Raw genomic sequence first — 54,206 nt, 5'->3', positions numbered from 1 at the left:
GGCCAATGCAAAATACAAATGTTAAAATATTCAAAAAGAATAAAACAGGCTTTTGTTCTCTTGATAAGAAGAGATGCACATTTTGATTGCCTGCTTGATTCACTCAGAGGCAGGCCCCCCCTCCTGGGGTACTCTGCTCAGGAGTGTGGGCTCCCTCATCCTGTACCTGAGAACGGAGTCCAGAGCTGCCCTCTTCTGGTTGGTGGCGGTCTTGGGAGTTTGCCTGGGCATGTGTTCTGTTGCACTGCAGGTGTGTGTAGGGAGAGCTTTGGGGAGGAATGTCTGGTAACAGGGAAATGACAGACCAGCCATGACGTATTTCCCGTCCTGGGCATGAGGAGTCCAGCAAAGGGGAGTTCTCAGTGTTGTTCTACAGAGGCAGTCATGGTATGTGAGAGTGTGAAAAGTCAGGAATTAAAGCTGATGAGCAGCATGACCTGGAGAAATGGACAAATGGCCCACCAGGCAAGTATTCTCTTATTTTATGTCATTTTGTCTTTTGTTTTTTTGAGACAGGGTTTCTCTGTGTAGCTCTGGGTTTCCTGGAACTCCCTCTGTTGACCAGCCTGGCCTCGAACTCAGAGATCTGCCTGCCTTTGCCTCCCGAGTACTGGAATTAAAGGTGTGAGACACCATGCCTGTTAACCTACTGACCACAGTTAACCTAGGCTTATGAATCAGAGCGGAGGAAAATCATAGAGTTTAAATTTTAATGCCCCTCCGTGTTTCTTGCAATAGACATAATGATACTATGATCAAGTACATAGGTAAAATATGGGAAAATACCAAGGTCCTACTACTATACAGAGAACAGCCAATGACATCACAAAAGACATAATGCCACTGACAACAGATGTTCAAAATCTTATCACCAGAATAAGCAAAAGTACAGCTTCTTTTCTGTAGGATGATTTTATTTTTCTAAAGTTTTATGGTTAGCAAAAAATGATCCTGGCAATCTGAAACAACAATTTGTTGTTTGGTTTTTGACAAGGTCATAAGTACCCTAGGCTTGAAACTCTGTACGTAGCTGAGGCTGACCTTAAACCCATGATCCTCCAGCCCCACCTTCTCAATTGCTGGGATTACAATTCTGAGCCAGTATTTTTACTTAACACTGTTACACTGAGCACTAGGATTTAACAGGAAATGGGGACTTTCAGATTACCACAGGCCAGATGGGGTAGACTTTCAATGCCAGGTTGTATCCTGGAGCAAGCAGAAATGTGGGAGAAACTCTGGAGTAAAAGAGCATCCAGGCTGTGGGTTTTTTGTTTTGTTTTGGTTTTTTTGTTTGTTTGTTTGTTTTGGAGCTGAGGATTGAACCCAGGGCCTTGCGCTTGCTAGGCAAGCACTCTACCACTGAGCTAAATCCCCAACCCTGAGGCTGTTTTTGTAAGGGCATCAGGGAGTTGTGGAAGAGCCGGCCAGCTACAGGCAAAGACTGCAGGAAATGTTAGCCCATTTGCCAGGGAGTGTGCCAGGTGGGCAAGAGCCACCAGGAAGAGAGACTTGGCAGGGACATGGTAAGTTGGGAAGACGGAGGAGAGAGCAGTAAACACCACAGACCAGTTCAGGTTTGGAAACTGACCAAGCACAGTCAGATGAAGGAGAGGTGGACAAAGAGAACAAAGCAGACAGATTTGCCTGTGAAGGAGACTTAGAAAAACTCACTGTAATTACACTGTTGCCAGCATCCCTGAATCACAGCCAGCATGTGCAATCTTTCCGGGGTAGTGTGATCAGTGCAGCTCACCTAGACGGGCTGCTGCAGTAGCAGGGCATGAACTGGAGGTACATGAGGGGCAGCCTCCCTCCCTCACTGAAAACCTCAGGGAAGAAGGGCTCAGGTACCCTCACCCAGGGGGAATGATCACTGCCTTCACAGTAACCTAGTGTTTGTGTCCGATTTAAATCCTTCTAGGCTGGATGTTTGCAAAAGGATGTTCCCCTGGTGCACTGATGCCCACTGAACATTGAGGCGTGAAGCACCAAGCACATTACCTTATCACATTGTCTTTGTCAGAGCTCTCTGGATGGTCCTGGAAAGAGCTGAGCATTCCACTGTGAATTGCCCCATCCCATTCATGTTTGGAGATGTGGCCTTTCAAGAGTGTTTTACGGTAGCATCAAATCACTAGAATAGGCCCTAATTCACTATGGCTGTGTCCTTAAAAGAACTGAAGCCTGGCAGTGGTGGTGCACACCTTTAATCCCAGCACTCAGGAGGCTGAGGCAAGTGGATCTCTGGGAGTTCAAGGGCAGCCTGGTCTACAAAGGGAGTTCCAGGACAGCCAGGGCTACACAGAGAAATCCTGTTTTGGAAAATAACCAAAAAACAAAACAAAAGAACTGGCGAAGAGGACGCAGACAAACACACAGAGGGTGGGAGACCCTTTGAGGCAGAAGGCAAAAGGCCTCAGGAGCAGCAGTCTTGCTTCACATCCTGACTTCCAGCCTCTAGATGACAAGAGTAGAAAAATCTAAGCCACCAAGTCTGTGGCACTTGGTTGAGGTGGCCCTAGCAAACAAATACACACTGTACAAACTTTACTGAACTTGAGGAAATGTGTGTGTTGGACTAGTTTGTGGGAAGGGCTTGACCGCTCCGCCATACTTGGGAATGTGAGGAAGCAAGGCTAATGACTGCATATGAGGATCGGGTGGGGGTGGGGGGATGGGTAGAGCAGGGGTAAGGTCTACACTGAAGAATCTGTGCAAGGCAAAGGGGTTAACAGAGGCACTCTTTCACCTCTGTTTGTATGTTTGATACTTTTCCATAATGAAGCATTCGGGGGTGCTTATTGCTGAAATACACCAAACCCCGGCCCTGAGCTGTTTTCTCTTACAAGATGACATTCAGGAGAAAGTGTGTGCCAGGTAAAGGGTTTGTACAGTGAATTAGAAGACTCAGTGGTAGGAACCAACCATGGGCCCACCTTTTTATGTTTATTCCCTGTGCAACAAGACATTCCTTGCTCTCCAGATCTAGATAGGGTGAGCCTTATAAACTACAAGATAGAAGAGCTGGGAAGCATCCCCAGAGTCCCTGCGAATAAGGTAGGCTTCAACCTGGTTCCTGTGTGGGGCTGAAGGACTGTTGCTCTGTTCCCTTCCCAGCCCCTGCCCTTATTGCAATGTCACTGAGAGCTGAGGCTGAGACACATCTGTGAGGAGGCCTGAGGACCAAGGTCCTAAGCCTTGGGATTCCTGCCCAAGGCTATCACTTGAGGACACCAACTGTATAGGAATCAGGTGCTCCTATAGGTACCTCACTTGGGTCTTCTAGGGTCTTTCTTTCTTTTCTTCCTTCCTTTCTCCTTTCCTTTTTCTTTTTTTTTTGGGGGGGGAGAGGGGTTTGAGACAGGGTTTCTCTGTATAGCCCTGGCTGTCCTAGAATTTGATCTGTAGACCAGGCTGGCCTCCAACTCAGAGATCCTCCCGCCTCTGCCTTCTGAGTGCTGGGATTAAAGGCAAGCACTTTTTTTTTTTTTGAGACATGGTCTCCAGGGTCTCTCTACATGGCACTGGCTCTCCTGGACCTTCTGAAGCATTCATTGAGAATCCCTCCACTGGTTGGGATCCCTGGGGTGATATACAGCACTCTAGATCCTTTACATCTTTCATTTGCTATTTTGACTTTAAAATTTATTATCGTTGTGTATGATGTTGGAGAAGGTACACATGTGTGGAGGTCAAAGAACAACTTTGTGGAGTCAATTCTTTCCTTCCACCTTTACCTGGGAGTTCCTGGACCGAACTCAGCAGACTTGTTTGACAAGCACCTTTCCACGCTGAGCCATCTCGCCAACCCTTTCTTTTGCTGTTTTAAGATCTCTTCCAAGTTCTTTAAAAAATCCTGCCAGGCAGTGTGGTGCACGCCTTTAATCCCAGCATTCGGGAGGCAGAGGCAGGTGGATCTCTGTGAGCTCAAGGCCAGCCGAGCTACAGAGTGAGTTCCAGGAAAGGCTCAAAGCTACACAGAGAAACCCTGTCTTGACAAAAAACAAACAAACAAACAAACAAAATCTTGTTGAAGCAGGACGGTGGTGGTGAGTTCCAGGACAGCCTGGGCTATTACACAGAGAAACCCTGTCTCAAAAAACAAACAAAAAATCCTGTTGACATTTCAATTGGGATTACACTGGTTTTGCAAGCTGGTGAGGAGTTTGCAAGTTCACAGTGCTCCCTCTTAATGCAGGAAAGGGCGCTTTTAAATGTCATCTGAGCTGCTTGTGACGTTCAGCAGCCTAACTTTGGAGTTTCTTACCTGTAGCAGAAGATGTTGGCAAGTTTAGCACAAGACTTGCTAAACGTCCCAAAGACTGCCTAGTGAGCGGAACCTGCAGTTTCGGAGGGCTGTGCATAGGCTCCGCTTCGCCAGAGCTCACCATCCTACCCAAACCAGTGGCTGTCAGGAAATTGGGAGTGCTAAGGAGAACTTAGCGCTGAGGGGACCAAGTGTTCATTTTAGCCGGGAATACTCCCTAGTCCGCATCACAACTTGGCCCCTCCCGGAGTTCTTGGTCTTGCCTTAGGGCTAGCTTACTCCCCAAGCTCCTCCCACGACATCCGTCCTGGTCACTCCCACAGCCCATTGTCCCAATCAATGCAGGCCCCACCACGACCCTGGGCCGGGCCTTGGACTCTCTCAAGCACGGCCCACAAGCCCTTCCCACTACTTTGTTTCCAGATTCCCTCTCTCCGTCTGTCCGCTCTCCTTAGGCTCCTCCCACGGCCCTCTTCTTGGCCTGGGCCCCGCCTTCAGGCTCCTCCCATACCTCTTGGGACTCTTCCCAGGCCCCGCCCACAGCCCTCGTCCGGGCCCCGTCACGCTAAGCCCCGCCCCAGGCTCCTCCCACAGTCCCGTCTCTTCTCAGGCTCCTCCCACGGCCCTTGTCGGGTCCTGGGCGTCGCTCCCCGCCTCGGTCCCGCCCTCCTCGGCGACCAGCAAAGTCCGTCCCCTCTGCTGGCTGGCTTGTGGCCCGCGAGGCCTACGGATTTGGAGCTTCCCTTCTGGCGGGCCGGAAGGTTGACGGTTCGGTCCCAGGGTCCCGACGCGTCCTGAGTTCCTTTCTTGGTCCCGCGGCGCGGCCGTTGGAAGCAGCGCGGCCCAGACGCGCGTGGCGAATCTGCCACGACGAATCGGCGGGCGTGGTGCCGGCGGCCTCGCGAGAGCGCGGCTCAGACAGAGGCGGCGCGACGGGGCTTGCAGGCTAAGGGCCGCGGGCGGAGAGCGGGCAGCGGAGCGGCGGGGGGCCGGTGGGGCCCCGCGGCTCCGCCATGACGGGCCGCGTATGCCGCGGCTGCGGCGGCACGGACATCGAGTTGGACGCGGCGCGCGGCGATGCAGTGTGCACGGGCTGCGGCTCGGTGCTCGAGGACAACATCATCGTGTCCGAGGTGCAGTTCGTGGAGAATAGCGGCGGCGGCTCGTCGGCGGTCGGCCAGTTCGTGTCGCTGGACGGTGGGTCCTGCCGCGCGGGGAAACGGGGGCGGGTAGGGCTGAGTGTACGAAAAGAGTGGGAAGGAGGCGGGGAAATTGAAGCAGCAGATCGCCTTGCCAAAGGCCATGGGCAATCAGGCAGGGAAACTGAGGCAGGGACCGGCCAGGAACTTGCAGCCGTGTCCCGTACACCGACGTGAGCTCCTCGATCTTCCCAGTCCAAGCGTCGCGGTCTGGTCCAACCGAGGCCATCGGACTGGGTCTCGGAATCTGGCAGGCAAGGTTTTCAGGCTCGCATCTGATGCACGTTCGGTTTTCCTGGTTGGCCACTCTGACAGGTGTGCATTGCCCTTAGGGCTATGAAGATATGCCCAGCCTCAATTCTATTGCCTAGTCCTTATTTTTTATTAGGGTTGTTTCCCAACCGTTGAGTTCTGAGTCTTTGGTGAGTTTTATTTCCAAGACCTTCTTTGTATATATGATACACGGAGCAGAAGTTACTCATCTTGAACAAAGGTTTTACATTTTGAAACACTCAAATTGGTCGTTTTTTTATCTTGATTGTTCTTTTGTCATTAATCTAAAATGTCTTTCTTTGAGTCACTACATTTGTCTTCTAAAAGTTATTGTTTACATTTTAATGTGGTTTTATTTTTATTTTCTGTACACTGGGGATCTAACCCAGGGCCTCTGGCATACAAAGCTATTACCACATTTTGAGTTGTGCTTTGTGGAAAATGATGTGCAAGTTGAGGTTCCTTTCTTGCATGTGGAGGTCGTTTTCCACACAGTTTGCTAAAAGGCTTCCTTTTTTTGCATGGAGTTACCATTGTACCTTCAGCAGAGATCACTGTATGCACCCATGTGGGTCTGCTTCTGGGCTCTGTTTTGCGTCCATCCTTACATTTTGTTTACATTTTAATGTCTTGAGATCAGATATTGTGAGCCTTTTTAGAATTGTAGATTTGTAGTCACCTACCCTTCTGTTGTAGAGTAATTGTATATATGCCTATTTATGTGTATTTATGTGTATGGTTCTGGGGCTGGAACTCAGTCTTACTCATGCTAAGGAAGTGCTCTGCCACTGAGCTGTATTTTTGCCCTCTTTTTACATTTTATTTTGAGTCAGGGTTTTGCCAAGTTGTCCAGGATTGCTTTGAACTTAATTGGTAGCCCAGGCAGGCCTTGAACTTGCACACCTCTTGCTTCAGCCTCCTAAGTAGTTGGAATTATGAGCCTGGACTACAAGACCTAACTTCTTTTTGTTGTTTTTTGAGACAGGCTGTCCCTATGTAGACTGGCTGGCCTCAAACTTGCAGCAATCTCCTTGCCTCAGCTTCCCAAGTGCTGGGATTGCAAGCATGCACCACCAGGCCCTGTGTGGCTGATTCTGTGTAGGGTATGTGTGTGTGGGTGCACGTGTGTGTGTGTGTGTGTGTGTGTGTGTGTGTGTGTGTGTGTGTGTGTGTAGGCATAGGCATACATGCATGTGTGGTTGCATGAGTGAGGAGGCCCAAGTTGCCATCGGGTACCCTACTTGATATTGCTACACTGTGTTTATTAAGTCAAGGTCTTTTGCTGAGCTGGCTACTCTAGCTAGCCAGTTTTGACCAGGGGATTCCCTCTCTCAGCCTCCCAAGTGCTAGGGTTGTAGGTGGCCACCACACCCGACCAGCTTTTCTGTGAGTTCTGGGGATCTGAACTTTAGTCATGCTTGCAGAGCAAGCATTTAATCCACTGAACCATCTCCCCAGCCCCTGTGGCAACTGTTTTTTTTCCCCCTTCCCCAATGGCAGATTTTTGAATCTGCTGTGCATTCCAGAAGTGAGCTCTCTTGGGGTATTAGCCTTTGGACATGCTGGTGGATTTTGATCTCTGTTTACTTGGGATATTGGTCTGTGTTTAACACCTGTCAGCCTTAGGTATCATAGTAATATACTCCTAAAACAAGTGAGCAATATCCCACTTGCTTTGTGGAAGGGACTGTGTACCAACAATGCAATCTGCTCTTTTATTTTCTTTCCTAGTTTCACTATGTAACTTAGACTGGCCTCAAACTCATAATGTTCCTGCCTCTAAGCCTTCTACATAGCCAGGATTACAGGTGTGTGCCTCCCACTTCTTGGTCCTGTCTTAATTAAATATTAGGTATACTTCTCCAGTGTAGCCAGTTGGACTTAGGGGTTTCTTTTCAGCTCTGTCATAGTAGTGGTTGTAGTTACGTTTCAGATAGTTTCTGACTTGTTTTGGAATTCAGGTTTGAGGAATGGGTCTATCTGGTTGTGGAATTCATGTGTGTGTGTGTGTGTGTGTGTGTGTGTTTCTGTGCGCGCACGTGTGCACATGCATGCGCTAAGCAAGTGGTCTGCCACTGAGCTTTGTCCCCAGCCCATGTCCTAGATGTCTGGAAGATGTCCCTTTTCCTTGGGTGTTAGTGTCTGTGTTTCCCTTTGTCTTTCTTGCTGGTTTACCAGTTGTGTTGATATCTACAAAAAACATTGACTTGAGGGGGACCTTTCCCTCCTGCTTTTCCTTCCCTATGGAATGTTTCACATGTCACACGAGTTCTTTTTTTTTTTTTTTTTTTTTTTTTTTTTCTTCTTTTTTGTATGTGGAGCTGAGGATCAAACCCAGGGCCTTGCGCTTGCTAGGCAAGCACTCTACCACTGAGCTAAATCCCCAACCCCTGTCACACGAGTTCTTATCCTTTGTAGGTGACTTCCCAAGGGTATCTTCTTGATTGCTGTGACAGCGGTTCCACCACACATTGTCTACAGCCTCCTGAATAGTTGCCAAAATGTTGATGCCTATTGGAGCGATAACAACAGTAATAACAGGTCATTCTGGGAGTAGGTGTCTAGGGCTTTCCATTGGCAGACACTTTTCCTAGGTCCGCCCATGGCTTGGTGACAGTGTGCCCTCATGATACCAGGGAAAATAGTGTAGAGCCAGGGTGGAGTGAGGTCTTACCATGCATCCTGGAAATCATGTTCCAAAGCCTTAAGCGAAAGTCAGATGGGCCCTTAGGTGGTGGCATCAAGGTCTCTCTCCAGGGAGAAGCACTCCAGCAACCAGCCATGTGTGCCCTGGGAATGCACTGTGGGGTCATGAATTCTTAGCTTTGGTAGAAGATGCAGGGTATACAAGAAGGAGGTGTCAGCTGCTTTGAGCAGCCATCTTTCATGTGGCTACCAAATCAGCACGACCACACAGGCAGGAAACAGATGACTTGTCCCATTTCCTGCCCTCATAGGTCCCTGGTGCTCTTTGTTCATCTTGTCCTTCCTCCATCTTCATTGTAAAGTTGTTTCTCATTGGTGGCTGCATATAGGTTCTAAAATTGCTGTCTCTTTCCTAGGTGTCCTTACTTACAACAACCTAAGCTGGACACTAACAGTCTACTCTAGAATATGTGCTTAATACACTCAAGTGAGTGATGAGGGTCCTGCAACAGGAGGTTCCTGACTAGGGAAACTTACCATCCTATACCTGTAATTGGGTTTTAGAGGCCTTTTCAAGAAGCTTGTGCCAAGGGAAGTACTGGGCATCAAGACTGCAGATTTAGATGCCAAATACAAGGCAGTGGGTAGCTGGAGAAGTTGGAATTTGAGCCATACCATGAGAGTCTGGGCTTACCTTTATGAGCAAGGATGGCAGGGGCTAAGCATGGTTTCCAATAATGCACACTTCCCAGCGTGTGCCACGTCCTCCGAGGCCTCCCTTTGTCAGTGAATGGTGACCCTTGTGCCTTTTTCATCCTTCCCAAGACTTGGGACTACTCTCAAAATGCTTGTTGCAGAAAGAGCTCCTGCACTAAGCAACCTGTGGCTCCTGCCTCCTCAGGGTTTATCCTCCCCTGTCCTGGGAGCAGCAAACCTTGTTTATAGTAGGCTGGAAGTACTCCCTGAGGTTCCAATAATCAGAATTGCTTTTGGTGTTTGGGGTAGAACCCAGGGCCTCATGTGCTAGGCACGTATTCCCCAGCCCACTAATCAGAACTTAACATTTGTATTACATTTATTTATATGCGTATGTACATGCCACTCTGCGTGTGTGTAGAATTCAGAGGCTAACTTATGGAAGTTACGGGTAAAGCTACTTGCTGCCTAGATGGATGATCTGAGTTCAAACACCAGAACTCACTTAGTGGAGAAAACCATCTCCTGCAAGTTGTCCATAAATGTGCCAATGTGCCACCATGTAGCTTCTTCGTGACCAAGCTCAGGTGGTCAGGAGTGACAGCTATTTAGCTGCAGAGACATCTCACCTGCCATAGAACCTTTTCTTGGTTTTGTTTGGTTTTTCAGGACAGGGTTTCTCTGTGTAGCTGTCCTGGAACTCACTCTGTAGACCAGGCTGTCTTCAAACTCACAGATCTGCTTGCCTCTGCCTCCTGAGGGCTGGGGTTAAAGGAGTGGGCCACCACCCTGGCTTCTTTTTAAAGGTGGGGGTCTTGCTATGTAGTGCAGGCTGGCCTCAAGTTTCTAGTCTTCTATGTCAAATCAACACAGTTGTAAAGACTTTCTATTCTGGGCCAGGTGGTGGTGGTGCACGCCTTTAATCATAGCACTCAGGAGGCAGAGCAGGTGGATCTCTGTGAGTTCGAGGCCAGCCTGGTCTATAAAGTGAGTTCCAGGAAAGGCACAAAACTACACAGAGAAACCCTGTCTCAAAAAAACAAAACAAAAAAAAAAAAAGACTTTCTATTCTGGAGACTGTGAGAAAAAACAGTGCTGTGAAGAGGCCTTTCTGGGTACTGAGGTCTCTTGACCCTCTTCCTAGGTCTAGTCCAGCATGTGAGGGTGGCATTGCCTGTTCCAAAGCTCATCCAGTCTGATTATACCCATGCTGTCTTGGGTTCAACCCTCTCTGCTCTTTGCTAAGTCAGAGGCGATCTTGATCTTCTCCAAGTGGCCTGTGATCCATTGTCCACGAGGGGGCAGACTCTGCCAAGCCCATCTGTGCTATACTGTCAGCCTGTATTTTTTGTTACAGAAACTTGTAGAAAGTACCAAATGTTTGCTGAGCATAGTAGTGCACATCCATAGTCCGAGCACTTGGGAGGCCGAATTTTAAATCAGCCTTTGCGATATAGTGAAACCTTGTCTGGGAGGAAGGAAAGAAAAGCAAAATACCCAGTGTTTTTAGAAGTCAAGCACATCTGAAATGTGAAGATCTAGGAGAATTTGTAGTCGGCAGTTCCATGTAGAGGTCGTATTTGGCCTTCTTTCACACTCGAGGGAGGGAGCCTGAGGTAGCTAGCACCTTAGCTTGCTGAGTAAGTGCTTTCCACATCGTGTTTCCTCAGCTGCTCCTAGGGCCACTGCAGGTAGGACAGCCCAAGCAGAAGTGTGGGGTGGCGGTGCGGGAGGCAGGGTGTGCCTGTGGAAGTGGCAGTGCTTGGTGTGGGGCTGGATGGAGGAGTGCCAAGACTGCAGTGAGCATTCCTCTGTGGTGGAAGTCTTCTCTCTGGGGGTGGGGCCTGAGGCCTCGCATTGGCCTGCAGCTCTTGAGCCGTGTGCCTTAGCATTCTGATTACAGGCGTGCACCGCTGTGCTCAGCTGGCTATTGCCACCATTCTTTCCTTTTTAATATTTATTTATTTATTATGTTCACAGAAGAGGGCGCCAGATCTCATCACAGATGGCTGTGAGCCACCATGTGGGTGCTGGGAATTGAACTCGGGACCTCTGGAAGAGCAGTCAGATGGCTCTGAGCCATCTCTCCAGCCCCGCCACCATTCTTTTTAAGTGTCATTTAAGGGTTTTTTAAGATCTTGTTTTTATTATTCTAAATTATGTATGCATCTTTGTGTGGGCATATGCATATTAGTATATGCATATGCAGGTGCCCACAGTGGCCAGAGATGTTGGCTTTCCCTGGAAATGGAGTCACGGGTGGTTGAGAAATGGCCTACTTGGAACCTATCTTAATTCTGTTTAAGAGCAGTGCTTGTTCTTAACTGCTGAGCCATCTCTCCAGATCCCGTGATTGTCTTGTATTAAAAGCACATATCCACTTTAATTAGAGCAATAGAATATGTTTTCTTGTTCTTTTTTAAAATTACATTTATTTATGGAGTGTGTTATGGTGTATGTGTGGAGAAGATAACTTGTAGAATTAGTTCTTCCCTTTTTCTACGTGGGTCCGAGTCATCAGCCATGGAGACAAGAGTTCTTAGTTACTCAATCATTTCGTCAGTCCCTATTTCTTTCTTTTTAAAGGTTTAGGATGCCTCTGGTCAAGGCCACATCTGTTTGCTTGGCAGAGCAAAGTCTTCTGCTTAGCTGGCTGCTCTTCCTGTTGGAATGCTGGATCCTCCTTTGTTCACAGTCAGTGAAAGGGGCTTCAGAGTGTCTCTACCAGGCTCTGGCTAACCTCTTGTTTTTTATATTTTCAGGTGCTGGCAAAACCCCAACCCTAGGAGGTGGCTTCCATGTGAACTTGGGAAAGGAGTCAAGAGCACAGACCCTACAGAATGGTATTGCCCACTTCAATGTTGCTGGCCATGGGGTGGGACAGGAGAGGGAGATGGGACAAGATCCTGGGGTGAGGTAAGAGCAGAATGGTCCTCAGTTGTTGCTTCTGCTCTGGAGTGCTCTATCCCATGCTTTACCCTGTGGCCTGCTACTTTTTGCCATCCTCGCAGCCCTGGGCCTGTAGCTCTCTGGGAGGAATAAGTGTGCTTCTTCTTCTAGGCATTCTGCAGATCTTGCTAGGCCCCCTCAGTGAAGGGTCCCCAGATGGTGCCAGTCTATAGCTATTTGTTCCTGGTCTCCTGGAGATAGACATAAAACCAGCAAGTTTATCGCCATTTGACCTGGCAGAAGTGACATTTCATTGTTTTATAAATCAGTTCAGCACAAAGAAGAGAAATATCTGTCCTTTTGCTTTGCTTGGTTTTAATTAGGTTGTTTGCTTTTATTGAATTGAAAAAGTTCTTTATATATTTTAGCTATAATGTTTATTTTTATTTTATTTTTTATTTTTGAGACAGAGTCTCTATGTAGCCATAGCTGTCCTGGAACTCTCTATGTAGACCAGACTGGCCTTGAACTCACAAAGATCTGCTTATCTCTGCCTCCCAAGTTCTGAGATTAAGGGCATACACCAATATAGCTGGTTTTAGCTACAAGCCTTAAACGCACACACACACACACACACACACACACACACTTACTTTGTATTTATTTATGTATGTGTGCCTACTATGGCACATTTATGGACAACTTGCAGTAGATGGTTCTCTCCACTATGTGAGTTCTGGGGATTGAACTCAGATCATCCATCTTGGCAGCAAGTAGCTTTACCCATTGAGCCATCTTCCTAAGAGTCTTTTACCAGATATATGTTATAGAAAAATTTCTCCTGTTCCATGGGCTGTCTTTTTACAACTTTTCTTTTTCTCTTTACTTGATGGTATAAAGTAAAAGAAGATTTATTTTAAAATGTATATGTTTGTTTTATTTGCATGTATGTATGTGCACCATGCATGTGTCTGGTGCTCTGGAAGGTCAGAAGAAGGTTTCAGATCTGAAACTGGAGTTAAAGATGGTTGTGAGCCAAGATGTAAGTGCTAGGAACTGAACCTAGGTCTTCTGCAAGAGCAGTAAACAGCTGAGCCATCTCTCCAGCTCCTTGTTTTTTCATTCTGATGTTGTTCAGTTTATCTTATGCCTTATCTGGTCATTCACTGATTCTTGGGGGAGCTGGGGAGACAGCTCAGTGGATAAAATGTTTGCTGTGCAGATATGAAATCCCGAGCTAGGGTCTCTAGTTGAGCATATAAAAAGCTGAGCATGGTGATGTGAACATGTCATTCGGCACTGAAGAAACAGAGACAGTTAGAATCTAGGACCTCAGTGGACAGCCAGTCTAGCCAAAATGGGAAGCTCCAGGTTTAGTGAGAGACTCTATCTCAAAAAGATAAGGAGCTGAGTAATAGAGGACTCACCCAGTGTCTACCTCTGGCCTCCACAGATGTGGTCATGGGTGTGCATGTGCATGTACACACACCCAAACTGATGCTTATATCTTCTGTTGTCTGGGGTTGACCATCTGGGTTGCCTGTTGTGTTTTGGGGTTGTTTCTTGTAAGAGACTGACTGGATCCAGCTTCCATTTTATGTGTGTATATCCAGTGTTTCTGTGGCAAAGACTATATTTTCCTAGTTGTCACCCTCCCTCATTGAGAATCATTTCTCGGTCCTCTGTTCTGTTCTGCTGGGCTGTATGTGTTATGCTCTTGTTTGAATAATAGCTTTGTGGTGAATTTGAAATTGGGAGGTGTATATACTTCTTAGAATTCTTTCTTAGGAGTGCTGTGTTGATTATTCTGAGTCTCTTGAATTGATCTATGCTGCTTCTTTCTTTCCTACCTTCTTCTCTTTTTTGAGACAGAGTCTGTTTTTCTTCCTAAGTTGTTCTGTAAGTTATATATTTAGAAGTTTATAAGTCTATAAAGACTCAGTAGTCAAATATTGGGGTGAAAACCTTATAGATCAAAGAAGCAGTGGAGGAGTGGCCAGCTGACCTTTCCTTCATACTTCCTAGACCAAAAGGGATGAAGAAAAGCCAGTGAATCGCCAAGTTCCTTCCTGTTCCTTCCTATGCCTCACTGTCTGTGTTCTGGTTCCTCATACCTGGCCTAGGCTGGTCTTGAAATTGTGATCCTCTTGCCTTAATTTCCTAAGTAGATAAAATTACACGTCTACACTAACAGGCTTTGCTCAAATCTTAAAGGTGCTCTAGTGATACTTAATTTTAAATTGAAAGTTGTGACTGAGGTTCATTCTGCATTCTATCCCAGGGCGGCGCCACATCCACCACTTGGGAAGCCAGCTGCAGCTGAACCAGCACTGCCTGGACACAGCCTTCAACTTCTTCAAGATGGCTGTAAGCAAGCATCTGACCCGAGGACGGAAAATGGCCCACGTGATTGCTGCCTGCCTCTACTTGGTTTGCCGAACTGAAGGCACGCCTCGTATCCTTTGTTGTGGAAGCCCCATCTTGGTTCTTGGGTGATTACTTAAATGTTGACTTAGGAGTTGCAGGAATTTGGTGTTGGTGTTACCAACAGTTCCTTTATTGGATGTCTGGTCCTAACTAATGTCTGATGCAGGGCTTTCTCTCTAAGCTGCTGTCTTAATTAGGATTTCTATTGCTGTGAAGAGACACCATAACTACAATAACTCTTATAATAGAAAACATTTAATTGGGGATGGCTTACAGGTTCAGAGGTTTAGTCTATTACCATCATGGCAGGGAGCTTGGTGGCACACAGGCAGACATGGTGCTGGAAAGGTAGCTGGGAGTTCTATATCTGGACTGGTAGGCAGCAGGAAGAGAGAGTCACACTGGACCTGGCCTGAGCTTCTGAAACTCAAATCCCACCCCCAGTGACATACTTCTTCCAGCAAGGCCACACCTCCAATAATGCCACTCCATCAATCTATGGGGGCCATCTTAATTCAAACCACCTCAGCTGTCAAGGTGGGTGTAGTCAGGCTAGTCTGTTAAGTCCCTGCCCCTTTTGGATGGCAGAGGAGGACAGCTCATGACCTCTGGCTTTCCCCTCCCTTTGCAGCTTTGTTTCTCCAGACACCCAGCACTAAGCTCTGTAGGCAGCACATATGTCAGGAATTCCATCTTTTGTCCTGCAGAATCTTCTATCAGTATCTCCCAGCTTCCTCTGGTACCATCTGCTACACATTCCTATCGTATATATGTGCTGCGTACAGTTTCTTCTCTCCGTCATTTCAGGAACTTGGTCTGCTGCTGTCTCACTGAGCACCAGGCATCTTCTCTCCAGTAGATCCCTCCCTTTGGCCACCGCCCACTTTGAACTTGTTAGGTCACTTGTTTTCTACCTGTTTCTATTTGGCTTACTCTGCCTGCCACACCAGGCTTTTAAATACCTTTGTGTCCTTTCCATCCATCTACTTGCTCACCCTTTTGGTATGAGCTAGTTCCTAGATGTCGTCTTTTGTTTTGACGGCGGGGCATGTGCTGCAGTGCGCATGCGGGGCATGTGCTGCAGTGCGCATGCGGGGCATTGCTGCAATGCGCATGTGGTGGGGCATGTGCTGCAATGCGCATGTGGTGGGGCATGTGCTGCAGTGCGTATGCGGGGCATTGCTGCAGTGCGCATGTGGGGGCATGTGCTGCAGTGCGCATGCGGGGCATGTGCTGCAGTGCGCATGCGGGGCATGTGCTGCAGTGCGCATGCGGGGCATGTGCTGCAGTGCGCATGCGGGGGCATGTGCTGCAGTGCGCATGCGGGGGCATGTGCTGCAGTGCGCATGCGGGGGCATGTGCTGCAGTGCGCATGCGGGGGCATGTGCTGCAGTGCGCATGCGGGGGCATGTGCTGCAGTGCGTATGCGGGGGCATGTGCTGCAGTGCATGTGGGGCATGTGCTGCAGTGCGTATGCGGGCCCTGGTAAGAGTCAGTTTTCTTCTACCTTGTGAGCCCGAGGGTCAGGGTCCGGTTCTCGGGTTTGGTGGCAAGCACCCTTGCCCACTGAGTTTCTCCCTGGCCTCTTCACTTCATTTAAAAAAAAAATATTTATTTATTTATTATGTTCACAGAAGAGGGCGCCAGATCTCATTACAGATGATTGTGAGCTACCATGTGGTTGCTGGGAATTGAACTCAGGACCTTTTCAAGAGCAGTCGGTGCTCTTCACCTCTGAGCCACCTCTCCAGCCCTTCACTTCATTTTTTGAGATAGGATCTTTCACTGAAGCTACTTTTCCCTCTGCACTTTGCTCTGTAGAGTAGCAGATGACCTCAGGAGTAGAAGAGCAGTGGTGCCTGGCTTTCCTAGTTCAGCTGGCACAGCTGTCCTTGGCAGGAGGGAGAACTCTATCAGACTGTGAGCAGGTGATTAAACTGTGTTTGGGCTGCTGTCCCCTGAGCCATCAGGATGCTAGGCTGCACAGATGTACTTAGAAGCTTAGAACTTAAAGTGGGAGAGTAACTGCCCTGTCAAGTGACTGCGTCGAGTCATCTTTAAGACCATCTCCAAAGGTCTGAACACAGAGTAGGCTCCTGTGGCTTCCTCCTGAGTCCTGTACCCCTCTTCAGTAGTTGGGAGAGGCAAGACAAGTATCAGAAGTGTGTCTGATTGGGAATTGACTCATTGTTTGCCACACCACTCCTGCCAAGGCACAGACCATAGGATGGAGCCGGCAGAAGCAGGACTTGGCATCTCTGGATCTGGTGGGAGGAGGCTCAGTCATCAAGGCAGAGACTTTGAGGAGACATGTTGGCAGCGCCACGCTATACACATTAGGATAATGTTGATATGTCATTGTCTGAGATATGCCACACACAGAGAAACTTGCGGGCACAGGTGGTTGCTGGAGTGGTGAGAGGCCAGTCCTTCCATAGAGATGGACTAAGGAAGCCCATCAGCGGGTCCCGAGTCATTAGTCACCATCCAGAGCATCTGTTCTGTTGGGCTTTGAAGCCAGTTAGTATCCATAGATAGTGTCCTGAGGACTGGGTTCTCGTGGAACCTCTTCTTGGTTGCTGGGGCTGCCTGAGGCCTGGGGAAGCTCAAGCTATTCCAGGCTCTGTTCAGTCCATGTATTTAGCCTAGGCAGCTATGAAGAATGCCCTCAGCCCCTCAAGCTCCTGTTTCAGGAAGACAGATATGAAAGCTCTGATCTGTGAGCCTACTTCTCTTTCATGGTCCTAGTGCAGGGCCCAGGACAGTATGCACTGGAGCTTCTGTCAAGTCTGTGTCTTCCTAGTGAGGAGTCTGCACTGTGCTGCACCAGGAGCTCCAGGCCCTAACTGTGTGGGTTTTAATCCTGCCTCTGCCCCAGAGTTTGATAACCTTCCTTCTTAGTCTGTTAACTTTTCAGGGAAATGGGGAAGGGAAAACCTCCACGTCATCATGTTGCCAGAGAGCAAGCCTCAGGAGTCTGTAGCCAGCAGGTATCAGTTCTGTGTAGACAAGGGTCAGTGCTGTACAGAAAGCAGTGTCAGTGTGGACAGTGTGCACCTGTGTATATAGAGAACAAGCTGCAGCCTTCTATAGACAGCAGATATTAGTATGTAGACCACAGGTTTCAGGATTGTGTAGAGAACAGAATGCAAATGTCATTCAGACAGCAGGTGTCGGTGTTATACAGACAGTGGGCATCAGTACTGTGTAGACGGCAGACACCGGAGGTGTTAGTCGGCAGTAGGTGCAGAGCCCTGTGGGGTGGCTCATCCTGGTTGTAGACAGGGAGTTCAGGATGGCTTGCTGCATTCTCAGTGCCTTGCCTGATGGAGCATCCTGAGAGTTCCTGCTCTAGAGGTGCTGTGGCTGGGCTGAGAAGAAACTTATTGGATAGTACTGTCCAGGGAACAGTCAGTTAGAGCAAGAAGGTCCAGGAGATGTGAGAAGTGGCCTATGGTGAGTGTGAGGCCAATGTTTCTTCATTTCTTGGGGTCCTGTAATGGCGGTGTTAGTTGGGTGATTTTTCCCCCGAACCATTCATCTGCTGACTGTTACGGACGCAGATCTTTTTCAGATTGCATATAGAATGGCCGTTTCTGTCTTTGGATAGCTATAGGAACATTTCATATGTGAGGCTGTATAAACAAATTTCATAGCTGGGCCTGGAGATACAGGCTTGTAATCCCAACTTCATGAGAGTCTGAGGCAAGAGAATCTCAAGTTCAAGGTCAGCCTGGACTTTAGCATGTTCAAGTTCAGTAGTCTGGGTGTCTTAATTAGGGTTTCGTTTGCTGTGACCAAACACCATGACCAGAAAGCAAGTTGGGGAGCAAAGGGTTTACTTGGCTTACACTTCAGCACTGCTGTTCATCTCTGAAGGAAGAAGTGAGGACAGGAGCTCACACAGGGCAGGGTTCTAGAGGCTGAGACCATGGAGGGGTGCTGCTTACTGGCTTGCTTTCTGTGGCTTGCTTAGCCTACATTCTTACAGAACTCAGGACCAACAGCCTAAGGATGGCACTACCCACCATGAGCTAGGCCCTCCCCTATTGATCAGCCTTACAGCTGGATCTCAAGAAGGCATTTCCTCAGCTGAGGCTCCTTCCTCTCTGATGACTCTAGCTTGTGTCAAGTTGATCCACAAAACCAGACAGTACACAGGATAACTTGAACCCTGCCTATAGCTCAAACGTGAAAAGATAGGGGATAGGCTAGGGATTTATCTTAGTGGTAGAAAGCTGTATGTGCCAAGTCCTAGGTTCAAGCCTCCATGCTGAAAGGAAGAAAAAAATAAATTCCAGGGGTTGGGCATTTAGCTCAGTGGTAGAGTGCTTGCTTAGCAAGCACAAGGCCCTGGGTTCGGCCCTAAGCTCTGGGGGGGGGGGGGGGAGAATATATCAAATTAATAAATTCCATGATTGCTCTAGTTCTGCTTCATTTAAATCTCTAAACTTTAACCCTTTCGTGAGTCTCAATTTAAATCAGATCTTGTCTGCAAATGTTCTTCCATGAGGCTCAGCCAGTCAGATGTTGTGATTGGCCATTAGCCTGCTCTGTTTACAGAGAAACTGATCCTGACCTCTGGCATTGACTGCACTGGGGCCAAGTTGGTATAGTTGGCATTTCCAGACTTTGTCAAAGCTATGGATGGCCTGAGGGAGTCCCACAGGCCTTTTCCAGCCCTCCAGAAAGTCCAGCCTCTAGTGGCTTTTCATTGCCACTCTTTGCTGTGTTTGTTTCTCGTTAACAAGCTAGAGGCTTGCTGAACACAAGGACCACCTGTCAGAATATGGTAGCGCTCAGATGGGGTCACAAAGTGGTCCTACCCCTTGGAATTTGGGGTTCTTGTATGCCCATGGCTTTGGTCAGACCTTGACTTTTCTCTTGACCTGTGAAACTCCAGCACCCGTGTTAGAAGCAAAGGCTTATCAAAGGAGGATACAGTACCTGTAGTCATTATTCGGAGGACCTGCATATATACTTCCTACCAGCTGGGTGATTTTTCATATCAAGGAAAGCAGTCACTTTGGTTGATAGTTGAGTTCTGGTCTCCTTTAAAATTACTTAAAATTTCCATCATAGCTTTCTTGTGAATGGTTTTCAAACACCACAGTTGAAGTAATTGTATTATCCCATGAACAGCCACCTTCTCCTTCCATCAGCTTTCTGTCCCTTGGTGTCTTGTTTGGACACGGTTCAAAGCCAGCTGTAGGGCTCTGCCCACTCCACTGCCCCAGTCTTGCAGAAAAACAAGATTAGGTCTGGAGGTAAAATTGACATAAAACAAAATGCATAGGTCTTCCTTTACTACTTTGTAAGTTCTGAGAAATTTATACACCTTTTTGTCTGCCAACACCCCTTCAGTTAGACCCTGCCCCTCCAGCCCCCCAAGGCTGCCATCATTCTTCTGTCCTTCAACTGTAGACTTGCTATCTTACTTTGGGATGTACTTTAAATATAGGTACACAGCCTAAGTTCTTTGCTCCAAGCTTTTTGTCACTTGGAAACCCTTGTATTTGTTATGTTGCTTCCCTGCTATAGTCACTGTGTGTGTAAGACAGTGTTTAGCCTTCTGTTGATGGATCCCAGGGTTGGTCCCAGTATGAGGCCATTTTGAATGAAATTGCTGTAAGCATGCTTATGCACGTCTTGTTTATCTTAGGTAAATGCATCAGACTGGAATAGCTGGGTTAGAGGTGGCCCTGTACTTTGTCTTATAAGAAACCTGCTAGCATTTGGTGGTAGGAGTGCCCTGGGTGAGTTTTTATGACCCCTCATGAAGTAGGATTCTTTTTGCTTTTCCTTTTTTTTTTTTTTTTTTTTTTTTGAGACAGGGTTTCTCTGTAGCTTTGGAGGCTGTCCTGGAACTCGCTTTGTAGACCAGGCTGGCCTCGAACTCACAGAGATCCACCTGCCTCTGCCTCCTGAGTGCTGGGATTACAGGCGTGCGCCACCACCACCCAGCATAGTAGGATTCTTTTCATGTGTGCATGAGCTGTTTATCTCTTTGTGAAGTTTTGCTCACAAGTTTTGCCCATGTTTTGGTATCTATTTTATTATCCTTATAAAATTATGTATATTTTAAAAATCTGTTATCTATCTCTGTGTGTATACACAGGCATGTATGTGTTACATGGACATTGTGGAGTTCAGAGGACAACTTTTCAGAAGTCACTTCCCTTCTTTCACTTCTTGGGGGTTCCTAAGGTCACACTCAGGTTTTCAGGCTTGCACATGTCTTTACCAGCTGAGCCATCTAAACCCCACCTTTCCCCTTCTTGAGATGGCCTGTCTCTCCCAGGCTGGCCCTGAACTAGAGTTTAATTGATCTTGCTTCAGACTCTTAGGTGTTGGAACTATAGGTGACAATCACCTTCCTTTGCTTTTCAATTTTTGTTTTTGTTTGTCTGAGACAGGGTCTCTAGGTAGCCTTGACTGTCCTGGGTTTATGTAGACCAAGCTGGTCTTGAACTCACAGAGGTCCACCTACCTCTACCTCCCACATGCTAGGATTAAAGGCATGCACTACCATGTGTGGCCTGTTTATTAATTTTTATTTTATTGGGATTTATTTTCATTATGTGTATTCTGCCTGCATATATGTCTGTGCACCATATGCATGCAGTGCATGGAAACCAAAAGAGGGTGTTAGATTCCCTGGAACCTGAGTTATATAGGTGGTTGGTAGCTGCCATGTGGGTATTGGGAATTGAACCCAGGTCCTCTGGAAGAACAGCAGGTGCTCTTAACTACTGAGACAGCGATCTAGCCCCAGCTTATTTTTAAATAGAATTTCTAGGGTAAGTTTTAGACTTTGCACAAAAATTCTGTAGAAAGTACCGAGTCCCTCATTTTGTTTCTCAGCTGCCGTTCTCCAGATCAGTGTGGTATGGGGAGTATTCTTTTTGATACAAGGACTTGCTATTTAGCCTAGAGTACCCTCTAACTCACATCCTCCTGACCCAGCCTTTATCACTCCACCTATTCCTTTATGGCATGGTCTGTCCTTGAGCCTGGGGCTTCATTTTCTTAGCTATGCTGGAAACCAGCAAGCACCAGGAATCTTCCCGTCTCTGCTGCCATTGGATCTACTTTACAGATGTGTGGGATACCTGTGTGTTACATTGATGCTGGAGTCACAATTGTGTAGCAAGGGTTCTTCTCTTCTTTTTCTAGTTTGGTTTTTCAAGACAGTCTTGCTATGTAGCTCTGGCTGTCCTGGAACTTACTCTATAGACCAGACTGGCCTTGAACTCACAGAGATGTGCTTTCCTCTGCCTCCTGAGTGCAAGTGCTCTTAGCCACTGAGCCATCTCTGCAGCCTGTATAATTTTTTAATGTGCACACTACTGATGGACGCAGTGCCTTGTACATGTTAAGCAGTTTACCCCTGTGCTATACCTGTAGCCAGTTGCTTAACTTCACTGGCAAGTGACCTGTTTTTTATTTTGTCTATGTGGCATCTGAGTTTGGACTCATTTGAGAGCTATTCTTGGTGCTGTTTACTGTCATACTTAGGCAAGGATAGGTCACATCAGAGCCCCACTGGCAATGTTCGGTAGGTACTCACTGCCTTGCTGTAACCTGTGTCTGTCCCCTAGGAGTTGCCCTGCTGACTCTGAGAATGGTGACTTGAAGGTCCCCAGTTTGTGCCTAAGAAATAGAGCTGAAGTGTGGTGGTCCATCCTATGCTTTCTCTGGACAGTAAACACCTGAAGCCCCCATTTCTGGTCTCACACTCCCTCTTGTAGCTCTCTATCCTTAAAATCGATCCCCAGAGGAGACACAGGGACTGGTTAGGTTCCACCAGGGCCTTTTCCTCTCTGGTCAGATGATGAGCTTGGATCTGACAGATGAGGTCCAGCTGCCTGGGTGTGCAGCCCTGGTAGCCTCCAAGCAAACACTCCTTAACTCTGGCTGCAGACATGCTCCTCGACCTCAGTGACCTGCTCCAGGTAGATCACCTTCCTTAACTCTTTCTGCCCTGAGGGCATTATAGGGCCATAGCCTGTGTGCTTCTACAAACCTGGAGACCAGGTTGGGGATTTAGCTCAGTAGTAGAACGCTTGCCTGGCAAGCACGAGGCCCTGGATTCGATCCTCAGCTCAAAAAAAACAAAAAAACAAAACAAATCTGGAAACCAATCTGTACTGCTTGCTGTAGTATGCAGCCTTTGTGTTCAGGGTGGTGAAGCTTGTGTGGCCAGAGCTTGGGGCCTCAGTAGGAGAGGGCAGCTCACAGCCACAGTATTAGGGCCTAGTGGCTCAGCCTTAGAATCACTTGAGAGACCTTTGTAAAATTTAGTCTAAGGCAAAGAAGATTCTTTTTTTAAAGAGAATATTGGACCCCATTGCATGCATTTCAAACTCTGGGAAACCCTCATAAGTACAGTCTATTTAGAGTAAATAGTTCTCTGGATTCAGATAAAGTGGTTTTGTTGTGTTGCTTGTTTCTGTTTTTAAGACCAGGTCTCATGTAGCCCTAGGGAGCCTGGATCTGCCTGCCTCTGTGTCTGCAGTGCTGGGGTTAAAGGCGGGCATGTGGCACAGTGTCCAGTGCACTGTTCACCTCTAAGAAACTGAACATCTTTTTTGGGGGGGGGTGTTCAAGACAGGGTTTCTCTGTGTAGCTTTGTGCCTTTCCTGGATCTCGCTTGGTAGACCAGGCTGGCCTGGAACTCACAGAGATCCGCCTGCCTCTGCCTCCCGAGTGCTGGGATTACAGGCGTACGCCACCACCCGGCAGTAACTGAACATCTTGAGAAGATGCACCTAGGCACCTTCAAAGGCAGCGAAGGAGAGAGGGACATGGAGACTGCACTGTTGCCCCACTGACATACTGTGTGTGGTGGTGGCTGGGTCGGAGACTAACGGAAGTCCCCAGGCCATTCCCTGAGAGCCACAGTGACATTAAGGACCAGGAAGTAGAATGAATGCCCACAAGTTCACCCTGAATGGAAACCCCGATCAGGAAACCCCGAGGGGTCCTGAGAGCCCATAGCCCAGGCAGGCTACTGCTCCTGGTTGCTCCTGACTCAGTGTCCCCAGAGACTAACAGTTAGACTCCAGTCAGATGGTGCCTTGTATTTTTGTCCTCCTGACTCAGTGTCCCCAGAGACTAACAGTTAGACTCCAGTCACATGGTGCCTTGTATTTTTGTCCTCCCAGCTGTCTTTATAAATGGCGTCTCTCAGAAGCTATTGCTGGAATATTCTTTTGGTCAGGCTAAAAATAACCTGTTGGAATTGCAATAATCCATTGACTCCACCTTTGAATGCATTGTACTCAGTTCAGAGCATGGCCACATGACTGTTTCCATCTGATTCCAGCCTCCTCGAAAAATTGGGGGCCAGGGCAGCGCCAGAAGTAGCTTGGACACCTCTTAGAGGAAAGCAGGTGTACCAGTCATCTTTGGCTTCACAGCTTTGGAAATGGGAAAACAGCCCAGCCTGTCAGGATAGAAGGTGGCATGCCACCAGCAAGTCTGGCCAGCTGTGTAGTCTGGGTGGCTACAGACTACTCTTCTTGGTAGGGCTATGCTGGTAAAATGGAGTGTGAGGGGCATGCAGGGGAGGACCATACAAGGCTGTCCCTGCCCCAGAACATCACAGTATGTTCTTTGGTTTCTTTTAAGATCTCCCTGGGGCCAGGCCTTGCCTGACCTTCAGACAAGACACTCTTGCTCCTACCTGGGTGGGCTCATGCCCATGTCAGTGAAGGCCTCTGGTGGGGCTGGCTGCTTTGAAGAAAGGGGTCAACGAGTAGGATTGGCAGAGAGCCTGAAGTGAAAGCCTCACTTTTTCCTGATTCACATGAATGCCAGTGGCAGACAGACAGCCATCAGCCACAAGCATAGCAGAATGGATTGTCAATGTGATGATATCTAACAGTCCCTACCAATATTAGTGTGCCTAGAAGCCAGGTACAGTGGTACACACTTGTAGTCCCAGATGCTTAAAAACTATCTCTAGAAAGTATTCTTTAAATTAATTTTTTTCATTGAGATTTATTTGTATGAGCATTTGCCTACATGTATGTGTATGAACCACCTGTGTCCCTGGTACCCATAGAGGCCAAAAGAGAGTGGAACTGGAGTTAGAAATGGTTGTGAGCCACCATGTTGGTGCTGGGAACCAGACCCCAGGCCTCTGCATGAGAAGCAGGAGCTCTGTACCACTGAGCTGTTTCTCCATCCCCTGGAAAATGTTAAAACTTTGGATTTACACTTGAAGTCTATTCATTCTCATCATCAGACATATCCATCTGGAACCCAAGGTTAAGATAGTGAAGGATTTTGAGGTGGGTAGATGGAGGTCAAGGCCAGCTTTGGCCATACCACTGGAGTGGAGACCTGGATGTCTATGGGAACCTGAAAGGATGCTGCAGGAGCAGAGTACTCCTATAAGAGCACACTTGCATACTTGAACACAGACTACATACCATATGACCTGTGCATATGCTTACATCACATAATCCCATGTTTCCATACATACATGAATACTCACATAGGGCATATAGTCATGCACACCATAGTTTTGTAGATGACCCTTGAAACTGCAGACAGGTAGAATTACTTCAGAAAGTGCACTTTGACCCACCAGTTCTTGTGAAGGCCTCAGGAAGATACTTGTGTCCAGCCAGGGTGGAAGGTAACCAGCCCACTGCTGATTGGCCATGGCAGCTGAACCTGGCCTTCTCAATTGCATTGACACACCAAGTTGACAAGTCACAAACTCTCTCCTTCTGGTCCTTCATGTAATGAAGACCCCATTTTGTATCATCCCTTAGACTTTGTCTCTTGACATATGTCAACATCTAGGGGGTATTACCTTCATGCCAAAAAAGGGGGCTTAGAGGTCCCACAGGCTAGGCTTGATTAGGTGAGGGGGTTCTTTGAGGAGGCCAGAGGGAGAAGGCTAGACTAGTCATATCTGTAAGGCCCAGGAGTCCCAGAAATGGCCTTGCATGAGTGCAGTGGGGTTTTCAGGTAGCTGAGGATGGGAGGAGCCTCTAGGGTTGGGGCAAGCCTGAGTCTCCCAGGCTAACCCATACACTGCTGCACTGATACTGAGCTGCAGGTTAGGGGTTCTGAACACTGGCTAAACCTTTGCTTTCCTAACAACTGACAGTACTCCTGTCACTCCAACCCTTGGCACAGCCTTCCCAGGCTGGACTTATTCCCACTGCTTACCTCCTCTGGCCAAGAAGAGCTATGGCAGGTGGCCAGCAAGCTGCATGGCAGATAAGGACTTGAGGGTAGTGGAGGAAACAATTGGGATTGCAGCAAGTCAACAGAGCTCTATGGGACTGTAAGGTAGAGGAAGAGTGGCCACTGTGTTGTGTACCAGTCCTGTGTTGATTCAAAATTAGGCATAACTCTGTACTGTGTTACCGTACTCTAGTGTGTACCCTCACAGAACTTTTCTAAGCAACCACTGACAAGATTAGGGGAGTCTAGGCAGCCAAATGGGAAGAAGGTTGGCCCTCCTGGTGTGGAGACCAGCAGAAAGTCATGGAGTGGATTTTCCACAGTCCAGCAGGGGGCTCTGGCAATGGTTTTTTGAAGATTGTACAGTGAAACAGGCACTTTAAGAAAACAACAGCTGAGCAGGGTGTGGTGGTGTTTGCATTTACCCAGCACTCCAGAGGCAGAGGCAGGCGGATCTCTGAGTTTGAGGCCAGCCTGGTCCACAGAGCAAGTTCCAGGACAGCCAGGGCTACACAGAGAGACCCTGTCTGAAAAACAAAACAAAACAACAAAAATTATTAAAAAAGAAAAAGCAGCAAATGTTTCCTTGAATAGCAGTTCATTCCTAGTTGTGTTCTTTTTGTCACAGGTGAATGTGTACGTGCTGGGGAAGACATTCCTGCTCTTGGCGAGGGAGCTCTGCATCAACGCACCAGCTATAGGTAGGCTGACTCAGATAATACCACCTCTGGAGACTAACATGCTAAGATGCTCAGAGTAGAGGGATGTCAGGTCAAAGTAGAGCCCTAAAGGTAAGAAATATTTCCTAAAATTTGTGGGAAATACAGCCAATAGGGTTTTATTTCTGGTGCAGACTTAGAAGGGTTCTCACCAATGCCTGTCAAATGTGGCTCAGGACCAAAGGGAAGAGTATAATGCTTTATGCTGGGAACCTAGCAGATACCTTGAGAAAGGCAGGGGCCTCCTAACACTTGAGGGAGGAAGTTCCAGAAACAGGTGCCCTCTAGCCATGGCCCTTCCCATATGCAGGGATAGGGTTTTTATGGTTTCTGAATTATCAACTCACTAGGGGCTAGAGCAGAGGATCTGGGAGGATAGAGAGGAATCCCAACAGGGCCAGGCTTCTGGTGTTAGGCACACTGGGCTAGAGTACATACTCTCTCTCCAGAGACCACTGCCTTTGTGCTGCTGGGCCTTTGAAGGTCAGATGCTTTTCCAGGACAAAACAACTGCAAGAGAGGATAGAGGCCTGGACTTATGGATCCTTGTTTACCCACATAACACCCTACAGCAGGCAGCACAGCACACAGACAGCCCACTCCTTACATCTGACCCCACAACCACACCGGGCAGCGGCGCACACCTTTAATCTCAGCACTCGGGAGGCAGAGCCAGGAGGATCTCTGTGAGTTCGAGGCCAGCCTGGTCTACAGCGAGAGATCCAAGACAGGCACCAAAATTACAGAGAGAAACCCTGTCTCATAAAAAACCAAAACCAAACACAATCACCCAGACGTGTCCTTCTGCAGAATGCTAGCTACAGCCCTTGAGAGGAAGACCGCGCAGACGCCTCACAGGCATAGATGAGATAGGGCTTGGTTTTAACTGCTTTGTACTGCAGACTTCATACAGACAAGATGTTCTCAGTAGAATGAGAAAGAGAATGCTGTTAATAATTCCTACAGTTACTTATCTACAAGTGGCTCTTGTTCTGTTAAAACCTTTATTATGAAAATTCACTTAAATAGGATGGAACTATTTTAAGTGACTTTTCAGCAACTTGTGGCTTGAATAGAAGGCCTCAAGGTAGGCTGGAGCCACTTCGAATCCGAAAGAATGGGAGGAAAATCCAAGGGTCCTGAAGCTTGGGTGTCACTGGGCAGGGACCTGGGACTACCTTGGACCCAAGTCTGTCCTCCATCTGTGGAATACCATCTCGGGTCAGGGGACATCTGCAATTCAGTTCCTAGGCTGTGGCTGTAAAGAGAAGTCATCTGTTTCAGACTCGGGCTGATAGAGTAAGCCAAGCCTTTAATGGTGTCAGTAAGGCAGTAGGCAGTGTCCTGCACCTCCACTGCACTTACTGGGTAGACTCCATGGAGGAAGAGCCTGGTGGCAAGTCCACCCCAACCCCTACACCTTAGGCATAGAAGATGAGCTCTGGAATCTGTCCACCCTGGACTCCAGTCCCGTTGGTACTGTCTGAGGAGCACTGGAACTGGAAGGCTACCTTTCCACACTGCACTTCTGTCATCCCTTCCTGCCCAAAGTAGCTGAGCTCACTGCCGTCCAGGACAGCACTGGCTGTGTAGAAGGTGTCCTGCTCCACCTGGACTGGGTGCTCAAACCAGACTGGGAATGTGTTGCTGGATCCATCTGAAACGAACTTGGTGAGATTCTGAGCTAGGACCATCCCTAGCCGCTTGAGTTCAATCTTCACACTGTACTCGGCCTTCCCAGAACTGGACCCATAAAGGCCCAGTCCAGCAATGAACACCCTTCTGTCCACTGCAAACTGGATGCTGTCACAGCGCCCACGGTACCTCCACTGGTTACTTCGGTAGGCAGAGGACTGGAAGCGGTGGCACCTCTGTGGAGCGAGGCCTTTCCTCTTGGTCAGGGGGAAGTCAAGGAGGGGCTTCTTGGCAGCTGTGTACCAAAGGAAGATATTGTGGGTCTCCTCTAAGGTCAGGATGTCTGACTGGGCAGCACCGTTGGCAAACTCCTCTAGGGTCATAGTTGGAATTCGGACTAGATAGAGGGCACTTCCCAAAACATGCCTCTTGTTGTGAGGGGTGACAGGGAGACCCTGTCTCTTGCACTCTGCCTCAGCCCAGTTCAGGACCGCCTCGAAGACCACAGCCTCTTTGGTGTTGAGGGCCTCCCTGGTCACAATGATCTCCAGGGTCTGCCGATCAATTTCACAGAAGCCTTCTGACCTCAGAGCCATCTCAGCCTGTGCATCAATGACTTCCCAGCAGCGCTGGGTCAGTTCAGGTTCCTCAAACAGTCGGCTCTGGGATAGCAGGACACAGGCATTTTTGGCTTCCAGGCTTGTCTCCAGAAAGTTGACGCAGGCCTTGGCTAATGCAGGCACAATGTACTTCTTAGCAGCATACAGAGTGGCGAGTACTGTGTCTGCTTCCAGATCAATCTCATCGCTGTACATGTACCTGGGTAATAAGACAGGGACTCTTTTGGGGAGCTGCAAGGTCTGGCCTCAAAGAGGAGCTCATGGGCTCCCATGAACAACCTCTCAGATTATAGGAAACGTGTAGTGGACCACTGGAAGGTAACCTCCCCATCTTTCCAGCCCCAGAGTAGAGCACTTACTTTAACAAGACCAGGAAGGCAGCAGGCTCGACATCAGGAATGTGGATTTCTGACTTGACTTCCGCAAGGTCCCCATAGAACATGGCATAGAAGACGGAGCTGCCAACAGCCAAGACGTACTGTGGATGAAATAAAGTCACCTGAGCTACAGGGCTGTAAAGACGGTCCAGGGAGACTGCATTTAGCCAGGCCCGCCAGGGGACAGGGCTGTGCCCCTACCCACCTTGTGGGCGGGCACGCGCTTGGCTGCCCCCAGGGCTCCCACGATGAAGTGGACGTCAGCCATCAGCTCGTTGTTGAACATGAGCGCATTCCTGCAAGGGGGAGAGACACACGGGCTGGAACGGCGCGCGCCTGGGCTCTGGAGCCCGGGGGCGGGCGTCGGCTCACCTCTCGCGCAGCGTCGGGTGGAAGGACTGCCAGTTGGGGCTCTCGGGATTGTTGTTGTCTGGCGCGGGTGGCGCGGGCAAGGGCGGCAGCGGGGCGGGCGCCAGGCAGGGCGGGCAGCAAAGGCCGACCTTCCTGCCCACGGCCGCGCCCGCCGCGTTGCTGTTGGCGATGTCGGTGGCAGTAGCTGCGGAGGCGCCGGCGGGCGGGTACAGTTCTGCGGCCATCGTCGCTCCGGCCGGGGCCGCCTCCACACTGGTCGGCGCGGCGCAGCGCGCCTTCGCGCCGCGCCGGGGCCTGGGCAGCGGCTCTGCGAGCACCAGCAGGGAGGTTAGGCACTGAGCCACCCGCCCATGCAGGCAGGCCAGCGGCAGCAGCATGGAGCCACGCCGGCCCTGCCTGCCGCCCGCACCCCCGCACCCCCGCACCCCCGGAGCCCGCGGCCCGGCCGCAGGGGGCGCCGTCCCACCCGTACCCACTGAGGCGCCGGCGTCTCTCGTCACTGCGTCACGACGACGCGGCTCCTCCTCGCGCCGAGGCCCCGCCCCCCAGGAGGCTGCTGAGGCCCCGCCCGGTGACCAGGTTTGTCTGTGTTATAATTGCACCTTCTATCTCTTAGAAATGAGAACTTCTCAGCAGTTCAGCTTTTGTAAAGGAACCTGACACAGCTAGCTTTCTTCCATGGAAGAAATGAGTTCCGAAAGAAGGCTTGATCTCTCTATGACTGACTTTAACAGAACATAAAGTCAAGGGGAGTACGTGTTGTAGTGTATCAGAATTTTTTTCTTTTTAAAATTAGGACTTTATATGCCCCTTCAAACTCCCTATGTAGATCTTCCTTTATAAGTTGAGTATTCTACTGTGCTGCATTTTGTTTGCCAGTTCATCCAACTGATTGGTGAACACCCGAGTGGGTTACATATCCCAGCTGTTGTTACCTTAGTAGGGCAGTTATCCTTTCCAGATCCTAATTGTAATTCTTTGGGTCTTTACCTAGAATTGAGATGGTTGGAACAAATAGTCATTCTTCATTTACCTTTAAAAAATATTTTTATTTTGCCGGGTAGTGGTAGTGCACACCTTTAATCCCAGCACTCAGGAGGCAGAGGCAGGCAGATCTCTGTGAGTTTGAGGCCAGCCTGGGCTACAGAGCGAGTTCCAGGACGGGCTCCAAAGCTACACAGAGAAACCCTGTCTTGAAAAACCAAAACAAAACAAAATTTATTTTATTTTATGTGTGTGAATGTTTTGTTTGCATGTGTCTCTGTGTACCACATGTGTACCTGGTGTTTGTAAAGGGCAGAAGAGGGTGTTGGATCCCCTGGAACTGGAGATTTAGATGGTTGCAAATTGTGAGATGTGGTTACTGGGAACCGAGCCAGGTCTTCTGCCAGAGCAGTGAGCACTCTTATTATTTATTTATTTAATTTTAATTTTTTTTGTTTTGGTTTGGTTTTTCGAGACAGGGTTTCTCTGTGTAGCTCTGCACCTTTTTTCCTGGGACTCACTCTGTAGACCAGGCTGGCCTCCAACTCACAGAGATCCGCCTGCCTCAGCCTCCCGAGTGCTGGGATTAAAGGTGCGCCACCACTGCCCGGCACATTTTTTAAAAAAAAAATTTTTTTAAGATTTATTTATTTATTATGTATACAGAAGAGGGCGCCAGATCTCATTACAGATGGTTGTGAGCCACCATGTGGTTGCTGGGAATTGAACTCAGGACCTCTGGAAGAACAGTTGGTGCTCTTAACCTCTGAGCCATCTCTCCAGCCCTGTTGAGCAATTCTTTAAGTGTTTTTCTTTTCCCATTTTCTAATCAGTTTGCCTTTTCACTGCATTGAGCTCTTCAGGTAGTATGGCTGCTAACCCTCATCCTACTGGTTTGCAGATGTTTTCTCCCATTTTTGTAGCTGCCTTATCTATGTATAGACTCCTTTGCTATATAGAAACTGCAGTCTGAAGTTGTCCTGTTTGTCTATTTTTGCTTTTGTTGAGTCATTGTTAAGAACAATGTTATAGTGTCCCCCACGTTTCCTTTTAGGAAATCTGTACATCTTTGGGTCTGTTTGGTCGTAGTTCTACATGTGACAGTAAATCTTGTTTCCAGCCTGTGTGCTGAAGAGAGTGCCTTACACCTTGTATCATTTTAGTCATTCATCTGGCTCACTCCATAGATCAGGTTGACCTGAAACTCACAGGAATCCACCTGCCTCTGCTTTCTGGGTGCTGGAATTAAAGATGCGAACCACCATTCCTGGCCGGAGGACATTTTAAAAAATCAAGTCTGTTCACTGCCATATTCTCAAGGCTTGGAACATAATAATTTTATATAATTTATATATATACACACACACATATACATATATACTTAAAATTTTTCTTTTGTAGCCTGTGCATGCTTTTAATCCCAGCACTTGGAAGGCAGAGGCAGGCCAGTCTCTGTGTTCAAGGCCAGCCTGGTCTACAGAATGAGATTCAGGACAGCCAGGGTTACACAGAGAAACCCTGTCTCAAAAAAACATAAACAAACAAACAAACCTTTGGGGGCCCAAGGCTGCTGAACTTTTAATAAAGATAGCTGCTAGGATTCTCGACAATTGAGCACAACCTCAGAGCACTGGTACCCAACATAGCCAGGAGGTTTCTGTGGAATGTGGCTTGGATCTCTCTAGTCCCTCTGGGTTCCAGGCTGCTTAGGGGGTCTCCATTTTCACTGCCCTCTTAAACCCTCCCTAAGTCCTTCTGTTCCTTTTCTTTTCAAGAGATGGGGTCTCTTGTGTGTGTTTAGGGTGACCTCAAATTCTCGAATCTAAGTATCCTCCCCATCCATCTCCCAAGTAGCTCGGGTTACAGGTAGAAGCCAGTGTACTCAGCTTTCTTCCCTGAGTCTTTGTGTGAGCTGGACTGGATCCTTGTGTGTACAGTCTCATGGAGTCACTTGGTAAAGGTCAGTTTGCCCAGGAGGATGGCCTAGGTGTCAGTCAGCAGTTGATGCCCTTTCACTTCTCTGCCCTCCCTGCCATCTGGAAGATGAGGTGAACGGACTGATTCTCTCCCTCCCAGACTCTTGGGGAGCCACCCTGCTCTTCCTCCATTATTATCTGCTAGTGTTCTCTAAGCTGCCTGCTTCTCAGCCCTGAACATAAGTGGCTCTTTCTGTACAAGTCCCAAGATCTCCTAGGTAGTGCCTTTGCACCAGTGACATGGTAATAATGAACTGAATTCATCAAGTGACTTGGTTGTTCTTGCTGGCCCCATTCATGGGCTCCATAAATTTTTGATTGAAACTTGAGGACCTAGCAGAGTACCAGGCACTAAGGAGGAGAAGAAGCAACTGTGAATATATGTGCACCTGTGTGCCCACTGTGCTCATTTTGCAGGATGCTGAGCTGACATACCCAGGAAATCAAAGGGTGGTGTGTGTGAAGAGCCCACACCTGTCCAGGTCTTTGCTCTCATCACCCTCTGAGAGGAGGTGGAAGTTGTAGCCCCACCAATACCCTATGCCCAGAATTGCGCCCTGTGAAGACAGCAGTTCTCCTCTGGGTGTAGTAAAAACACAGCTAAGGGTCAAAGAGGCTGTGCTTCAGAGGAAGGGATGTCAGAGAGCCTGTGTACATGGAGAAGTGGGTAGAGTCACCCAATCGCAGGGTATTGCTTAGTGCTGTGTGTACATATATGCACACACACTAAGGTATTGTGTCTACCATGCAGACCCATGCTTATACATTCCACGCTTTGCTCATCTACTGGAATTTGGGGAGAAGAACCATGAGGTATCCATGACAGCCCTGAGGCTTCTGCAGAGAATGAAGAGGGATTGGATGCATACAGGCCGGCGCCCTTCTGGCCTCTGTGGAGCAGGTACAGTTTGAACTATATGGCCCCAGGATAATAGCTCAGTCTACCACTTGGTAGCAAATACATGTATGTGAGAGGGTAGCAGAAGTCAATTTTAGGGCCCCATGCATAGAGGTAAGTTGAGCCCTAGCCATCTGTCTTGAGCCTTCTGCGGTCAAGCCCACCTTACATGAGAGCTGTGTCCTGAAGTCAGGACCAACCTGACCCTCAGGCACTTGCTCCCTTGTTGACCTCTGCAGGGTCTGAGATGAGAGACAGGACTTCAGAGGATGAAATGACAGTTGGTAGCCCTAGTTCCACTCCACGATGTCCACTCATGGCAAGTTGTTGCTGTTCTCAGCATGGTTAGTGATGGCCTCTCATCTAAGACACTGAGTCCTGGCTAGCCCAGCAGCACACGTGTTCTGGTTGCAACTGTAAGGACCTTCAGGTGCTTTGACTGGCCTAGACCAAGAGTCTCCTGCTCAGGAAGAGCTCCAGGCCAGCAGGGGCCTGTTCCTTCTGTAGCATCCATCTTCCTACCTCTCTGCAATGTCAGGTACCACTTCTGCACCCAGTGGGATGAAGCTGCCTGAGTCTCTGCTTGTGTCTGGAATCTGCTTTCCACATTTACACTGCAGATTCTGGGCCGTCTTACTGTGGCTGTAATCCACACTTGTCAGATGGCATCTTTGGGCTTGTGCCCGCCTCTTCCAGCTTTACCACATTCTCAGAACCCTCTCCCCATCATAACATACATCACCTCAAAGCTAGTTTACATGCTTTGAGGGGTTGTAAGAAATTCTCGATTTTCTGTTTTCCTTGTGTTTAAAAGTAGAATGTAGCACAGCTTCAACTCAAAATAAGAATAGGACTGTCATTGCCATAGACTGCATTATAGGTCTGTTTATAGAGGCAAACCCTATTCCCTGTGGAACACTCAGCAGTTGTTCAGCTGGTCACTAGCAAGAGTCAGTTCTGTGTGCATCTCCTAATGATCTTACTTCTTTCCTAGCACTTTTGGTTGCAGCCAGGATGCATGATTTCCGGAGAACAGTCAAAGAAGTCATCAGTGTGGTCAAAGTGTGTGAGTCCACACTACGGAAGAGGTAAGCATTCTGGTTCACAGAGTGATGGCTACTGGGCCCATCTGTATACTGGAGCTGCTACTACCCTGAGTTACCCTGCCCTTTGGAAGTGCCTGGCTTCCCACCCTAATGCTTCCCGAGATTAGTAGATTGTAATTTATAGAGGCTCCTCATCCCACAGATTGGAAGCAGGCAGAAAAGCTGCTTTGGAACAGCACCTGAGGCCTCTTCATCCCATTTGGTTTGTTCCATTCTGGGCTTTGAGAGCCAAGTGACTCCTTGCTAGAGTTAGTTAAACCTCACCATGTCTGTCATGAGACACAGACTCTGTGCCCAGCTTTCAACAGGTAACTCCCAGCTCTGGATAGCCTGAGCATGATGAACAGGCCAAGGAATTGCTGGGAAACCTGTCATGGTTTCAACACTTGTTGTTTCTTTCTTTATTATGTATACAGCATGTATGACTGCAGGCCAGAAGAGGGCACCAGATCTCATTACAGAGAGCTGTGAGCCACCATGTGGTTGCTGGGAATTGAACTCAGGACCTCTGGAAGAGCAGTGAGTGCTCTTAACCTCTGAGCCATCTCTCCAGCCCCTTGTTGACCATTTCTACTGAGGGTATCTACTATAGTACCTTCTAGAAGCAAACTAGAAAATCATTTTAAGTACTTTGTATCTAATATCTTTAAAATTACTTTTTAAAAAGTTATTATTACATTTATTTATGTGTGTCTGTATGCACGTGCATGTACACATATGCCACTGCACACAAGGGTGAGGTCAGAGGACAGATAGTGTTGGGGAGATCAGCTCTCTCCTTCCACTGTGTGGTTCCTAGGGTTTGAACTCAGGTCATCAGGCTTGGCTGCAAGTACTTCTGTATGCTGAGCTAGTCTCAAAGCCCTCTTTTTTTTTTCCCCTGAGACAGGGTTTGTCTATGTAGTCCTGGCCTGCCTAGAACTCACAGAGATCTTGTGCCTCAGTCTCCCAAGTCCTGGGATTAAAGGCTAGTGCCGCCAAACCCAGCCTCTTTTTTTTTTTTTAATTTATCTTAATTTATTTGTTTGTTTATTTATTTATTTATTTTGTTTTTCGAGACAGGGTTTCTCTATGTAGCTTTACGCCTTTCCTGGAACTCACTCTGTAGACCAGGCTGGCCTTGAACTCACAGAGATTTGCCTGCTTCTGCCTCCCGAGTGCTGAGATTACAGGCGTGTGCCATGAACGCCTGGCCTCTTTTTTTTTTTTTTTTTTTTTAAACTAATACTTTTTTAAAATGGTGTGTGTGTGTGTGTGTGTGTGTGTGTGTGTGTGTGTGTGTGTCGGTATGTATGTGAAGGTCAAGAGACAAACTGCCAGAATTTGCCAGAATTGTTTCTCCTTCCGCTCTGGGGGTGCCAGGGCTCAAACTCAGGTTGTCAGATTTGGCAGCTAACACCTTATTTACTGATCCATCTTGTTAAGCTTAAATTTTAATTATACTATTTTATTAAAGAGAGTTGGCCCTGCCCCTGGCCACATCAGCAGAGGAGCCGTCCCACCCCTCATGGGAGAGCTGGTCCCACACTCAGGAAAGATGGCCCCACCTCTCACCACAGTTGTAGGAGGACCGGCCCTGATGGCATGGGCATAGAAGAGCTGGCTTTGCCCCTAGCCTAGCAGCCTGGACTGATTCAACCAGACCCACATCCAGGGCCTTGAGTGAGCCCACCCCAACATCTACCCCGTCTACGACCTGCCAGAGTTGGTGAAGGGACTGGTCCTGTGGAACCATAGCTTCAGGATCTCCATGACTCAGGGCAACAGCAGGATGTCAGAGAGGAGTTTCGGTGAGAGTCCAGTACCGATGGTGTACCAGAAACCAGAGGCCTTGAACCAGACCAACAACTCATTGTAATGAACACTTGCAAGAAAAGCTAAGTGGACAAAAGGGTACTGTGTGACACACCACAGCTCCCAGTGCCACTAAGACAAAGGAAGAGGTGTTGGAGAGGTGGGAAAGATGGAGGAGGGATGTGGGTTTTTTGTTTGTTTGTTTGTTTGTTTGTCTTTGTTTGGTTTTAATTCATTTTTTTTTTAATTTTCTTTTGAGGGGGATGCTACGAGGGTAAGGGACAGATATGGAGGGGCTGGGAAATGAGTGGGATTGTGATGCATGATGTGAAACTTCCAAAGAATCAATTTAAAAAGTTATGTTAAAAAAAATAGTTGGTGGCACACACCTTTAATCCCAGCACTTGGGAGACAGAGGCAGGCGGATCTCTGTGAGTTCAAGGCCAGCCTGGTCTCCAAAGCAAGTTGCAGGACAGGTGCAAAGCTACACAGAGAAACCCTGTCTCAACCCCCGCCCCCCCAAAAAAATGTAAGCTAGCCTTTAATCCCAGCACTTAGGAGGCAGAGACAAGTGTATCTCTGAATTTGAGGCCAGCCTGGTCTACAGAGAGAGTTCCAGGACAGCCAAGGCTACACAGAAATAAAAACCCTGTCTCAAATAACAAACAAACAAACAAACAAATAATTAAATTAAATTAAATTTTTAAAAAATGTAGCCAAGCACTTCTGTAACTCCAGCTCTAGGTACCTCAGGGCAGAAAGATCAAAAGTTCAAGTCATCCTCTACATAGCACCATCAGAGCCAGCCTGAACTATATGAGACTCACTTCTTAAGACAAAAAAAAAAAAAAAAAACAAGCAAATGTTAGCCAACAGAGTGTGCTCATACTCACAGTGCTTGTGGAGGTGAGGCCTGAAGATGGAGAGAGTTCAAGGTCAGTCCATCAAGATGGTTTGGCAGGTCAAAGTACTTGCCTTTGCTGCCAAGGCTGACAGCCTGAGTTCTACCCAGGACTTATATGGCAGAATGAGAAAATTGAGCCTACAAGTTGTCCTGTGACCTCTACTTGTGTGCTGTGGCATGAATGCATGCTTGAGCACCCTCCTTGCGTAAATGAACTAAATTGTTCTACTTTAAGAAAATGCAGCAGAGTTACTAGGATTTAAATTGTGTTGGCTGTCACAGAAGTGCCCTGCCCAAGTTGTTGGGTGGGTAGAGGTAGTCCTCCTACCTTGCGGCGTCTCCCAAGACTCTCCCCTCAGGATTCCACCAGGACCCAGGGTGGGCACATGGAAGTAGTGAGGGTCCGTGGGCTTTTTTCTGCTTTCTGTATTAGGCTCACAGAATTTGAAGACACTCCAACCAGTCAGCTCACCATTGATGAGTTTATGAAGATTGACCTGGAAGCGGAGTGTGACCCTCCCTCCTACACGGCTGGACAGAGGAAGCTGCGCATGAAGCAGGTGCCTCCCTACGTCCCTCCCTCCCTCCCTCCCTCCCTCCCTCCCTCCCTCCCTCCCTCCCTCCCTCCCAGTAGCACTCGAGTTTTCTAGGAGCGCTTGCTCTCACACCCTCACATCTGTTGAACTCTCCGAGCTGCTCCTTGAGAATGAGTCTTAGGGGTGGAACCTCCAACACTGCCCACATTGGGGCTCATGGTGAGCTTTCTGTCCCTGGCTCATTGAGCACATCCCCACAGCCAAGCTTTGTTTCTGATTTATAACTTGTCATCTGAGGCAGCCGCCACTGCAGCCAGACTTTCTTTCATTATCACTGAGCTGGTGACTGTGCTCATATAGGATTGCAGTCAGCAGGGGAGCCAGAGGGCCAGAGCTAGGTTGCCGCTGAGTTTGGGGGACTACGAGGTGTATCTGCACATGGGACAGACCTGACCCTTCCCAGTCCAGTTGGCTTGGGTGAGATGTTGAGGTTCTTAAGTTTTTAGGTATTTAGAAAAGCTGCTTCTGTCCAGGCCTAATACATGTTTGGAAGGAGAGGGCCAGGCCTACAGCTCCGTTCTGACCATCCCACAGCCTTGTCGTAGTGAGGCATTGAGCATTTGACTCCTTACCAAAGTCTCCTTTGCCTTTCAGCTGGAACAGGTCCTGTCAAAAAAGCTAGAAGAAGTTGAAGGTAACTAACCAGTTCTCACACACACACTTCCTTTTTGGTAGAAAATCAATATGCTTACTTTTTGCTTTTAACTTGTTACTTTAGGTGAAATATCCAGTTACCAGGATGCCATTGAAATTGAGCTAGAAAACAGCCGGCCAAAGGCAAAAGGGGCTCTTGCCAACTTGTCAAAGGATGGTGAGTCTTCTCTGCCGTTAAAGGCCTTGAAGGCCATAGGCCAGCACTCTGACCTCCCCCACTCGATGGTCCTTGATCCCACCCCAGTCTGCTTGTCAGCCCCTGCACTGAAGCACTACCCGGCGTACCCAGTTACTGCCAGGACACTCTTGTCCACCTGTGCACAGCCCTGCATGTGCTGCACTGGGAGCCCTGCTGGCCATTTCAACTGTCCGTAAGGCCATGACTGCAGGGATGCCCTTGTGCTGTCTGCCCCTGTTGAACCACATAGCCTAACGTAGGCTTTCCAGAGCTGGTGTCACCGTCTGTATTGCTAGACGGCTCTCTTCTGGGCTGTGCAGAATGAAAGCATAAGTGTCTGCTTCCTTGCTTGACACATAGTCTGGGGAAGCCACTCTGGGCACATCCCTCTGGTTGCTCATTTGTGCTCTCTGCCCATCACACTGGCACTGTGCTAGCATCCTGTGCTATGCCAGGCAAGTGTGAGTGTCCTTTGGGCTTCCCATCAGTGTTTGCAGACACTTGCTTATGTCCCATGTCCACATTAGGATCACGTTATCCACTCCTTCTCAACCCACAGTCTGCCTCACTTGTCAGCTTGGGGAAAGCTACTGAGCTTGTCTTTCTGTCCTCCTCTAACTTCCTTTCTGTCTGGGCTTTGCTCCTGTGCCAGCACCATACCGCTGCCCTCTGTGTGGCTGTCGTAAGCGATGTCTTTCCTCCTTTGGTCCATACGGCAACTGCGGCTTGACAGTAGCACTGACTTCCATGTGCTGACTACTCCTGTGCAGTGTGAACTCTAGTCACTCATACTAGTTCTCAGTTGCTGGTCACCGGGTTTTCCAGGCACTTGATTCTGTCATCTGTACTTTGTGAGTCCACTACTGTTTTCCACCAGCTCTTAATTTCTTTCTTGAGTCTGCCTGGCCCTGCAGCATCTTGCTGATCTTGGTGATGGCAGCATGTCCTCACTCCAGCTCCCATGGACTAGTGTGCATGCACTGGGCAAGTTGTTCCCTTACCTGTCATGGTGAGTAAAGCCTACCATTGCTGTCAAGAGCGTTCTTATCTCCATGCAATGAGAGTTTCAGAGGATGACAGTATCTGTGGAGACCACAGGAGTTCCTGCAATGGGTGAATGTGATCCAGTGTTCTGACAGTCACACCACTGGGTTCTCCCTGGTTCCTGGAAGCAACATTTAGGCCTCAATACCTGCCCTACTCATACTCCAAGACTTTGGTTCTGTCTGTTTGCAGAGTTGAGTTTGCTACTTTTGATTTCTCTGTGTGCTGGTTTTTGTTGTTGTTGTTTGTGTGATCTTTTCTTAACTTACAGTCTTATTTTCTAGCCGTTCTTTGCATATCCAGAGTCTGCTGCCTTCTGTTTACTAGGTCAGTTACTTCTGCCTGGCTTCATCCTTCCTTCTAACTTTACTCCACCTTCCAGGTCACCTGCCTGACCTCTCTGTTCTGGGTCTGCTGACTGTACATTTGGGGCACTGAATTTCCTGTGAGAATTGTCATGTTTGCGGTTTCTTAGTCTCAAGATATTTCCCCTTCCACATGTGAGGGAGCTGTGGAAATTCTGGGGGTAAGGTGTGTTTTGATAAGATTACTAACTGCTGTTTGAATTGTGCAGTAATCGGAATAGTGCTGATAGGTTCCTCCTTGGGACTTGTTGGGCACGAAGTAGCCGTAGACACTGCAGAGAGGCACAGAGGTGAGACGACATGTCCCACTTTCACTGTTGATAGATATTGAGAACCTGCCACATGGTGGCTCTCCTTCAGAGATCTGGTCTTCCCTTACTTTGATTCCCCCAGTGGCTCCCTCATATACAGAGATGGGTGCTGACTTATTCTGATTCCCAAGGCGTATCTTCTACAAAGAAGCCACCCTCAAGCCTAGAGGCCTGTCCCTTGGGGCACACGTGGGGCCCAGGGGTCACTGAGTCTCTGCTTGTCCCTCCTCTCTCATTTTATGCCTCCCTTGAGATTTTCTCCACCGCACAGAGACCGTGCCTAGTGCCTTGATTCAGTCTGGAGCATCCTTTGCCCTAGAGGTTTGCAGTAAGCTGATCTACTCAATAAGCCTTTTTGATAGAGTTTTCTTGGTCTTAGCTATCTGTTTTAATGTCCTTTCTGTAATTTTTTATTCATTTTACTTGAACTTTATCTATTCCTCTTTCACACCCTGGCTTTGGAGCACAGCAGAAAGCAGCTAGCCACAGGCAGGGTCTTCTGGGTCAGGTTATCCCGGCTGGAGGCAGAGAGAGCTGTGTCTTTCAGATCAGATAGCAGAAGGTACAATGCACACGCCACAGGCTGTATTTGGTTCTAAAGTGCCTTTGGCTTTGGAGCTTTGCCTGTGGACATGTGTGATGTAAGGTGAAGCCAGCACCACAGTCACTGTGATTGTAGACCTGTGGCTGCTCTGTCTTTCTGACCTTTGTAATGGCACCCACCCCTCCCTACTCCAGGTTGCCACTGGCTGCTTTCCATCACTGAAGGAGTGATCTTTTCTAGACATAGTGTGTACCCTTGTCTTCTTCAGCATTATTTTTATGTTGCCCATTGGTAGCATGGTCCCTTTTATTGTGTAGCTGCCATAAGTGTGGTAAAGTGCTTCTCACTCCTGTGGAGTGCATTTGAGTTAGGTTCAGAGCAAGCTGTGTGCAAAGTGGAATTGCTGGGTCTGGTGGAGGTGGTACTGGCAAACAGTCTGCATAGCAGCCACCACTGCTCTGCCAGTGTCGGCATGCATGAAGCCAGCACCTCTGTCTTCTCTCCATCCTCTCTGGTGAGGTCACCAGTGTGTGTGGCGTTCTGAGACCTAGAGGACAGTGCTCATGCTCTGACTTGCTTTGTTTGGAGTGTCTTTCAGGGCTCAGCGACCATGCCCTCTCGCTGTCCTGCCCTTCGTGTATTCTCTGTGCTGGCCTGGCAGGTCTTTCTTTTGGTCCCTTTTTTATTTGGGTTCTGTGTTGTCTGAGCACAGGCGCTCTTTACATGTCCTAGACTGTCCTTTCAGACAGGTTCTAAAAAGAAGCTGTGGCTCACCTTTGTCTTGACAGTGTCTTTCACTGAACAGACATTATAATTCTTTTTTTAAAAATCACAATTATTCCAAAATCTATTTATCTATGTTTTATGGGTTCTGCTTTAGTGTTGTTGAAGGTGTTTTTGCCTAACTCTAGATCACAAACTTTATCTTTCCTGAATGTTCTTATGCTCTCAGATATCACATTTAAGCCAGCTTTTGCACAGAGCATGAAGAATAAGCCAGGCCATTCTTGCACATGGGCAACCAACACCGTTTGCTGGTGGGACTGTGCTTTCTCTGCTGCAGAAAAAGGAATGCCTTTTGGTAGTTTTTGTGTTCTTGGTTATTTTGCAGCTTTGCAAAAAATGTTTCTGTTACAAAAGTGGGCTCTCTCTGGCTTTCTGCCTGGTTGACAGGTGGTGTGCGAATCGTGTGTCCCTAGGCTCCGGTGAGGACGCCACATCCAGCCCGTTTTGTGAGGAGGACACGGAGGATGAGGAGCTGGAGGCTGCCGCCAGCCACATGAACAAGGACTTTTACCGAGAGCTCCTGGGGGATGATGGCAGCTCAGAAGCAGCAGAAGGCCCTGATGGGGGCAGCAGGCCCCTCGCCCTGGAGTCCCTGCTCGGGCCCTTGCCCACAGCAGCCAGCCTGGGCATCTCCGATTCCATCCGAGAGTGTATCTCCTCCCCAAGTGGGGATCCCAGTGAGTGCCCTGGGATGGGGGAAGTTTATAGTCGGAAGGGTCTGTGCTGTGGATTAGACCAGAAATACCGTGGGCTTGGGTGAGGCACTGCTAGGTCCTTCCTTGACCAATAGTTAATAGTCCCTGAGTGCTCTAGTTTCATTTATCTTGCTGTGATAAATAACCTGTCAAAAGCAACTGTGGGGAACAGCTGTGGCTTACAATTCCAGATTATAGTCCTTCATTTCAGGGAAGTCAAGGCAGGACCTCAAACAACTAATCACATGACATCCATAGTCACTAGCAAAAAGAAAACAAACGTCGTTGCTTGCTTGCTCCTATCTAGCTTGCTCCTGTCTATCTAGTGTAGGACTCCCTGTCCAGGGGATGGTGCCACCACATGAGCTGGGCCTTTCTGAATCAATTAACAGTCAACACAGTCCTCACAGACATGCCCACAGGCCAACCTGATAAAGATGTTTATTCCATTGACATTCTCTTCCCCGGTGATTCTAAATTGTGACAAGTTGACATCCAAAACTAACCACCACACAGGGCAAAGAGCTGGGTATGTGCCAACATGCTGAGATGCCAGCTGGCCTTGTTACCATCGTAGGCTTCCTCTAGTCCAGCTGCTTTGGCTGGCCAGCTTATGGCATGGGCCCTGAGTTCCAGTAGCTACCAAGTGACTAAGGGAGGGTCTGGCATAGCCTTAAGTCATGCAGGTGAAGGGACCAGGTCATCCTGGTCCTTCCCTGTTGCTGGAGTGGGAAAGCCTAGGTTAAGGTGCATCTTTGCTGTCAGGGTTGCTGGCCGAGCTTGAGCATGGATGGAAGAGACACACTAACCAACAGTTGCCCCTGCCACCCGACGGTCCAAGATCCCTGCTGCTTCTTTCCCCTGGCCTTTAAAACCTTGGGAGGGGCTGGAGTGATGACTTTGAGGTTAAGAGCACTGACTTGCCCTTTCAAGGGACTGGGGTTTGATTCCCAGCACCCACATGGTAGCTCTAGTCCCAGGGGGATCTGCACACATGTGGTGCACAGGCATACGTGCAGGCAAAAATTCCATACACACAAAATACATTATTGTTTTTAATCAAAGAATTGCTTTTTTTTTTTAAAGATTTTTTTTTTAAGATTTATTTATTTAATATGTATACAGAAGAGGGCGCCAGATCTCATTACAGATGGTTGTGAGCCACCATGTGGGTGCTGGGAATTGAACTCAGGACCTCTGGAAGAGGAGTTGGTGCTCTTAACCTCTGAGCCATCTCTCCAGCCCCACAAAATAAATTCTAATAAAGAATTATAAAGAAGGGCTGAACGACACTGGTGGTCTGGAAGGGTAACTGGTCCTGTCCCTGTAATCTGGCTCTGCCCTCCTGATCAGGTGAAGAATTGACCTTTGCTAGAGGGTGTGGCCTCTCAAATGGGTGGAACAACTGAGAAATGTGGCCTGTATGAGGGTTGGAGCTCTCAGTTGAGGAGGCAAAATGCCAAGTATGTAGTGGACAGTTGAATATCTGCTTTGAGAGAGCAGGTAATTCAGAGCAACACAAAGGGAGCCCAGAGCAGAAAGCAAGGGAGGTGGAGCGGACTTGGGAGAACCTCTGGGCTGGTCTGAGCACTAGTGCTGTCGCCTGGGGAGGACAGCAGCAGGCCCAGACCAGGCCTTCCAGCAGCTCTTTACCCAGTCCTTGACCTGAGCTTAAGTTCCCTGTTGAGGACCCTGTGCCTGTTTTCTTTCCTGATGGGCAAGTGTTAAGGTGACATTCTCTCAAAGGAGGGTTCTTGCAGCTTCTTTGCCCTAGCCCTGAGTCCCAAGTACCAAGCATCCCCTTGGTGAGCAGTATCTGCTAGGGCAGCCTCTGTGACACTGATGGGGTTCTTCTCTCTAGAAGACACTTCAGAGGACGGGGAGCTGGACCTTAGTGGCATCGATGACCTTGAGATTGACAGAGTAAGTCCTGACTCCCCTTGGCCCTATTGGTGGTTGGGACCTATGGAGGATAAGGTGGGGGTGAACTAGCTTCAGGGCCCGTCACTCACCTTTAGCCTCTCTGAGCATTGTGCCTTTCTCAGATATTCCCTGACAGGTGCGTGCGTGCATGTGTGTATGTATGTATGGGGGGGTCTCAAGTTGTAGTGCCTATGGTCCAGACATGCCCCCTGGACTCCCTCCTCCAAGCTCCACTCCAAGGCATCCTTGGTTGTCCTGTGCCCTTCCTCTGAAACCCTAGACAACCCTACCAGGACCTTGTCGGAAGGCCCTGAGCTCTGCACCTGGCCTTGGCTCCCACTGCATTCACAAATACATTGTGCATCTCTAATCCCCAAATACCAGGGCCCGGACTGTACACTAACACTTGGCTGTGTACCTTAGAGGTCTGCCTAATAGGGTTAGGAGCTGAATACTGGCCCATGGCTGAAGGGCAAAGTTGGCAGAGGAGGACAAAGGACTGCCAGCTCCTGTGCTGGAGGGGCTTCCCACATCCTTTCTTTAGCAGTTTACGCTTATAAATAGGAAGTTAGGTGCTGAGAGATCTTGGCATACCTCAGAGCTCAACCTCAAAGATCTAAAGCCACTTCATTGTGCTTTCCACAGTACATTCTGAATGAGTCAGAAGCCCGGGTAAAAGCTGAGTTGTGGATGCGGGAGAATGCTGAGTACCTGCGGGAGCAGAGGGGTGAGTAACCATCTATCCATCTGCCCAGGTCCACTCTATGCCCTTGCTGAAGCCAGTTTTTCTGTTTACCATACAGAGAAAGAAGCAAGAATAGCAAAGGAGAAGGAGCTTGGCATCTATAAGGAGCACAAGGTGGGTGCCTCTTGACCTTAGTGTTGGCTGATAGGAGGAAACCATTTGGGAACCCCTCTCCCCTGTGTCCAGGAGCTTGACTGGGACAGGCAGTGGAAGCCATAGGACCCACACCCTGGCTGCCAGGTTGTTGTGTTCCTTCACAGATGGTTGTACCATGCAGCTCTGTAATGCAATATCCAGCAGCACAGGTGCTTAGGGAGACCAAATTGAGATGTAGGGCTGGACTCAAGGTTCTTGGGCTTCAGGCCCTTGTGGAGGACACAAGAGACCCTATGTTTGTGCCTGTATTCTTTGATAACAGGCACGCAGTCTTGGTAACGGCTCAGCTGCTCCCTCTGGGCCTTCAGTCTCCAAGTAGAAGCAGCTGAACCTTTAGGAGCCGAGTGAGAAGATGTGATGCTGGCAAAACTCAGGGTCCACGGTGGAAGCTCAGAGAATGAGTAGTACCTGCCTCAAAGGAGGGCTAGAGACTTGGGGGTCCCAAAGCTCCATGCCACATGGCACCATGTTGCGTGCCCTGTGAGGCACTTTCCTTTTCTGTATATGAGGATGGCGTCGCTAGGAAGGGTTGGTGTGCAGAGACCGAGGGCGACGCAAGCCAGGCCGACTTCCGGGCCTCCAGATGGGCCACAGCTGTGGTCCAAGAGTAGCTGGTAGGTGTGAAGTTAGCAGGCGACAGAAGGAGGTTTGTGTGTGTGTGTCTCATTCAGCCCAAGAAGTCTTGCAAACGCCGGGAGCCTATACTGGCCAGCACAGCTGGGGAGGCTATCGAGAAGATGCTGGAGCAGAAGAAAATCTCCAGCAAGATCAACTACAGTGTGCTGCGGGACCTTAACAGCAAGGGTGGGGGCAGCCCACCCAGGGAGGACTCACAGCCCCCAGAGCACGCCAGCACCAAGAAGCTGTCACGGAGGAAAAGAGCAGCTAGCAGGAACAGTGCTGACCCTGGGACAAGCATGGGGAAGAGGTATCGCTGTCCTGGCCCTGGGCGTCTGTCTGTTGTTTGCAGCCAGAGCTTCAGGAGCCACACTGTGTGCTGAGTGCTAACAAGCCCATCTCCAAGTGTGGATGTGACCCCGACCCCCCCCACACACACACACACTTCTGGGTCCCAGAGTTGAGAGGCTTCCGACAGCAGCGGGACCTACTCCATCCCAGAGAGCAGTTGAGCACTTAGTGCGAATGGGCTCTACACCCACACCCCTCTGTGCTCCTAGGGGCACCATTGGCTCTGTTGAGAGAGGAAGCAGACAGTGACACCTCTGGTGGATAGGGAACCAATCAAGGGCCAGAGAAGGCCGTCCTCAGCATGGTGGGTCAGTGTTGCTCTTCAGCTTGGCAAGGGGGTATCTGAGGGTGGTCCTCCCGTGCTATGACTTACTCTTGGGTGGTAGCTTCCAGCTTTCCTGATGAGGTCCCAGGTTAGTTGATGCCCTTGAATCTGCAGAGAGGCTGGACCCAGTGTGGCTACCATCCACCTGCCCTGGGACTCCTGTGAGGTGCTGCCAGCTCAGTCTCCGCGTTGAGTTAGCCATAGCTTGTCCAGGGAAGCCAGAAGTGCTTTCACTTACCGTAGTGAAACAGGCGTCCTTTGGCATCCCTGTTGTGGTGTCCCTTCGCTGTTGGTGGGCTTTTGTGAGCTGTTGTAGTATTCAGGAGGATGAGGCAGGAGGATGGTGAATTCAAGGCTAGCCATGGCTATGTAGTGAGACCGAGTCCCCCAAATAATACAAAACTAGCTGAAGAGGTAGCTCATTGCTTAAGAGATACCTGAGTTCAGTTCCCAGCCCCCATGTCAGGCAGCTTCTGTAACTCCGGGGGAGTCTGTGTTCTGTGTTCAGATTGTGAGGGGGAAAAAAATCAGTGTGTGTGTGTGTGTGTGTAGTCAAGACTGGCTTGAACTTTTGACCCTCCTGCTTCCTCTTCATGAATGCTGGAATTACAGGTGTGCACCATCACTCCAGGTTTTAATATCTTGGTGTTTTCATTGTTATATCCTAAGTCTGATCCAGCTGGAACTTACTTTGGCAAAAAGAATAAGGCGAAAGCCACGCTCAGGCTTCTGGGTGGATGCTGTAGACAGGGTCTGTCTGAAGGAAGCCCGTCCTACAGTTGGCTCAGGTGTTCCCTGTCTCCTGTCTCCAAGCTGATGGTTGCTTTACTTTGTACAGCCTGGTAGTGTTTGGTGGGCCAGATTCTTGAGAACATTTTTGTACATGGCCTGTTATTGTTTTCATGAACTGAGAATGAGATGTCTAGGCTAGGCCTCTTCCCATTGTCGCTCTCACTGCTTTATTTGGTACAAGTTCCCCTGCCCCCGGTTGGTGGTACAGTTGTCATAGGATCTGGAGTTCCTAGGCCCTGATGCGGCTCCCTCTATAGGATCTTTCTGGGATTCCTTCCAGCCGCTTCTGTGTGGGGGCAGGCACTTAATTTCCCTCCATTCATTATGTTCCCAGAACCTGTTGGGGGTCTCCTGTTGCTGTGGTCTTCCCTTGGCCCCTTGGTGCCTCAGGCTGGTTGTTCTGTCCCCATCAGTGCTAGCTGTACCGAGTACTGAGTCAGCATGGCTGCTGTAGGGAGGAGCCTCCTCAGAAGGGAGTTGATTTTCTCAGCTGCCTTTTCTTTGTGTGGTCACAGAACCTCTCTTTGAGATTACTAAGTAGAGCACTGTGGGCCGAATTCCCAGTGCAGCTCTTCTTTGCACATGTAGTAGGTCAGATGGGGCAGGCACCAGGTATACCTCAGCCTTCCCTAACCCCCTAGCCCCGTGCCTCAGCCTCCCAGAAGGCATTCTCAGTTCTACTTACTGTGGCCAGTATCACCATCCTTATCTGTCTCGCTGTAGCTAGAAATGGGTAGAGAGTCTGATGGCTCACAGGTCCAGGTTGAAGCTCAGCTAGGCTGCTACCGTCATGCTGGGGGACTCTTGTTCTAGTATAGTGATTCAAGTATCCTTTGTGGTCATGTGGCCGGGGAAGCCTGCTAGAGTCAGAGTTTGTGACTATCTGATATCCTGAAGGGTTATGAAGGTCTCAGCCAGGACGCCCCCATGCCCATACCCACCGCTGCACTCATGTCTCTGCCCTTACTCAGCACAGCCAGTTCAGAGAGTCCAGCAGGGAAAGGAAAAAGACCACCGGGCTCTAGAATCTCAGCTTTTCTAATAGCTGTTACCCACTGTCTGAGACAACCCCTTCTCAGGAGCAGTCTGGCAGGTGAGGTTGGTGTTTGCACTCAGCATCTCTCTCTGGGAAGGTGTTACCCTAATGAATCCAGTGCTCCAGACTTACACAGGTTTCCCAGGTCAGACTCAAGCAGGCTTCAGCTCAGTAGAGGCAGTGCCCAGACCCCATGTGTAGCCTCCACTTGCTTTATGGCTGTCCCACAGAAAGTGTCCTGGCTAGAGTCCTCAGTTGTGGGGTGTTTATGAAAATGTAGCATTTATGGTCAAGGCTGAGAGATCGACAGCAGTGTGGTTGATAGGGATTATCACTGAAGCTGTGATCTGAGTAATGCCATGCTGAACCTATTCTCTAGACATTTACAGACTCTTCTGTGAGCCTTGGCCAACTGCTCTTGGGTCTACATGCGTCCTAAGAAGGTCATGAACACCTGTAAGAAGGCTTCAGTTCTGTGCCATCTGCCTGCTACGGGATTATCAGTATCATCAGAATATCCAGTATGTCACAGCTGGGTAGGACTGGGCCTCAGAGGGCCCAGCACAGAGCATGATTCAAGGCCTTCACCTACCTACATAGTTGTGCCCTAGAAGAAAAGAGTCTTGACCGTCCCCATGCCAAGAGACTACTTACACTGATCTGTATGGCACTGTACCTGTTTCCTCTGGAATGGGTGACCCATTTTCCTTTCTGTTTCTTGTGGATATGATGCCAAAGGTACCTTTGTGTTTAGAAGTCCTAGGGGCATCTAAGGCAGGTCCAAGATGGAGGTAGTGCTGGTAAAAGTTAATGCAGTGGTTCTACGAGGCAGGTGGGGGTAGATATGAGTCTGTCCACCTCTTCCTCTTCTTCATAACTATCTATCCCTCTTCCTCATTTTCCCCTGGCTACAGATTGAGAGGTGTCATGGAATCTTGCACATGGTCACTGCCCATGACCTCACATATCTGTCCAAAGGGGGTGGAAAGACAGTTCATCACCTTGACTTTGGGGTGCCCACTACATGGCCAAAAAGGGAGGCACCTGATGGATCTTGCATTTTGTGTGGTGGGGTTTTGGACAGAGTTTCTCTATGTAGCCCTGGCTGTCCTGGAATTTACTCTGTAGATCAGTCTGACCTCAAACTCTTGGAGTGCTGGGATTAAAGGCATGTGCCACCACCACCCAGCTGGATCTTGCATTTTTATTTTGTGCTTATATATCTCCTATCCATGACAGAATGATGGTGGCATTGATTAATGCAAGACAGCAGGTCAAATCAGGATGGACACAGCAGCAGTGGTGTTCCAGGTAGTAAAACTGAGGAATAGGTGAGATCTAAGGTCAGAAGGAGGCCTAAGGGTAGGAAGAGAGACTGGGATAAGACTGGTGGAGATACTAACAGAGGTGGTGAAAGTTCTGTGTCTCTGGGAAGGTGTCCCTGTGGAGTGGCAAGGGTGGTCCCGAGTGTAGCTGGACCTGGCATGAGACCGTGCATCTGCCTGTCAAGGGCCTCAGTCCTGCCAGTAAGTGATGGGCAGCAACAGGCAGGTGTGGCTGAGGCTGCAGACTGTGAGCCAGCCTGGATAGAGCCTCATTCTCTGTGTGTACACACACACACACACACACACACACACACACACACACACACACACTCTCTCTCTCTCTCTCACTTCCTCTCTCTCTGTCTCTGTCTGTCTGTCTGTCTCTCTCTTCCTCTCTCTCTCCCTCTCCCTCCTACACCAGCCTGAACTGAGGCTGTTTTTATGCTTTCTTTCAGATTGAGGCCCCTGGTGTCTACACAGCCAGCTAAGAAAGCAGCTGTGGGAGAGGTATGTTGTCCTGTACAACCAGGGAAGGGCTTCAGGAACACAAGTTGCCATCAGGCTTGGCAGGGAGAGGCCCAGTTGGTTGCTGCTCTAGTGTTGGCCTGGTTCCTGCTGAGAATCCTGAATCTCAGGGTATGAGGGCGCCTGGATCACAGAAGTGGAGCAGGCAGGTGGTATGGGCAAGTTTTGTGCCTGCTGCTCTGGGGCTGAGGGTAAAGGAATCACCACTGTGGACTAGTGTAGGCAGAGGCTAGATTGCATACCACAGGGCCCGCCCTCCCTCAGGTGTTAACAGCTTTGGGGGAAAGGAAGGCTGGGACTGAATAGCCCCGGGAAACTGGAAGGAGATAGTGGATGCTAGGAGGCAGGCTGATCCTCTGACCAACTCACATGTGGGGTGGGGTGGGTCTCTGGAGAGAGACCTTGAGGGTCCCACAGTCAGGAGGGTAGCACACACTCTGTCTCAGAGACAGGCTCTCTCTTTCCAGGCCTTGCTTTTAAGTTCCCCTGCCCTGGGAGCTGAGCCCATCAAGCCATCAGCAGTCTTGGTGGAGAGTGGCCCTGTGTCATACCATCCTGAGGAGGATGCAGATGAGGAGGACGCTGAAGAAGAGGACGGAGAGCCTTGCGTCAGTGCTCTGCAGATGATGGGTGGCAATGGTAGGTATAGCCCACGTGGTTATGGGCACAGTACCAGAACTTTGAGGGAGCATCCAGAGAAATAAAGACAGAGCCATCCACCCAAGTAATTTCCAAATATGAGCCTATTGGCTACAAACTAAAATTCTCTCTACAAAGAAGGGAACTAGAACAACTTAAAATTGGCCATATTGATTTTGAGGCTCTTGAGTATGCTAAAAGGAGCTAGGCAAAGGCTAGGAGGCCAGCTCCACAGGGAAGGTGAGTCATCTACCATGAAGGTCAGGTTCTGGACTTGTTGGGAGTCAGAAGGCGGGCTGTTCAACCAGCAGAGAAATGTCTGGGTTGGCCATACTGTTTACAGAGCCCGGGAGCGTGACAAAGCCCCCACACAGGGCACATAACCAGTCCACCAGCCCCAAAGACTTCTGGGAATAGACTGAAATGGTGGGCTTTCAGGTGGTGGGGCCTGTGAGATGAGGCAGTGGGGTTGGTGTTGGGAGCTGGGAATGTGAAGGTGGCTCGCTGTGGCAGTAGAGGGCTGCCTGGACTTCAGCAACTGTCCTCTGTGCTTTGCAGATTACGGCTGTGATGGTGACGAGGATGATGGCTACTGAGTGGAACTCAAGGCCAGGCAGCATCCTGGTGCTAGATTCCAAGTGTATCTGTTTTTGGGGGTCAGGTGGGCCTGGGGCCATGGCTCACAGGCATGATTTCTGGGACTCAACCAGTCAAGCACTGCCCCACTTGATTTGAAGCACTCTTCCCAGGGCCACAATGTGGCCCCATCATACTTACTGTTGGGAATCATGTTTTGAGCAATGTACGGAGTATTTTTGCCCAGCAAAGGAAACCAGCTGTGTGTTTATGTGTAATGAAACATGGTCAGGGAGTAGCTAGGTCGGGATCCCACTTCATGGCCTAGCCTTCTAGTCATTTGTTCACCAGAAATCCTTAGGCAGGCTCTGTGTGCTCCTGTCATAAGGAGACGCAGCACAAAGGGCCTTCACTCACGAAGTAGAACCTTGGTCTTAGCCTGCTGCCAGTGTTCTCTGCCCATCCTTCACATCCTGGAAGGATACAGATTGGGCAGAAGACGTGTGGCAGTCACTGCTCTGCTTAGCAACCATAGTCTGGAGCACCTGCCTTTAACTTCAGCCCCAGCTGCCTGCTGAGGCGGACACGAGCTCTCTACCATCTCTAATGTCCGTTCACCGCCTTGAACCACCAGGAGCATTATAGGCCTCAGTCTCTTGCTTAGGACTCATGAGTTGTGCACCCAGGAGCCCTTGAGGCTGCCCAATAGCAGATTAATCCAGTTCATCAGCAGCGCTCAGAAAGTGGAGACCAGCAGACCACATGCACCTGCATGCAGCTTCCTGCTAATGTCCAGACAACCTATGTGGAGTTCTGGGTTATGGCCCTGCCCTGTCACCTAGAACAGAACCCTCTGTCAAGAAAGCCTGCAAGCTGTTTCCTCACAAAAAGGCCCAGGACTATCCTCAGTGCACTTAACTCAGGCCTTCTTTTCCTGGATGCAGCCCTGGATGTGAGTCTCCACTCCCTGGGCTGAGGCAGAGTATTTGACTCTGTTTCAAATCGAGAGGTGGGGGTCCAGGCCTGAGATGACTGAGGTGGGAGAGGCAGACTGCAGAAGGAAGTAGATCGGTGGGACAGATACGGAGTGTTTGATGAGAAGATTGCAAAAAATACTTTTTGATTGTGTATGGGAGTGTGGAACTATAACCAAGGGTCCATCCTAGGGTGGGGGCCAGCTTCACAAGAGTGAGGTCAGAATCATGGTAGGCAGCCATGACACTGGTCCAGAGTATTTTTAGGATCTTTGTATGCTTATATGTGACAGGACTTGCCTATGGCCTGGAGAGAGTACAGGGCTGAGGGGTGGGAGGTAAGAGCTGCGGGAATAGAAACAAGTATCCTGGAACAGAAACTGAGCCCTGCTCCCCAGCTCTGCCTTGTCTGTCATGAGAAAGCAGGAGAGGGTGTTATCAATGCTGGGAAATGAGCAAGAGCCAGTAAGGCTGGAATGGTCTTGTAAGGAGAGGGTTGAAGAAAGTCAGGGCAGAGGGAGGGACAGTGCTGTCCCCAGAAGATGGGTGAATAACATAGTGGGTGGGTCCTGAAATGGTTGAGACCTGTGTCACATGGTTGAGAGACCCAGGTGCTGAAGAGTAAGGTCCCAGTAGGGGGCAGCCGTGAAATGGCAAGGGTACCTCTGAGCTGAGGTCACAGCTTTGTATGTGAGCTGCCACTAGCACTAATGTGAGGCTCAAGGAGGCATTGGGTCTGTATGACCCTGTTCTCCATACAGTTGGTTTATTTCTACGTGCTCTTTTCTGACTGAGATTACCACAGCATGATCCCCCTGCCTCAGATCTTCCCAGAATGCAGAGCAGTGCCTTAGGCAGCCTCCTGCGGCAGAACCAGGCCTCACCACACTGGACCTTGGAAGAGGGGAGAGGGAGTCTATTGGATCCTGCATTCTAGACTGGGACCTGTCTTGTGTACACACTGGAGTGCTGAGAAGACAGGACATTGTACTCTCTCTCTCTGCCTCCTCTCCCCTCTCCTCCTGTCTTTCTGAGAGGGTGAGGGAAGTGCAGAGGAAGCTACTGTAGGCTGCACTGTCCAAGGATCTTGCCAACCACCTGAACTGAGGAACCTAGTACTTAGTGGTTACAACACCCTCTGCAAACTGGGTGATCACCGGGGCAAGACAGGAGCAGTCAGCAAGGTTCCTGGTAAGCCTGCACATCTTAGCTTACATTGTGTACCTGTCTTTAGACATAACCAGGGGCTGCTTATAGGAGCTGGGCCACAGAACAAGAGGTCATAGCAGTGCAAGGAAACAAGGCACTGTTCCCACTTGTAGCTCTTCTATCCTGAGCTGTTGGGCCCAGTGAGAACCTTGTGCAGTCTACCCTGAACCCCAGTTTCCTGTCCGGCTGCTTTACCTAACTATACCTACTGGAGCAGGAATGAAATAAGCCCTGTGGGGGTGGGGCACTCCTTTTATACCTAGTTAGAAGGTGGAAGATGAGCTCAGACCATGTACCTCCTTTGGTCATGTCCTTGGTATTGCCTCCCAAGTGCCTGGATTAAAGGTGTACACCCCCTGTGTCCGGCTCCTTACTGCTGAGATTTATTAATTCCAGCATTTGGGAGGCAGAGGCAGATGGATCTCTGTAAGTATGAGGCCAGTGTCTACAGAGCAAGTTACAGGACTGCATAAAGAAACCCTGTCTCAAAAAACAAACAACCCCACAAAAACAAACAACAAAACCAAAAACCCACCAATAACAACCAAAAAGAAACTACCCTAAACCCAATTCCAGCTACTGCTCACAACACCATGGTCCAGTGCCCCTAAGTCAGCCTAAACTGCTGAGCAGAGAGTAATTAGAACTCAGGTTATTCACCATGCAGGAAGGAACCTGCAGAGGGTACAGAAGAGTCCCTCAACTCCCCATTCTTCTTGTAGCCCCTCTCCTATGGCTCTAAGAAGGGAGGACAAGGAGGAATGCTGGGTCTGACAGGTGTTCCTAAGATGCCTGCACCCCACTTCCTCAGTATCAATACCCATTAAGGCCCTGCTTCTTTGGCCT

The 54,206-nt window shown here is 49.0% G+C and overlaps 2 protein-coding genes across 5 annotated transcripts; one reads left to right on the top strand and one right to left on the bottom strand.

Annotated features, from left to right (window-relative positions):
• Positions 1-4,896: 4,896 nt before the first annotated feature.
• Positions 4,897-53,719, top strand: Brf1 (BRF1 RNA polymerase III transcription initiation factor subunit). 3 transcript variants are annotated; one of them, XM_036205489.1, is made up of 18 exons: positions 4,897-5,467; positions 11,847-12,000; positions 14,255-14,403; positions 22,324-22,355; positions 26,237-26,309; positions 33,043-33,192; positions 34,184-34,277; positions 37,427-37,553; positions 38,184-38,223; positions 38,308-38,400; positions 41,885-42,148; positions 44,028-44,089; positions 44,735-44,816; positions 44,893-44,948; positions 45,662-45,918; positions 49,893-49,944; positions 50,430-50,601; positions 51,160-53,719. In XM_036205489.1, the coding sequence occupies exons 1-18, from the start codon at positions 5,284-5,286 to the stop codon at positions 51,195-51,197; spliced, it is 2,079 nt and encodes a 692-aa protein (XP_036061382.1). In that variant the 5' UTR covers positions 4,897-5,283; the 3' UTR covers positions 51,198-53,719. The 3 variants fall into 3 exon arrangements, with proteins under 3 accessions (XP_036061382.1, XP_036061380.1, XP_036061381.1); XM_036205487.1 differs by having other exon boundaries at positions 4,899-5,467; positions 11,847-11,927; positions 14,255-14,428; XM_036205488.1 differs by lacking the exons at positions 4,897-5,467; positions 11,847-12,000; positions 14,255-14,403; positions 22,324-22,355; positions 26,237-26,309 and adding an exon at positions 27,070-29,910.
• Positions 27,313-29,829, bottom strand: Btbd6 (BTB domain containing 6). 2 transcript variants are annotated; one of them, XM_036205491.1, is made up of 5 exons: positions 29,804-29,829; positions 29,332-29,638; positions 29,165-29,255; positions 28,942-29,060; positions 27,313-28,781 (listed from the first exon to the last, which is right to left on the bottom strand). In XM_036205491.1, exons 2-5 carry the CDS (start codon positions 29,553-29,555, stop codon positions 27,749-27,751), a joined length of 1,467 nt encoding a protein of 488 aa, XP_036061384.1. In that variant the 5' UTR covers positions 29,556-29,638; positions 29,804-29,829; the 3' UTR covers positions 27,313-27,748. The 2 variants fall into 2 exon arrangements, with proteins under 2 accessions (XP_036061384.1, XP_036061383.1); XM_036205490.1 differs by lacking the exon at positions 29,804-29,829 and having other exon boundaries at positions 29,332-29,767.
• Positions 53,720-54,206: the final 487 nt, after the last annotated feature.

The sequence above is a fragment of the Onychomys torridus genome, chromosome 14 (genome assembly GCF_903995425.1).
Source record: "Onychomys torridus chromosome 14, mOncTor1.1, whole genome shotgun sequence".
In the NCBI taxonomy this organism is placed as follows: domain Eukaryota; kingdom Metazoa; phylum Chordata; class Mammalia; order Rodentia; family Cricetidae; genus Onychomys; species Onychomys torridus.
Note: the sequence above shows the minus strand (reverse complement) of the source record. Positions and strands in the feature narration are given on the sequence as shown.

Bases quoted from the DNA above. Each gene is read 5' to 3' on its own strand.
- Brf1 (XM_036205489.1), top strand. From the start codon at position 5,284: ATGACGGGCCGCGTATGCCGCGGCTGCGGCGGCACGGACATCGAGTTG. The intron at 37,554-38,183 runs GTGCCTCCCTAC...TTTGCCTTTCAG, and splicing joins GGAAGCTGCGCATGAAGCAG to CTGGAACAGGTCCTGTCAAA. The intron at 38,401-41,884 runs GTGAGTCTTCTC...GTGTGTCCCTAG, and splicing joins TGCCAACTTGTCAAAGGATG to GCTCCGGTGAGGACGCCACA.
- Btbd6 (XM_036205490.1), bottom strand. From the start codon at position 29,708: ATGCTGCTGCCGCTGGCCTGCCTGCATGGGCGGGTGGCTCAGTGCCTA. The intron at 29,061-29,164 runs GTGGGTAGGGGC...TTTCATCCACAG, and splicing joins AGCGCGTGCCCGCCCACAAG to TACGTCTTGGCTGTTGGCAG. The intron at 28,782-28,941 runs GTAAGTGCTCTA...CTTATTACCCAG, and splicing joins GCCTTCCTGGTCTTGTTAAA to GTACATGTACAGCGATGAGA.